This window comes from Centruroides vittatus, unplaced genomic scaffold, assembly GCF_030686945.1.
Source record: "Centruroides vittatus isolate TY-2023 unplaced genomic scaffold, ASM3068694v2 contig_1057, whole genome shotgun sequence".
NCBI lineage: Eukaryota > Metazoa > Arthropoda > Arachnida > Scorpiones > Buthidae > Centruroides > Centruroides vittatus.
Window position 1 is genome coordinate 1,793,873 of NW_027120684.1, and position 58,301 is coordinate 1,852,173.

The 58,301-nt window shown below is 29.9% G+C and overlaps 2 protein-coding genes and 1 long non-coding RNA gene across 3 annotated transcripts; 1 reads left to right on the plus strand and 2 right to left on the minus strand.

Annotated features, from left to right (window-relative positions):
• Positions 1–2,961: 2,961 nt before the first annotated feature.
• Positions 2,962–14,908, minus strand: LOC136972578 (protein N-lysine methyltransferase METTL21D-like). Its single transcript, XM_067267155.1, has 4 exons — positions 14,484–14,908; positions 14,230–14,410; positions 7,808–7,927; positions 2,962–3,269 (listed from the first exon to the last, which is right to left on the minus strand). The coding sequence occupies exons 1-4, from the start codon at positions 14,729–14,731 to the stop codon at positions 3,156–3,158; spliced, it is 663 nt and encodes a 220-aa protein (XP_067123256.1). The 5' UTR covers positions 14,732–14,908; the 3' UTR covers positions 2,962–3,155.
• Positions 14,909–17,937: 3,029 nt separating this feature from the next.
• Positions 17,938–43,293, plus strand: Prp6 (pre-mRNA processing factor 6). Its single transcript, XM_067267145.1, is given in 24 exon segments — positions 17,938–18,115; positions 22,390–22,449; positions 23,650–23,758; positions 24,968–25,086; positions 26,165–26,243; positions 28,907–28,939; positions 28,941–29,002; positions 29,601–29,682; positions 30,105–30,254; positions 31,944–32,038; positions 35,405–35,469; positions 36,415–36,542; positions 39,904–40,029; positions 40,129–40,296; positions 40,411–40,525; positions 40,641–40,819; positions 40,904–41,025; positions 41,104–41,197; positions 41,586–41,750; positions 41,836–42,012; positions 42,095–42,296; positions 42,370–42,508; positions 42,578–42,704; positions 43,002–43,293. Coding segments are annotated over 24 exon segments (2,847 nt in total). The 5' UTR covers positions 17,938–18,017; the 3' UTR covers positions 43,155–43,293.
• Positions 39,245–45,005, minus strand: LOC136972587 (uncharacterized). Its single transcript, XR_010880360.1, has 3 exons — positions 44,928–45,005; positions 44,690–44,768; positions 39,245–39,783 (listed from the first exon to the last, which is right to left on the minus strand). It is a non-coding gene; the product is annotated as an uncharacterized lncRNA (long non-coding RNA).
• Between the last annotated feature and the right edge of the window lie 13,296 nt (positions 45,006–58,301).

The following is a 58,301-nucleotide window of genomic DNA, read 5'->3' on the forward strand; positions in this document are numbered from 1 at the left end:
TGTCTAAATCGGAATAGCATCGTACCTAGTATTTTCCTGGTTTGGCAGGTCTCCGTTTTATTCAGGGTTTTACTGTATATATATATGGTGCCCGTCCCCCACGCTGATATGACTTGGTCGAGTCCGATGGGAAAGAAGATGAACCGTTAGAGTTAGAAAAAGAAGAAGCAACGACGTAGCAGGAACGACGTGTCCGCTTCAAGACGATTAATACTGTATCCGTTTAATAATTAGTATCAAGATGATTTGTTTAGTGTTCTTCATTTTGTAATGTTTTCTGTATCGTATTAAAATATACGTCATTATATTGTCATAAGAAGCTCTTCGTATTCTTTCTTAAACTGCATTACACACATATGCTTCTTAACGTTCAGCCCAGCTACCTATAGACACCACATATATATCATGCGTGGAAACTAAAAGATATATTACGATTACAAATATATTTTAATATTGAGGTCAAACAGCTGATGTACAGTACGGGTTATGAAATAGTAGTATTATAAGTGATGCTGGTTTGAATTTAACTTAAAAACCAGCATTTTGCAATATAACAATTTATTCAATCGAATTATTAATTAATAACTTACAATCACACCCAGCGGAGAGAAGTGATTATTAATTAATCATTAACCACTTGTGACTGCTGAGAACATTTATTTAAGGATACACAAAAGTTGTAATTAATTATTTAATTTCTTGTTTGTAATTTATATTATAAACGATATTTTATTATAAATAAATGATATTTATGTAATATCTTACCTAAACCTACACTACTATAATCAATATATTGACATTCATCTTACTGTAATTTTATTTTAACATGTACAGTACTGTACTGTACACACATTGATTAAATAGACGATTGTAACTACTCAATTCATATAATAATCTATCTCTAGATGATTTGATATATTGTATATACTGTATAAACAGATTGATATAATTTGAATTGTCTGGTGAAAATTTTGCTTAAAATGCATATTTTAAATTATACTACTATTTTAAGAAGAATATAAATTAAAGTTTCATACATAATTTTTCCTACGGTTTAAAGAAAAGAATTATAACAATCGCCTTCTAAACTCAGAGATAATTTAAGCTTTCATCAACGGCTGTCGTACGATTTTCTACGTCAGATATCATTTCATTATCTCTGAAATATTGCAGATAAATACAGTTCAGTAAGGGTATATATGCTAACATTCTCTTTCCTCTGCTAAAAGGTAATTAAATTAAATATTAAAACTGATGTTTATTCTGCTAATTAACAAATTAAATAGTAAAACTGATGTTTATTCGCATTACAATGCGACTTCAATACAAATATTTTATTGTGTTGAATTGAATATTTATATTTACATCATACTGTAACAAACAATTAAAAATTGTAAACTTGGCCTTCGTGAGAATTTATTTTAAAAACGTATAATTATAAACTTTTTAAAATAAATTTTGAAGATTTTACTTAAAAATTCAGCCGCTTCGACGTAGCACATTACGTACCGTACTTTGTCTATTGAATAGATACGCAATGTGGAATTGACGATTATGCCAAAGATTTGAGTTCATTTTTCAAAAACTGTGTACCAGTGCCACTAATGGTTGGTCACGGATTGGCATCACCAACGAGCTAGCTACATAGTTTGCCGGATTTTCTTCACGTGTCTAACATATAAATAGTAGGTGCCAGTTTCGCATAGAAAGCCCTCCCGGGAGGCATTACCTCTTGGTAGATAGCTCACGTGTCGCGTTGCCATATCCCACCAAACCAAACCAATCTAAAACCAGCAGAAGGCAATTGACTGTATGGGGTTGCCGCAAATTTTAAATTCTGTCTTTAAGGCAGCTAGGGTGTTTTTACTCTATCCGTCTTCTGGGCTCTAATAGAGAATTTTTATCAAGCCTCTCGTAGATCATGAATTTGGCCAGTCCGAATCCACGATGGTGCAGGATGAACTCCGTGATATTTGGGACGATAACCACTGCCCAAAAATTCCTGGGGTTTCTCGATCCATCTCTATAGATTGCTCAATACCAAAAAGTCACAAAATAATCGTGGCAGCCATGACGTTGGAAATGATCGGCTCATTTCATGTTTTTTTTTTTTTTTCTAACTCTTTTCACCCTAGGGGCACTAAGAGGGCCTTTTTAGCAAGCTCATTATGGATTCGGCCAGACCCACAATGGGGCGACTGGTTGATGAAGACAGACCAACCCCCTGGAAAATTGTTGGGGTTTCTCGACTCCTTCGGATTCGATTGCTCGTCTTCCAAGTGCGGTGGGCTGCCACTTTAATTGTTTTTATAAAATCTCGTAGATTTTTGACAAAAAAGATATTTAATGGATAACTTTCATTAGTTTGGAGTTATTTCTAGTCGATCAAGAAGTCATAATAGAACTAAATTATCAGTGAAGAAGTAATTTTTCAATTATTTTACTTGATTAAATCCTTGTCATTTTTGATAGTACAACGAGCGATTATTTATTGTGACATCGTCAAAATACATGGCTGCAATTTTTAATATTTTTAATTTATTTCATTTAAAATATATGCTCTCCACATAAAATTAGTAGTGTCTTGTCCCTGTACATCATGCTTTTCCCTTAATAATAGAGTCGTGCCGATCATCTATTAACTGCTTTCAGGGCAAAATTTTTGAATTGAAATTACGTGACCCGGTTTGCATTGGAAATTCATCTATAGTTAGTTGGAGCCTCTTGCCCGTAAGGTTTCCATATCTCGTCTTGAATTTCACTTAAATAACACCGTTCTCGAGATTAAAGACAGTGGGACAGTGCAATTTGAAAAAAATGTTCGAATTGCAGTACAATAAACTAATCAAAATTCATGACAGATAATAAATTAAACTTTTAAGTTTGGTAAACAAATTTTATTCAAATTAGATATTTTAAAATACAATAGTATAAAGTTATTAAATATAACAATATCTATATTCATTATTTTTGTCAAAATTTTTCATTTTTACAGATAAAAATAGTATTTTTTTTTATTTTTTATAAACATGATATATTTCAAAATTTATTTTTTGCAATTTAATCAAACTCTTTCATACATAGTTGTCAACAAAATGTTTAGATACAAAACTGATATTAGTTAAAAGTATACTTTGTACTGTACATAGCAATAGTTAATTTTCTCCTTCTTTCTTTTTAATTTTTAAAATGAAAATATCTGAGCTATGAAAATCTGGATGCATTTCTGATATAGGAATGTTTTCAATAACAAATGTTTCTTTAATTGTCTATAAATTAAAAAATATTTTAGATTGCAGGATAAAAAATACATACATATGTATATATATATATATATATAAGGGTTGTTCAAACTATATGAAATATATGGTGTCACTTGTCACCATAGTAGGATTACAATATATATAGTATAATGACAAAGGTGTATTAGCTGCTGTAAGAAATCCCCTCCTGCATTCAAACAGATGTCCCAACACAGCAAAAATTTATGTAGATGCTCTGCATAGAAAAGACTGCTAGATGAACCATTCAGTTATAGCTACTTGAGCTTTGCTGTCAACTGGAATCTGAAACCTTTGACAAACTTTTCTAAAGGTCTGGAAGCATGGAAGTTACAAAGTGACATATTGAAGATGAGAAGCAGATGCTGCATCACTTTACATCACTTTGTAAGTTCTGCAGCACTTGCCTTACAGTTTCAATATGTCATCTTGTAACTTCCATGTTTTCAGACCTTTAGAAAAACTTGTCAAAGGTTGCAGATTCCAGTCTGACAGCAAGTAGCTATAACTGAATGGTTCATCCAATAGTCTTCCTCTTTCTATGCTGAAGTTATATGCAAACTTACACCCTTAGCACCAGCAAGAGGAAGCATTTGCCTTGGGTCTGAGCTTAGGGACTTCTGCATTTTGTGAAAATTAAATGTCAAGGTATCAAATTTTTGAATTTTTAAAAATTATATTAATCTTATAGAAAATTTTCAATAAAAATTGAATCAGCAGAATTAATGGTTTTCAAAAAAGTGAGGATTTTGAAAATGGCTACATTTTTATAATTGTATGATGATACTTTGTGTATTATCATCAAATTTTATAACATGCATATTTTATATTTGTCATTTATGAATGTACAGTACATATATAACAAAAATTATTTTTGTGTTATTTATTATAAAATTTGATGTTAAATTAAGCATAGTGGAAAATGGCTTTTATATGTTAACTGTATTATAAATGGGCTTCTCTTTTTAGTCAAGCATATATCCATAGCATGATGATGTGACTAACAAAACATGAAAGAAGAAATGATAAAATGTATAGATTCAGAAATTATTTTAAGAAATGAAAAACATCAAGATATAAATTGAAGTAACTTACTTAATGAAATTAAAATATCTTCTGACATTTTTTTGTGAAAATTCATTATGTACAACTCTAATGCAATGTTTAACTATCATACATAAAATTAAGGATACATTTCTAAATTCGTATATGGCTTTAAGAATCTTGTTAATTCTTTCAATTGCTACTGTCTCTGAAGCACACTGTTTTTCTAAGTTACAGTTTATTCCTGATTACCTGGGCTAATTATCAGTAATGGAAGCTTGAATAATCAACAAGTCTGTTTTAATAAATGCAAATCAATTTTCTTTTATTTAGTTTTATTTATTTTCAGGTTAAATTTAAAATAACAGTTTATATGTTATGAATAAAATACATTTTGTGAATAATGATTAATTAAATAACAGTAAATTCAGTTCAGAACTAACACCATGCAGTTCACAATCAATTTCTTGTACAGTAAAACTTGTCCAAAATAAAACCCAAGTAAAATGGAAACCTGCCTAAATAGGAAAATCTTCAGAACAGAGCAATTTTCTATGCAAATACTATGCAAAACAAAAACCTACCAAACTAGAAAAATATTCAGTATGATAAGATTCCAGTTTACACAAATTTTACTGTGTTATTAACCAAGAATTGCAGGTTGCCAGATAGAGATTGTCTTAAAATATTCTGTGATATTGCCAGACTCTGTGATATCAATGAAGATCTGAATCACTTTTTCTTGTTCTATTTTTCAAAATGTGCTCTATTGTGTAGAAAATGCAATTTTTCAAATCACTTAATTTGAAAAACCAATTCTTAATATCAGTTTACTCCAGTGGTTCTCAAAGCGGGTGCCACAAGTACGCCACAAGGGTGCCACGAAATTTTTAAATAATTAAATTAAAATTACTTAAAATAATGGAATTAAAGTATTAAATTAAATAAATAATTAAAACAATTATAAAAAATGAATATTGGTTTTTTTTCTACTAATCTTGTTACGTCGCCACTTGTCTCAGTGACTTGGTAATTGGCGATACGTAAATACTAGAAAAAAAAAACGAACTAGTTACTAGTTGTCTGTTCTTCTGTTCCTGCAGCGAGTAGAAGTGCAATATAAATGCGTTTAATGCAGTAATTGTTTTTATTATTGTTATATGTTCAGACAATAACGAAAAAGCATCATATAAAAATATTTTTCTTCTTTACAACAAGAAAAAATAAATTATTAACGTGTAATTAAATTTTATAATAAAATATTGAAGTTAATTATATTGTTCAATATCACGAATAATTTTTTCATTAAAAAAAGAAAACGTGAAGATTCTAATGATCAAGAAGTGGCTACTGGTAGCAAAGCTAAGGAATCAATTAGCACTAGTAAATCATCAAAAATTGAGAGCTCATTTTATCACCAGATACCTTTATAATAATAACTTTTGTTTTGAATGTTTTTGTGTTGTTTGGAAATAAACTTACTTACTTTAAAAAACTTTTATTTTTTTCAAAGACTTTTCATCCTTCATATCTTTACTAACCGTAAAAAAGCAAAAAATAAAATAAAATAAAATAATAATAATAATAGGGGTGCCGTGAATTTTGTTTAGTAATTTCAGTGTGCCACCAGACAAAAAAGTTTGAGAAACACTGGTTTACTCAGTTTTAAAAATCATGTTTAGGCAATTCTTTAAAATTTATCATTACATTGTATCTATGTATGTCTTTTCAGCTTGTCACATTAACTTTGACATTTCACTGTTGAGAATTTCTTATATGATGTCTAATTTCTTTCCAGAACCTGTTACATTTTCAGGTGTCTGATCTGAATCTACAGGTCAGGTCTTATACAACAATTTTTATATCCACATTTGGTAATTCAATAAAATGATTTTGTTCAGCATGTTGGTTGTCAACAGGATAATTATCAGTAATCTGCATAATTAATCTGTGTAATGTGTACTTATCATTAATCTGATATGATCATCATAAATCTGTGTAAACAGACAGAAAACATTATTGTGTTCTCTCTGTCATTCTCTATCTCCATTCTCATTCCAAGTAACTTACAGGGCCGGCCCTGGTAACTTACATGCATAATAAAAAATGCAAAAATTTCATAATGCTATTCAAAAACTTTACAGGTACTTAAAAGTACTTGCAAAGTATGATACAGCATGCTTAATAATATGCAGGAAAAAATGAAAAGGATTTGTGAATGAAAATTAATCAGTGATAAGTTTTTCTTTACACTTTCTGTTTTAAAATAAGTACCATACAATTAAAAAGTCATCAAAGAAGTTTTATGTTCATATTATGCAAGCGTAATTTATATTTTGCTTAAAATCTTACTTCCGTTGGTTGTAAATTTATTAATGTAGACAATAAAGATCTTGCTAATTCCTCATCATAATTTCCAGGCATATATTGCTCACAGGGCCGGCCTTCTCGATAAAGGGGCCCGGGTGCAAGAAACTATTTGGGCCCAAATGTTTTTCTAAAATAAAAAAATTTACAAACACGAACATATATTAATGCATGTTTATTTAAAGCGTGATTTTGTTCTTGCTAATACATTAATTACTTCAGAAAAATTACTAAAAATACTGCATTCTTGATAATGTTGGGGCCTCCCTCAATCGCGGGGCCCCGGTGCGTAGCATCCGCCGCACCCCCCCGATGGCCGGCCCTGATTGCTCAACATCTTTGCAATATAATATATATATATATATATATATTATAAAATAATAAATCAGATTGACTTAGAGTAAATGTCTACTAAATAAAACTGTAGTCAATAAAATAGTAAAATCATTCATCATGATGTAAACTAGTATTGCATAGTTAATGTCGTGATGATCATAAAGTCTGTAAGTCTGTTACAAATTCTCATCATCAAGATATGATTTTTTTTTAATCAAAATGAACATAAAATATTAATTATATTTTAACACTTTGCAGTTCTACCATCATCTTAATATATTACTTCATTTCATCATAACAAACAAGTAAAACTTATTCTAACAGTTCAATAATATCCATTTCTTCAAATAATCTCTTTTGTGTTTCCATGTTTGTTCAGTTGACTGAAATTGTGAGTTAGAATACTATAATACCAAACGCAGATGATAAAAATCATCACTCTTAGCTACGAGTGGACATACAACAGTATAATATGACGTAAACAGGAAATAATGAAATATAAACAATAATATTTTGTTCTATTTCATTTAATTTTAAGTATATTTGAATGACATCTTGTGAAAATATTAAAAATTAAAGAAAGAAAAAAATACGTTTATAAATTGTTGTTAGAAAAATATTATATGTACCTGTGTAGTAACATTATGTTTTATAAGGTCTAATTTATGTTTCATTTGAACAATCCTTATATAAGATTTAATTTATTTAGATTAAATAACTTAGAAATTCATAATATGAAATATTTTAAGATTTTAACTCAAATATAAAATAATACTTACATCAAAAAATTCAGTTTGTAATAAGTTACTGTTATGAAAACTTCTTTCTTCATAAGATAGTAAAATTTCAGTATTAGAATTACTCAGCATTGATAAAGTATTCACTAATGGCTTTAGAGACTAGAAATATTGAAAATATTGCATTATTTAGATAAAATTCTGTAATAAAATAATACATTAAACTTTAAAAATATTTATATAATCAATCAATGTATTTGATTATTCAAACTATAAAAAATCATTTAAAATATTTGAAAAAAATTAAACTTTAATTCTTGAACTGAACTTCAAATAAGGAAATATGATTAATTGAAATAATGTTTCTCTAAAGAAATTAAAAATAAAAATATTTGAATTTATATATTTATTGTCAGAAGTTATCCTATATATAAACAAAAAATGATTTCTAGGCCTCATGCTTTCAGGGACCTTGCAAATTTGGTAGTATATTTCAATATTTGAATCATCAAATTGGTAACTATTAAAAATATAATTTTACTACTAGCAGTATCTGTTGCATCCATAGAACAATCATTTTTAGAGTTAAAATTGATCAAATTTCAATTAACAATTAATCAAGACTTTCTTTACTTTTGATCTTGTCCATTAAGAGAGACATTGCTACAGAACCATGCTTTTTGGTATATATCACAGATGATGTAATTTCCATAGTTGCTACTGTAATTACAAATCATAATTTTGGTGAGAGTATTTCTATTTTACTTTAAACTTACAAGACTTCTTAACACTATTAAATTATAATGCTTTATGTTCTTTCAATTTAAAATCACATTACCCAATAATCATTTCTAAACTTATTATGATAGTGTCCTACTTTTTACTTAATAATCTAAGTAATATTTGATATAAAAAATTATAACAAATTTTTATATTATATAAATGGATACAAAAGAATGGAAAAAATGGAAAAAGTTGTAAATGCAGCATAATGTATCAATAGAGAATAATGTACAGTACATCAAATTATTAACTAGTGTGTATTCTAAAACTGTTAACACAAAAAGACAGTTTTAAAATACACATCAGATGTTATCAAAATATGATGTCATTAATGATATTGCCACTCAGTTCTTTTGCAACTATTAATTAAACTATTAGCAAAAAGTAAGCTTTACACGAAAATGATAACAAAGATGTCATTGCTTTTCAGATATATCAGAAGTCTCAAAGTATTCTCAGAATTCTTAACATTATTGTATAAAGTAACAGATTGTTAAAAATAAATTTATTTAGTTAATACTTCACTCATGTCATACATTTAGTTTTAGAATAATGCAAAATTGTACTGAATATTAACAAAGATTTTTTGATTTTCTAAAATTCTGGTAAGTATTGGCATAATACTGTATAACTACAAATTCTGAGAATACTTTAGATTAATAAGATACCATGTGCAAGACATTTAAAAAGAAGATAAAGCAACTATATATTTCTTCTAAATCATTTCTAATCAATTGTAGTTCAAAACTGTCTGAAACAGAATAAACAATTTATATCCAAATGCATTCACTTACTCTTAGTGGAGAAACATTTGGGATAATACATTACTTATCAAGAATAATAAAAGAAATCTCAAATATAAAATGAGTATAATTTATTAATAACAATTATCAAAATTACCTTGTTACTTTACTATTTTAATATTAAAATACATTATGATAATTAATTTTATTGTTAAAAGCAGTTGTCTCGTAAGAATGATCTATTTCATTTTGTAAATTAATTTTTTGGAAAAAACCATAATTAATACAATAAATAATTTATAGAGAAATATTTAATTATAATAAAAAGTATAGTTTATGTTTAAAAAACAGACAAAACAAACAAGCACTAAAGTATGAAAGTACCTTCCTTTGGTAGTAATGAATATGTGACCAGAGGGTCGGCACCTCTTTGGTGCCTTGTCAGGAGTTCAGACATCCGAACCTGATTGCACCATATGCAGCTACTGCGTATGGTGCGATCAGATTCAGATGGAGGTGAGTGAGACCTACTTTCTAACCAAAACAATTTCATCGCCACGGCTTCCATGTTGCACGAGACACGTTAGTGACATCCTTACTCAGTCCTGACAAGACACCAGAGGTGTTGACTCTCCGGTCACAAATACCTTTGCCTTACCTTATTATTAGGCATTTTCAAGCAGAATTTTAGTTAATCAAGTTGAAACAGTTTACAATATCACAACAGTAAGATGCACAGAGTGTAATCACTAATGAACAGATTTTTAGATGCAAAAAAAGAAGTTTTTTCATAATTTAGGTAAAATTTATATTATATATAGCAATGATTGAGTAATGATTTCTCTTGCAAATAACTGTTTTAAAATGTTTCTATTAAAATATTTTAAGGGAATGAAAACAATTATACTGTACTTTTACACATTCAAATTTGCATTTCTTAGCATTTAAAAATACAAAAATTCTACATTTTTTAGAATATGACAGGTACTGTACATACATAACTAACAAATGCCATTAAAATGTTAATCATTGCAATAAGTAACATTAAATAATTAAAAATGAATTATAACTAACATCATTCTACAACTCTCAGTTTTCAGAGACAAAGTCATGCTTCTTTCAGAGCAAAAATGCTTTTACAAAGAAAAGCTTCTTTCAATAATCACTGAAACAATGATGCATACTTCATTTTTAACTCTAAATTCTATACTTTGTCTTCCTTAACTAAATTCACAATATTTGGATTCTTTGCCAAACTTTGTTACAATTTGTCTAATGTAGAACTGTCCAATCTGCTTACTACTTACTAAATGATTTTCTACTGTTATTCAAAAAAGAAGCTTATTTTTTCTTTTAATAGCTGTTTTACACTTTGGCACAGAAACTTAAATGTATGGACAAAATAAAGCTTGTCCTTTAGTTTCCATTGTTAATACCTTCATCTTTCTACATTTGTAAGAACTCTACTCATCTAAACTGTTTACAAACTGGCATTTTGAAAATTTTCAGTTAGAAAGCAGCATTCTTAATCTATGTACTCCATCTGGTCACTAGATGATTCGGCATGGGCAGATCAATTCTCTCTTTATAAATGTTGATGAAAAAAAAATATTCACTCCTTAGAAATCAACTCCAGCAAAAAGTTCAACAAAAAACATTTTCAACCTAATTTGATAGGTTTTCATCAATTGAAAATGCTTTTGTTTCATGAAACTTCTTGCTGGAGTTGATTTCTAAGGTGTAAATTTATTTTCTGGCATTCCCTCATTTATGTATGTTGATATTGACAGGAAACTAACAAAACATTTTTCATTAATGAATTCATTTTATGAGTATTCTGAGCAAATAGTTTCATAGACAGTGCAAGGTGTGGCCAAGAAGGTCACATGGCTTAAGTTAGGGTAAAGAAGTTTTATATTAGACTCTGCTACCAGCATATATGCTGCTTGATCAGTAACTAACAGCCCCAACTTTTACATTAAAGCCAAATTATTGCTGGATTGATTATCACGCTTTCAGATATTTATATATGCATACTTTTACATATTCAGTCAATCAATTTATTAATTCCTTTAATAGTTAGAAACCCTGGAATGGGAGAAATACATTATATACTTTCACATATTTAATTTTTGAAAGCCATATGGTCAAGCATGCATCATTAAATAACTGCATAACGGTTTCTGTATTGAGTTTTCCAAGTGGTACTGTACTGTACATTTTATTGAGGAAATGGGTTCTCCATTAAGTGAAGCAACCAAAACATTTAAAACATACCATTTTAAGGAATGTGGTCTTGTCCATTATAAAGACAACTGAATGGTCTCCAATAATTGTCGAAATCTTATTCATTGTATCTAGACTATTAATGATGCCATCTACCTTTTTGTGAATACAGATGGCTTCACAGTAGATAATTATAAAAGTTGTAATACCTGGAAGAGAGTAAAGTTTTTTAAGAAATAGGGGGGAAAAAGGAACCACAAGCTACAAAGAATGCAATTCATGGATTCATCTGCACATAGTGCTTTTAGATAAAATTATCATAGCCTTAATTGGATTTTATTTGATCTCAAATGTTTTCATTGCATGCCAGTTACCCTCTCCATATTTTAATTTAGATGCCATATCTAAAAATCTAGGATATTAGTATATTATGTCTTCACATTAGAATTTTTTATTCTTTATTTTTGTTTAAATTTTTCATTTTTAAATATTGAAAAAATAAGGCTGACAATGTTACCAGATATTTATTGGCCTTTATTTTCACTTAAAAAAAATGAAAAAATTCTTATATTGGTGTAAAATTGAGAGTATTGTTGAATGAAATATGCAAGATGACTTGCCATTCAATGATATTTTAGCTGAGATAGCTTGTCAGTTTCCTCTGATTTGAGATATTTTTGATCTTTTTTGTGTTTTTTCTATCAAAACTTTTTTGTATAAAAAATGAAATAATAATAATTAAAAATATTCTAAATGTGGAAACAGTCTATCATAGGGATTAGATTTTTTCTCATGTGGAGACATACTATACTAAAAACAAAAACCAATCCCTAGTAATCACAATATGCTTGCTACTTGTAGCTATTACATTTACAAATTTTAAAAACAAATTATTATATGGATTAATTCGATAACCCTAATTTCTGTAACACAGAATGGACAATTTGCAGAAAATAAAAAGTCATTTCATCTTTAGTCTAAATTTTATAAATATGATTAATAACATTTAGTTTGTTATTTTGAATATATTCTAATAAGTTACTAAATTTATTTTGTAAAGCATTCCTAAAGATTGTTAAGCTTTTCAGGAAGTACATACTGATATTTCTTAAACTTAACCACTCTAAAACAGATCCAAAAAATGAAATTGGAATGCACAGCTACATTTCTAGCTAATTATTTATAAAAAATGACAATACAAAATATTAAACAAATTTGTTCACATAGCAAATATTTCTTAGGAAGATGTAGATGAGTAACAAAACCTAACATAAAATTCAACAACAATGATAAAGTGTTTGATATCAGTTGACTTGAGAAAGTATATGGCAATGATTAGCAAAATCTATTTTTTACTTAATTTACTTTCAAATAATGTAAATAATCTATATAGTACTTGAACATAAATTAGGTAACTCTCACAGTTTTTCCTTTCATTTATACAAGCTAATCTTTATTACAAAAATTGTTAAAAATTTTAATATTTTTGCTTAATTAGTCAACATGGTTTAGAATATATTAAATCTCCCAATTCTTTTTCAAGATCAACCAAAATTGATTTCAATTCTAAAGAATTTCTATCCTTTATTTTTGATCATATTGACATATTTTACCATCCCAAACATTACATTTTAAAGTTGCATAATAAAGTCTCCTTGAACCCTTGTTCAAACTAAATTTATTCCTTCCACTAATATTTAGTGATTGCTTCATGGATAAATTTCAATTAGATAAGACTTTCTAATTACATCAAAATTAGTTGGAATTTCTTGGATAAAAAGTATAACTATTGTTTTAGTTCTGTCAATTCACTTATTTGTAATCAGTTAATATTTGAAGTTTGAACCAGTTTCTCATGGAGATAATTCAAAAATGTAATGAAGTGTTTGAAATTTTATTACAAATGTTTTTATGAAAGATATATGGCTTTTGAAATTTGAAACTAAAAATCTATTAATGGCACCATGCATAAATTTTTTTTTAAATAGAAATTCAAATTCCTGGTTTATTCTTAATTAATTAATATAATTTAGACTCAAAAATTCATTGATGTTCATAGGTAACATTGAAGAACTATAATAGTTTGTTTGTTTAGTTATGGCACACAACACTTGGGTGATCTACCTAGGGAAGATGCCTTTTAGGGTCTTTTTAAGGGTAATGGGTTCCTATTCAGGCATTATAGATGTGGAAAAAAACCTGGAAAACTCCACGAGGCCAGCCCGTCCTGGTGAGGTGCAAACCCATGACCGAACTTCCAGCGTTCAGGGAACAGAACCACTTGGCCACTAGTGGGCTGCTTTAATAGTACCAATATATCATTTTCTCGAAAATGCCTTTAGTAATAATAAAAGGCAAAAATATTTACCCATTTTAGTGCATTTTAATTAATATATAGTAAAGCATTTTTATATAGTTGTTATATACTTATTATTCTGCTTTTGAGTTCATATTTGATAAATAATAATTTTTAGGAAAGAATAGGCAAATGTAAGAGATATCAAGCTTTAAAATTATTAGCATTGGATGCTACTTAATTTTAGCTATTTCTGAACTTTAAATCCATCACCTTCTTGTAACTTCATAAAGAATTATTATCTACAAACTTCAATCACTTAGCTTCTCATTTGTCATATTTATCAAATTTATAATTAAGGCAATTAAAGTAGAATTTGCCTACATAATTAATCACGAATGATTAAATCTTCTCACTTTTTCATAATATATACAATCTCCAACTAAAAGCAGATCTGGCTGTGAAAAATTTGAATTAGTTTCTCCCCATTTAAGTACATCAGCTTTGACAGATCCCAAAAAATGATGTTTGTTTTCCTTGATGTTAAGCACCAGAAGAGGCAGTAATTCCGGAAGGTCAGTCAAAGTAACATTTCCACTGAAATAGGATACAGTTATTAATTGTTTAGAAATGCATTATATGTATATGTATACATACTGTAGGTATTCACCCGATACATGCGGCAACAAGTCCAACTAAACCAGTTCCGGATCCTATATCTATTACATTCTTACCCTGAAGTAATGGATATTCTTTGTTACTTGCCATGTTTAAATAGTCTAAATATTTTGCTAGTACTAATCCTGCATCCCAAACAACGCAACCGACATCTCCAACTTCACACTGATTAATTTTAAGCACCACATTAACACTTTCAACTTCTACTTCCCGGGAAAACGTCCTCTCTACCGCTGCCATATTGATTTCCTACATAAAAAAGAAAATCCTACGCGTTGTTGCCAGATGTGTAATTCATAATACAAAAACGTAATATGCACAACCTACGCAGCTTACGAGATTGAGACAGACCGGGAAATTTGACGTCAAACAAAGCGCAGTGCTGCCACCTCCACAATAGCATGACGGGAATGCCCTTAGAAGTAGGAATGAATTACCACGCTAAGTGGATGAAAGTTATCACGTGACTTCGACGTCATTGCCTCTCGCATTACTCATATATACAGTATATCCCAGTGTTTCCCAACGTGGGGCCCACGCCCCACAGGGTGGCAATTCAAATTTTAAGGGGGAATTCGAAAATGGACTTGTCCAGAGTTTAAGTTAACCGTATAGCTGCTGTATGCTATGCTATATTTATTGTAAATATTGATTTAAGTTAGTTTTAGTTTTCTTTGTTCTTTGTTTTCCTTTTCTTCTAGAACTTTCCTTTATAACCCTTTTCCCTTGGGGTGGGATTAACAATTCTGGGAATCACTGAGAACAAAGAGATGAACGAAGCCCTGATGCTGGTGAAAGAGGAGAAAGGACATTCTTTGCCCAGACCTTGAGGTGGACAGACGTGAGTTGTGGTGTTCCAGGTCGCGTTTGGCAATGACTGGAAAGTGCAAGACACTTTTATGAAAGGATCGGGTTTTATCATGGTTACGACAAAACAGTGTGGCAATTAAGTGTATATGTTAGGGGGCATAAGAATTTTAGAAAGGCTTAGGTGGGGCATAGCACAAAAAATGTTTTTTTTTAACTCTTTCCGCCCTGTGGGCACTAAGAGGGCCTCTTTTAGTAGGCCCATTATGGGTTCGGCCAGGCCCACAATGGGGCGACCGGGTGGTGAGGGACGGGGCCCGACATATCCGAACGGACCACCCCCCGAAAAATTCCTGGGGATCACAAAAAAGGTTGGGAAACACTGGTATATCCGATAAAAATAAAAACTAACAACGAGTTGCGTAACTTTCCCGGCTGTTATGAGAGTTTATTTTAAAAAATAATTTTTATATTATTAATCATAATAAATAAATAAAATTGTGTGACGCCATTTATTATAAGATTTTGTTATAAAAACTTTCTGTATTTTTAATTACTGTATTATAAAATGGCAAAACGCTTGATTTTGAGGGTAGAGATGAGTTTTATATTTAAAAAAACAAAAAATAAACTAAATTCTAACAAATAAAATCTTCATTAAGTCCGACTGCATTGGAGATATGACACGTGATCAACCTTTATCTTCATCCTCTCGACCTTTAAACCACCAAAATTTAAAAACATCAATACTCCTTATACGTAAGCTACCATGCCAAGTTTCGTTTCTTAATCTTTACCACATCCTGAGATATTAGAGAGGTTGCGGCCGACGTTTTCGCAATGAAAACGTCGGCCGCAACCTCTCTATTAAGCGAAATAGAAGTCAACACAAACCCGCTAAATTTCTTTTGAATTTTCTTGAGTTCAGGTGGTCTCAAAACGTGGAGAGTCAAATTTGATACAACTCCAATACTTTTCCTTGTCGTGTATACACAACGGACAGTTTATCTGTATTTACTGTGATGTTAAATATCTATGAAAATAGCAAATTACAACTATGAGGACCATTGTGTACTTAGTAAATGTGTTCATAATCATTTTCGATGCTACTTTTAGTTAGGATCAACGTATTATTAAGAATGTTAATCGTCATTATCATTTCGTCCCAGAGAAAAAATTCTACTAACCTCGCGGGACCATTTTTATGTCTATATAATGCAATAATGTGCTTCTTCTGTAGGGACAAAGGGGTAGTGGCATCAAAATCACATGACAGTTGCAGCCCATTACCGTGATGATTCGTTCCTACTTCTTAAGGCTTCTTAAGAGTTCAATAAATATATGTAAGATATTTTATCACAGTCCTTAAATTTAACAAAAAGAAAACATAAGTCTTATATATTTATAAAGTATAATCATCAAATACGCATACAGATTAAATAATAATAAATCCAATAACTACTTCGAATGGTTTGTGCAAGTAACTGCAGAACCCGGGGAATTTTTCAGGGGGTGGTCCGTTCGGATATGTCGGGCCCCGTCCCTCACCACCCGGTCGCCCCATTGTGGGCCTGGCCGAACCCATAATGGGCTTACTAAATGATGCCCTCTTAGTGCCCGCAGGGCGGAAAGAGTTAAAAAAAAATGCATTGATTTGTCCTAAAAATTGCACGTAAGTCAGCCGTTCTTTGCAGTGGGCGCTTTGAGCTTAACTGTTTCTATATACAGAACGGATACAAATATTTGCATAAAACATCGATTCCTACAAAATTTTATTTTTCTTACCGTCTACAAAGACAGCCATTAGTGTCACGAAAACCACTAAAGGAACATCTTTGGCTAACACAGATTATAATACCTATGGTGATTGAAGTGTGCAGCAGCAAGATGAAGCTCAAATGCCTGACCCGCCACATTTGATAATCAGGTTTATGGTGGTGTTTCTGTATGACAAATGTACATCAAACTTGTTCATGTTAAAGGTCAATAAATTACTTTTATTGATGGATTACTATGTTTGAAAGTATATAGGACTGTCCATAAATAACGTCTGCATTTTTATTGAAATTTTTACTCCCCCATTGTCCCAGTCTCCCTCCCCTCCCCCTTTCCCCATAAATTTCAATAATAAATATCACAAATCTTGTATGGAGTTGAGGGCTTATATATGTGAGTCAAGAACCCTCAAAGTTCAGTTATCGTCGGTTTCGGTTTTCGTAGACTTTTCGCGCAAAAAATTTGTCTCGGTTTTCGTAGGTTGCCTTGGATTTCGTCCGCGTGCTCACGTGACCTCGCTGCTAATTTTGCGAAAACAATTAAAATCGCGGTGATCGGTAATTAAAAATCACTGATCACCGCGATATCAGAAAATTACCGGATCGCTCATCAGTTAATAAAAATAAAAATAAATCGAATCCGGAAAGCTTAAATTAAACAAATAAATTACAAGAAAGATTTCATTCAAAAATAAAATTCATTTTTATTTTTAGAGAATAATTTAATTTTATTTGATTTTTTAATATTTTTATTATTCTTTAAAATATTATAAAGTAATTTATTAGAGCTTTAAATAAAAAAAAAATAGAAATTAAACAGAATAATTTATTCCCAGACTTTCAAATTCCTGGTTGTATTCTCAGAGAGGGTGTTGCTGTACGTCGTTAATGGCAGTATCGTTGAATCGACGTTTGTAGTTTAAAAAACAACACAAGACAAGACGATGGCCACTGTACCTCCAAACGCGCTCGTTAGTAAAAAGAAAAAACATTTTATAGGAGTTCCAGCCCCTTTAGGTTATGTTGCCGGAGTTGGTAGAGGGTAAGTTGAAATGAAATCTTAAAAATTGAACGTCGATCGGCATGAATGCAACGTCTTGTCGATTCTTTTCTTAAAGTATTTATTTTATTAAATCAGAACAAATTAAATTGATTTTAGAAATATTACCAGTGGAAAATAGAAAATAAGTTTATATTTTACACAAAACAGCAACTTCTCTGCTATGGACATTATCACTACACAATGTATTGTAAACCTGGTACAATTACACCTCTGAATGAGATCGTTGGAACATTATCAGACACTTAGGAGCAAAAAAAGTCAAAGGAACTGTGCCTCTACCATACCGAAGTGCAGAGTGTTGTGCACTTTGGTATGGTATACGTGGAGTGTTGGTTTGGTTCGTGCAGAGCATGGAGAATAGACAGTGTACTAGTTTGCAGTAAAAACTGACCTTTGGAGATGAATATCTCATGAGGTATGGTTCAGGTATGGTTCCATTGATTTTTTTTGCTCTTACAGTGGTGGCAAATCCCTCATTCCGAGTTTGCATCTTACTGTAAACCTTTCATACATTTGTTATTGTTGAGCGTTTTTAAATAACACATTTCTTAGTAAACTTTTATCATTCACTACTAAGTAATTAAGAGTGAAAGTAATTTAATTTTAGAATTGAGAATAAGTGAACTCGTAGATCCAAGAAATCATTAATTCGAGCTCTTTTGTTTTGAATGTGTGTTGATTATGAAATATATGTTTTTGCAGTAATGGCCTGTTTAATAATTTTCACTGGATCCATTGATCTGTTTGATAATGTGATAGATGATGTTTTTGTTGAAAAAGTGGTTTGACTTTTTCCGCATTTTAAAAAGGTAGTAGAAATGGTGTAAAGATAGGGTGTGCAACATTTAATAGCTCCTCTTCCTCAGTCTCACCAAGGTATTATTCCATAAATGTGTTAAGTAGCTTAAAAACTAAATTGAAATACTTTGCTGGGATATTAACTATTGTTTCCATTCTTGATTCAACATACGTGCATTATGTTTCTTTTATTAATTATAGAGTGTGTTAATTTTCGTGTGTGTTATCAAACACACACTAAAATTTTTGTATAAATTAATACTAACTTTAAAGTAGATTTTCTGAATCTTTCCGACGTACATTTATATATTATTTCATTTGTATGTTAATTCATGAATAGATCTATGAAGTAATAAGGACAAAGAATTTTATGTTTCATAAAGTTGAAACCAAACTTGCACTAACCACAATAAAAAAAATTATCTGTAATTGATTTGAAAACATTTTTGACTCAATTTCTCTTCCATTTCTACAAAATGTTTACATAAAAAGTCAGAAATTACAAGCATTTTATAATTAAAGGTAAAACAATATGAATTTGAATACATTTAAATTTTTTAAAATTTGAAAAATTTAAAGAGATTAAAGAAAAGTCAGAAATTTGTTAAACAAGAAATGAAAAAGATGATGTGTTTTTTATGCACACATTACAGTACTTTTGCTTCAACATTATGTTTGAAATCAGATACATGATTATGTACAATGTATGTTGATGCTAATTTTTGTACTTGTTTGCATTAAGAAAAAGATGTGTGTAAAATAGTTGACAACTGCTGTACCACATATATTTCTTACCTGTACTTTGAAAATATAAGTTATGTTGGTTGTCTTTAATGAGTTGTAAAGATTCTTTATTTTATCCAACTGTTTTATGATACTTTAACCTTTCAAGTATATCTTTATTTTCTCCATACGGTATATCAGATGATGATTATAGCTTATTTTTTATTAATAATATCATTATTCAAAATATGATTATGCACTGTGTTATGCACTACAGTGTTATTAGAAGAAGTCGTTTCTTGTGTTATGATTTTTATATTTGGAAAAAGTTGTGATTGATTTTAAGAATCTTACAGGAAACAAGAAAAAATGGACAGTTATTGTAAAGACATTTATTTATATATTTAGTAAAGTTTTTAACATGTAATGTATTTTTCAAACTTTTGAAGAAACATTAAATATAATTTGAAATATTTATTTATTTAATGAGAAGAAATTAAAATTTTGCTTGTTTAATGGTACATGATAAATTTTAATATTTTTACTTTCCTTTAATAACTCTTAGAATTTTCTGATCTTTTTTGAACTTTTTCTTTTTTCTTAGATGATTCAGATTTTTCATTCTCATTGGGCTGCAAATTGAAAAAATTATAAACCTATAAATTTCTGCCGATGTCTGTTTGCTGTCTATCCTCCTTTAATCTCAAGATTAGAATTAGATAGATGGAAGTTGAGACCAGATATGGAAAGCTTAGGGGGACAGAAAGCTTTGATTAACTATATATGAACTTTCAGTTTGCATTAGAATTTCTTATATAGTTTATCGGGGCCTCCTGCCCCTAAGCTTTCCATATCTGGTTTCAATTTTTATCTGTCTAACATCATTCTTGAGATTAAGGAAGGACAGACAGAGGGACAACAGTGGAAACTTATAGGTCTACAATTTTTTCAAATTGCAGTCCAACTAACAGTATCAAGGACAGCAATGAAATTCATCAAATAAATTGAATAAATAAGATTGAGTTGTTTTTTGCTTTTTGCCCTTAATTTCATTAAATGTTTCTACTAACTTAAACCAGTTATTATGTTATGAATATGAACATAAAACTTCTTAAATTTATTATATATTTAACTTTACAAAACAAAGATTTTTTTAAAATAATTAAAACTAATATGTATAAAATATACCCAAAATGCATTTCAGACTCCAAAATAGTTCCTCTTCAGTTGGTATTTCAATTAAACTACAATACAATAAAAATACAAAAAGTTATATTAAAAGGCTGAAATAATGATGATGACATCAGAATTAAAAAACTGGCATTATCTCACAAGTGCGGTACAATAACTTCTATCTTTTTCATGTTTTCCATAACCAAGCCAGCCATAGAGAGTACTACACACAATTAATTAAAATTAGTTACAGACCTTTTAAATATCTAACAATTAATCAAACTAGTGAATATGAACACAAATCAAAGTTATGTTCATATTCAATAGTGTGATAAGCCCTAACATAAGTAACTGGTTTAATCAGTAGAAACATTTAAAATTATTGTGTTTATTTTTAGTTTTTTCAATACACTCTTTTAAACAACTATTAACCTTACACTTCTCTATCAATAACTGATTCCACATTGAAATTTAAAATTAAATTATTCATTGTAACAAATATTTGTTTTCATTGTCATATATACTATAAATAACAGATTTACCCTGTGTGTATTTAACTAGATGGAAATTTTCAATATGAAAATATAAGTTACAGTTAAAATTAATAAATTAAATAGCAGAGAAATAACTGTTATAAATGTAAAAATTATTAATAAACAAAGGCAGAATAAACCAATATCTAGCACAAAAATGTAAAACAGTTAATGTTTTCACCCATATTAAACAGACATCTTCAGGCTGACTGACCACTGCAGCTGTTAAAACAATGGGGATCGCCTATGCACGTGTTAAGAGAGGTGACATGAGAGAGGAAAGGGGAGAGGGGTGTAAGATTATAGCTCTTGGATCAACTTCCACACGCGGAAGGATTCTACATCATGAAAGTTTATGTTGGATTTTTGTCAGTCAGCATGTTGTATTTTGCTTTTGTTTATTAAGTATAACCAAAATTATTATTGTTTTATTTATGATTACATATTATGCATTTAGATATATTACAATATTTGCCTATATATGTATCAGCAAGAGATGCTAAAAAATATATGTACACCTGTATATATCATATTTTTTATAGTAATTTCTTTGATTGTACTATACATGAAAAATGAAGAATTAGTAATAATCGTATAAAAATATTATTATAATAATTTTTCTGGAATAAATTTTGAGCACCATGAAGCTACGTGTTGAATAAGCTTTTAAAAACATGAAGTAATTCAAGTCAATAAACTATAATGTAAGAAATTTTAACATCATATTATTATTTATAAGATTATTTTTGATTTCTTGATCTTGATCAGCAATTAGTAAAATTATATATTGATATTAAATAATTCAGTCAAGAAAATAATATGCAATTCTATATTTAATATAGTGTAAAATTGAAAAGTTAAGATGGCAGCCAATATATTTAGTATTTAAACTGTGATATAAAAATAACTCTTTTTTTTAATTAAAAATTATCAGTTTCATTTAGATATGATATACTATTCTATATTTATAATTATAATAATAATTTTTTTTATATTTAATTTTTATGCCAAATTTTATAATTGCAGAGCTACTGGTTTTACAACACGATCTGATATTGGTCCAGCAAGAGATGCTAGTGATGTTCCGTAAGTATTATTACTTTATTTTAAATTCTGCTTTTAAAGAAACTGTCAAAATTATGTAAGATATTTATGGCATTCTCTTTTAAATGAAATTGAACATGTTTTGTTCAAATTGTCTAGTAGTGTATGAACAAGTTTAAGTTTATTAACCTAAACTTTTGTGCTGAAATGCATTGAAAAGATTAAGAACAAAAGAATCTGAGAATATTACAGAAATTCTTCTTAATTACTGATTGAGGATGTACAATACAGTACTGCAAACGAAACATTTTTGCTAGTGATTGTTACATATTAACATTTCAGCAGTAAAATACAATAGATTCATGATAACTTGAAGTGGAAGGGACAGAGAAAAATTTTGTGAGTGGATAACAACTCTATTTAAATTGGTGAATTGCTTTTTGTTCTTATATTACAATATAAAACTATGAGCAATAAGTTTTGGCTCTATTATTTTTGCTTATTATTTAAACTTTATTTAATTAAATCACTTGTAATATACAGAAAATTATTTTGTTTACTTTGAATGTATTATAGCTTTACATTAGATATTTGCTTTTTCAATTTTTTTTTTTTTTGAATTAAAAATTTACTCATATTAAAACATTATGATATTTTTAAGAAACAAGGTTTAATAAATAAGAATTTTTTAATGTTGTTTGTAATAATGCTTCATATTTAATTGATCTGTTTTTAAATGTTATTTTAATTGCAAGATTTAGAATTAAAAACAAAATATATTTCAATAAATCTAATAAATTTTAATAAACATTTATTACATTATTTATACATTTTATTACACATTTTATTTTTCTTATTATTATTATTATTATATTTTTACACATTACACATTATATTTATATATATATATATATATATATATATATATATATATATTTTATACATTTTATTACATACAATATTACATACATAAACATTATTAGAATAACTGTTCTAAATATTTAAAAAAAATAAATGTAATACAAAATAAAATGCTATTATCTACTGTGATATTTAGAATATGGAATCTATTGTATATGATCAATAGTGTATTATTATTATTTTTTTAATGCACCTTAGAGCAAATTCTTCCAAAACAAAAAATTAGTTTTTAAAGAAAAATTAAAAAATACCTTGTAATTTAATTTCTTAGTGGTAATTGTAAGTAATTATATTAGTAATTATTGTTACTTGTATTTATAGTGATGATCGACATGCTCCTCCTAGTAAGAGGAAGAAAATGCATCAACAACAGCAGAAAGAGGAAGAGGATGACGACGACGAAGATTTGAATGATTCTAATTATGATGAGGTTATACATACTTTCAATTTAATAAACTGTAATATTTAAAACTATTTTGAAGATAAATTATTAACTGTCTTTTAAGGCTTATTTGCATGATAAAATAAGTAATAGTTAAATAGTTAACATTAATATCTTTTTACTGCTAAATTTTTTATATCAGTAAACTAATAATAATTTTATATCAGTAATTATAATAATTTATGAATTAACGTATTTCTTTTCATTGCTTTGACACACATTTAATGTTTTATTCTATATGTAATTTATCAGATAAGAGTAGATATTATTAATTATCATCATATATTTTTTTCATATTGATAATATCCTAATGAAATATTTACTGTAATTATATAGTCTTTTTCTAATGTTATTTATTTTATTAGAAACTATTATAGTATTGTACTGTAAGTGTAAATTGTTTTATAATTTATGCATAATCCTTAAATACAATGAAAAATTTTGATTTTCTTTTATTCCAATCCATTTCTCTAACAACTTCAGTAAATCAAGAATTTCTATTTCAGATTTTTAATTAATTTGAAACTAGAAATTTAAATAATCTTAAAAAGTTTTATAGAAATTTAAAAGGTTAATTTTAAATTTAATTAAAATTTAAACTTAACCTTACTTTATTTTTATAAAAAGATTAAAAACATAGACATAAAATTAAATTTGCATAATATAATATAAAATTTTTTATAAAATCATGTTTTCCTAACTCTCATTTGCCAAATTGCCTACAATAGACAAAATTGAGAACTGATGTATCACTCAAGAAAAAATCCAAAATTTGGAAATTATTTGTCCAATATCTCTAATTCAAAATGTAAAGGGAGAAGAAAACATTATTATGGGATATGAAAGTAAAATACCATATACTATAATGTAAAAACATATTAAAATGTTAACACTTTCAATTACAAAAATTTGGTAAGGTTTAAAGTGTACAGCAAAAGTTTTTTGTACACAACTTAGCTGTAGAAATCACTTAAACATTCTTAAACATTGTTATCTAAAATTATTTATGATTGATTAATTATCATGAAAATTGAATTTAACTACTGTTATATTTAATGTTTCAATTTTTAAATTTTGTAAATCGTTTGAAATTTGGTTATCATATTATGCTGAAAATTTTTTAAAGTTTTACAAATTAGCTGAACATAAAAAGTTACAAACTTTACTATTTAATTAATAAAAAAATTTTAAATCTAGTTTGCAGGATATGGTGGAAGTTTATTTAGTAAGGATCCTTATGATAAAGATGATGAAGAAGCTGATGCTATATATGAAGCAATAGATAAAAGAATGGATGAAAAACGGAAAGAATATAGGTAAAATCAAAAGAAAAAATTTTGTTAAATTTTTCTCAATTTTTGCAAGTGTTTCTCAAACATTAAGAGTAAATTTTACACTGTTGAAAATATACTATGAAACTCCTTCCCAATGATTAAGTTAATATTGCACAATTCTTGAATTTAATCATGAGTATCATACTAAACTATCTCACCAGGAAAGATTTTTTTTGTTATTTTCAGGGTTCCTACACACCTGGAAAGTTAGGGATTTCATTAGTATTCAAAAAAAGTCATGGAATGTCAGGGAATTTGTTAAAAATTGTCAAAAAGTTAGGAAATTTTCTTCCTTGACTGCCTTTTTGATTTTTTGCTGACAATATGCTTGACTAAGTGTAGCCATCTGCAGGCAGCAAGAAGTAATGTGGTGAATACAACTTTGAAAAGGGGTGCAGAATATTTTCAGGACCCAAAATTTCTCTCAAGCTTATGCAAAATTTTTGGAAAAATTTACAAAGTACACAAAATGATAAATAGTTTAAATGGTATTATTTATCATTTTAATAATTTTGATTGCATAACAAAACAATTTCTGATTTTTTTCCAGTTTATTAATATTTTAGAAAGTTCAGGAAATTTGTTAAGAGATAAATTTAATAAATATATACTTTTATCCATGGATTATATGGAATTTGTTAACTAATAATAAAAAATAATTGATTTTTTTCTTTTTTTCAAAGCCATGTAGATTTATGGTTGTGGAATTAATGACAGAATAACAAAATTTTAGTAATACATTTTATTTTTAATAATTTGGCAATTATAAAAAATATATAACTGTTAATTAGAAAAAATAATTAATTAAAATGTTGTAGAAGCAAAACATATGTGCATAGTAACTCAAATGCTGTTTTATTTTGTCAATGTATCATATTATAAGGGACATGAGGGTTGGAATTTGTACAAAGTTGTTCAGGGAAGTTGTGGAAATTAAGTCAAAAATTTGAGTAGGAACCCTGTATTTTAGTTTCAATAATATCTTATATCTAGCTGTGTAAACATATTTCTATTGAATAAATGGAATTTATCTGATTAAAAACTTTTTATTTTATTTTAGAGAAGCAAAATTAAAGAAAGAATTGGAAAGATATCGTCAGGAAAGACCAAAAATTCAACAACAGTTTTCAGATTTAAAGGTAAATTATTTTTATTAATTTTAGTCAATTGTTTAATCTGGATTTAACTTAAATTTGCTGTAAATAACATTTTTTATTGTATTTTATTAAATTTATTTTGTAAACAAACTCATATTTATAAATTTAAAATTTATGCTTTTTGGAAGTATAAAATCATCAAGAAAGATATTTAAGTAGATAGATTTATTCATTTGGCTTTGTATGCATTACTAATTAAATGAAATGATCAGTTATGTAGTATAAACTCAATTCAAAGAATAACTTTTCATAAACTTAAAATTTTAAAAACTATTTATTTAGAAAGAACTAAATTCAATGTTGTAAGATTTAGATATTATTTTGCTATGAAGATAATTGGATCATGAGTAGTCGGCCACACACAGTGCAGCATTTCAACATTAGTCACAATATAACCATGAAGACAAAAACATAGACCCTTTGCTGTGCAATTGCACAATATCTCATAGTGAATTTCTTTGGACAGAAGGAATGAAACCCGTAGAATTCACCATTAGATGTTAGCCCAGTATGGGAGTCAAGCGCCATGAAATGAACTGTTTTTGACTGGATAGACACATTTAAAGCAGAAAGAACAAGTGTAACTGACAAAAGCTGATTTAGTTGTCCATCAACATCATGCATGCCAGTTCATATGTAGAGGGCAGATTCTTTGATCAAAGAAGACCTATGAGTAATGCTGTCACAAGTTGTTGCTGCACACTTTGATATTGGCTGTGGATCTGCATCAGCCATATTACATGATAACTTGGATTTCCATAAAGTTTGCACAAGGTGGGTTCTCAAACAGCTTTCTAATGGACACAAGCAACAGCACATTGAGATTGTGATCTAGTTTCTGAAATACTATGAAGAAGATGCATGTGTTTTGGAAGATTGTTACAGATGATGAGACATGGGTCCATCAACATAAATCAGAGAGCAAAAGACAAAGCTTGGAGTGAAAATGTCCCTCTTCACCAACAAAGAAGAAATTCAGACAAGAACCCTCCACAAAGAAAATTATGCTGATGCTCTTTTGGGATGCAAAGATACCTATTCTGGTACATTTTCAGAAGCCTGGACAAACAGTCAACAGTGCAAATTATTGTGATTTGCTGTGGAACAGATTGAAACCTGTAATTTTCAGCAAATGAAGAGAACTGCTATTCAAACAGTCTTATTGTACCATGATTGCTGTCCCCTTGCAGCAGCAGCAGCAACAATAGAGACAGTACACCAACTTGGGTGTGAACTGCTTCCACATCCCTTTAGCTTGGATATGGCACTGTCTAATTATCACACCTTCAGCCCACTTATGGAGACATTCCATAGTTGCAGATGATGATGAAGTAACAGAGGCAGTGAAGATCTGGTTTTGGGGCAGCCAAAAACCTTTTTTTTTTCTTTAACATTTTCAGGCTACAAATAGGTTTATTTCTGTAAGGATGAGTGATGTTAGTCAGAAAAATATATAATATGCAATAAAATCACTTATTTATTGCATATTATTTCTATAGTACCATTGACTTGTCTTAAAACAAATATTATAAAGCAAATTTTGCCATTGACCTGCAAAATACCATTGTCACAACATTAATTTCCATGCGATAAAGCAAACAAAAATTTTACTAGAATTCATTAAACTGAACTGTAAATCACCTTCACAACTCCAAAAGATAGCTCTATTTCCAGTAAATGTTTTATTTTGAATGGAATAATTTTCTTCAGTTAAATTTCACTAGATGAAGTACATTTTGAATTTCAACAATTAGTTTTGCTTTAAACAAATAGCTCACTCTGATCTCATTGCTTTTGGAATATTTCTTGTATTTAATGAATAGCAATCAGTTATGTTATATGTACAAATTACATCTAATTGAAATAACAAAAATATTTTTGTATAGAGCATTCTGCAATAAAAAATAGCAATTTGTTTATAAATAATAATATAAGTAAGACAATAGTTCAAAGAAATTCATTTTGCATTTTTTTACTACAATGATTTAAGAGGTATTATCTTTTCTTAAAATGATATTTTCCAGCAATGCATGTGTTTTCAATAAATATTTTGTTGTTGATGAATGGTAAAGCTGTTTAATACTTCATTCCATCCATCAACACTAGTTTACCTATATAATAATGCTTATAATAGGTTTTTATAAAAGAAGTTTGGCCATAGAAGATGTTGATAGATTTTAGCTTTCAAATCCATTATTGAATGTTTTTCATAAGAAATAGTCTAATAAAGAAATCGGTTGAAACCATCTTGATTCAGTATTTAGGGATTTTTGATACTGAATCAAGATAGTTAACTTTTCTGTAATAAATAATCAGCTTTTTCTTCTCTAAAATAATGATTTTTTTTTTTTACTTATCTTTTGCAACCTTTTAGCATTCATTGAATTTTTTTTTTTTTTTTAATTGTATGAAGATATTTCTCTGCCATGCTTTGAAGTTTGCAATTTTTTCCTCAATATTAATATTTTCATGATTTATCTTATTGGAGGCTTATGTTTCCATGATTCCAACTGCTGTTATATGAAACTGAAAAAACATAGTTTTCTTAAATTTTAAGGTTTAATAGAGATATTAGTACAGCTTTAAAATTTATTTTGCATAAATCTATTCTTAGCTGAAAATTTATAATTAATTTTATCTTTCAGAGAGATTTAGCAAGTGTTACAGAAGATGATTGGAAAATATATACCAGAGGTTGGAGATGCTCGAAATAAAAGACAAAGAAATCCTCGTGCAGAAAGGTATGCTTAATTTGAAATATTATTAGTGAAATTTTAGCATGATGTCAAATTTATGTATGATATAGTATGAATTAGTTAAGGTAAAAAGAACTCAAATATTGTATATGCTAAAATACTAGTTGATTAGGGTAATCAGCCAGTAAACATTCTATAGTCCCAATAAAATATTAAGTTTACAGGGCATGATAGTGTTGCTACATATGTAGAACAACACTGTAAGATAGCTTGCACTTGTTTATGCCTGCTTGTGGAAACAGTGCTTAGTAGTGTTCACTTATACTGAAATTTTTATTCCATTAACCTTTATGTTCAATAAGCTAAATTATTTCACCAAATGAGTTTTAGATGGAAATATTTGTGACAGCTCACTGGAATTACAATAGATGATGGTAAACAGTGATTGTTAGAAACCATATTTACTATTATTTAACTGATACATTTCATATATTTCTTAAAAATAAAAACACATTTTTTACTTTTGTTTCCAAGACATTAATATTTTTTACTGTTTTTATTGTATTTTTTGTAAATTGTTGTATTGTTGAATATTTATGTATAATGGTAATTTTTAATGATTATAAAATATTGCTTTATTCAGATTTACACCAATGCCAGATTCCTTATTAGCTAAAGCTGGTATTACTGGAGATACAGTTGCTGTAATTGATCCAAGACAACAGGTATACATTTACATAAAATCTTCATATTATAATAAAATAAATAGTAAATTTTTGCTGAAAACATATTTTGCAATCATTTTAATTTTCACTATTTTATTGTACAACAGAATAAAATAAATAATTATCAAAATTCAATTCTATTTTTTTGCTCTCTCAACTAAAATATCTTGAAATACTGATTCTCTCATCCTATTTCAAAAGTATCTTATTATTTTTAAAAATATATTTAAAAAGTTAATACAGTATTTTATCTGTTGATCATACTCAATATTTATTTAAAATATATAATATCTATTGAAACAATCGATAACAATATAATAGAGAAGTATAAAATTCATTAAATTTACTTTTGAAATGTTTGTTTTTCTGATAAAATTTTTTAAATTAGTGTATAATATTTTAAAAAGAATATTCTTTTATAGCCTTATGGTGGAGGCTTGACAACACCATTTCCTGGATCAGCCACACCAGGTGGATTAATGACTCCTGGATGGACTACTCCTAGTGCAGATTTGGATTTAAGAAAAATTGGTCAAGCACGTAATACACTTATGGATATTAAATTAAATCAGGTAATAAAAATTTATTATTTAAATATTTACATTACAGTATACAAGGTTTTTCCCCCTCAAAATTTGAGTTAATGTAATGTAAATGTATAATGATTATCTAGACTTGAGAAATATAGGCTTCAAAAAATATTATTTTGATGTCTGTTATATTTAGTATTTTCTGTCTGTAAAAATTTTCTTTGCTTTTTAAAATATGATTGATTTTAAACTAAATTATGATATTTAATTCTTCTAAGTTTACATAAAACATGACTTATTTGTCATTCAAGTAACTTTTTTTGAAAGAAATTACATATGTACAATAATAACTATATAATCCTAATATAACACTAATATACTTAATAAGTACTTTAGTGTTATATTAAGACTAAATTCCAAAAGTTACTTTTAAAAAATAATTATACTTAACAAGATGTTCTAAAATTTGATATACACCTAAATTTTACTATGAAGTATTACAGTTAAACATAAGTCTTTATTTCGATAAAAATCATTATGACAAAATGGGGTTTCAAAATACTGAGAGATAGAAGTTATCGGTAGAGAATATTTCATGAGGTTGTTCTATTAGAGTATGTGATAATCTCATGATTAAACAAATCATCAATGTGTATCATCCTGATTAAAAGATTATAGGTTATTTTCATAAGCAACAAATTATTTTTCTCAATGAGAGAAACCTTATGAAATATTCTGAGATAGAACTAGTGAATTGCAATAAGTCATTCTAGACATGCTTTATTAATTTGAAATCTGTACTTTAAAGAAAATTGCTAACAAATTGAATTCTGTGTGATAAGCATTAAGATTTAAAAAAATTAGAACACACCAGTACTCCAGAAAATCTTCATAACTCAAGTATTTTAACCAAGTAGAATGACACTTTTTTATTTTCTTTTCTATTATCAATTTAATCCTGTAATTAAGTTTGTGATATTGCTTTTTATTGAAAAGACAGAGATTTTTTGATTCAAAGACAAAAATGTTTATGTAATTACTTTTGACAAAAACTATGAATGATCTGATAGCATCTTTGATTTTTATATAAAAATTTTAATTTGCATATTAGAAGTCCTCAGACTATCCAGAACACCACTTGTGTAGAAGGAAATAGATATCAATAGAAATGAGATGTGTGTTTAATATGAAAAAATTAATTTCAAATTTGCAAATAGTTGAAAAGTAATAAATATAGCACACAGGTAGACTCTACTCACTACACATTTAACTTTTAACAAAAGAAAATTGAATATGTCCCAACTCAACTAATTCCACAGTGTGGCTTGTTTTTGAAATAGTTGTTTCAAAGAGTAAGAAAGTTCTAGAGAAAATTAGTGTTTGAGAATTTACAACCTGTTTTGGGATGTCTTGTGTCCTATTAAAGCAAGATAGCAGTTATCACAAGCTGTTTGTCTTGGGCTACTTTTAATTCAGATTTTATTTACATAATTCATTTTCTTTTAATTATTAAAATTTTGTTTAACTTTTTGTGTAAATTTAGAATAATTTAAAATAAAAACATTGAAAAAATGTAATAAAACAAAATTTTTCAAATGTATTTAAATTTTATAATTATAATTTGCATGTAAATAGTATCAAGCTACAATTTTTTATAATATATAAGATATGCTTTTATTGAAATAAAATTTCAGATTTTTATTAACGTTTTTATATTAAATATTATTTTAGGTATCTGATTCTGTGAGTGGACAAACTGTTGTTGATCCCAAAGGATATTTAACAGATTTACAATCAATGATACCTACACATGGAGCAGATATTAGGTATGAAATTTCTTATTTTTAATAGTAGATCATAAACTTTCAGTGAAGCATAAAAAGTTTAGCTGTTTTAATTGATGTTAGGTTATTGAGATACTATATTATATATGGAAATTAATGTAGTAGTTAGTAATGGCACAGATTGGCAACCTGCATGATTAAAATGTGTGAATAAGGGATGGATGCAACATAGCATTTCCAAATGATGAATTGAAAATTGTCTTGCAAAGAATTCCAAACAGTTACTAGATTTTTGCTGGCTAAAAAGCCAAAGAACTGCTGAAATCCATTGTTATTAATACTTCATCATGATACATGAGGACAGTGAGAGCATGAAACTGCTCAGCAACAGAAGTCAATGCCACAAGAATTGAAGAACTTACCTATAACAATAGGTACAGCAAGTCTTAATTTAACATGATTTGTGAGAATCTGAAGAGGAGAGAGCTAGTAAATTAATTAAATTGTTTAATTAATTAAAATAATATTCCAATCCAAATCTAACTTCCCCCCAGGAAAGGGATGATGAAGCAAAAAAAACCTAAAACCCACAGGTCTTATGTCATTTGATCATTTCTCAACCAATAAGATGATTGAAAGTCAGTTTAATTTAAACAATTATTACTAAGGTCGTAAGAAAAATCCTGACCTTAGTCACCTCCAGCTATTAATTCAGTTTGTTTGACAGTTGTTATCAATTTTATGAGGTAGAATGAGTAACAATACCAGATAGAGAAAGGTCGTAAATTTGTCGAAACATTTGATTTTTGACAATTAATGTAAACAAACTCTGGACACAGCTTGAACTAGGAAGGAGTTACATCATTCGATGTATTAGTCAGCTTCCTGAAAATGGATATAAAAAGGGGTAGGACACAGTCCTCTGGGTGGACATCAACCAGACCTCCTGGTCTGCCATACATGACAGTGGACATCAATGGCAGACATCAACAGTGGACATAGGCCCTGTCCCAACAGTCTTGAAGCCATCTGACTCTGCCAGAATCGCTGATGGCTCAACTCCGATACTCCACTAGATCAGCAAATGTCTTCAGGATAATGCATGAACCCAGTGATCCAAGCACAGTGAGTAATCATCATGAGGTTTTAACCTAGTCCCATATTTGTAAGCTCTCTCTCTCTCAGTCTGAATAGTTTATAAGTTAGACTAAGATTATCGAACGTCAGAGTACAAATGTTCCCTGCACCGAATCAGAATTGTCGTGTCAACACCGCATTTACAGTTTTAGTTGTATCTCCATTTATTTTGTACTTTAGAATAATTGTAGTAATCTATCTGTTTATTAAATATTTTATATTATGTTATGCCCATCATCCTTAAGTATAGCTGACACCTTATCACAACCTCACCAACTTTCCTCGCCACTCTAACTGCCCTCCTATGACCAACCTAACAAAGAAGCCAATAAGTAGGATCAAGCTTGTCGCTTTACCCTCTCGGTTTTCACACGATTGATGGATTATTGGAAACTGTGACATTAACCCTTTCCATGCAGTTATACGCCTTTAGGCGTATGTCACGTGACTTGCTGTTAATTCGTGATGCGGCATACGCCTTTTCGGCGTAATTAATCAAACAATTTGATTATTTTGTGTTATATTCGATTTTCCAGCGATCTTAGCTTTGATTCGCTATTCTGTAGGTCGATTGACTTTGTTTAAGCCAAAAAGTGTTTCTTGACCACCCCTGGGCCATAAATATTTCGGTAAAATAGACCCTCTCCCTGCCAAGTAATTAGAGACATAGTGTAAATAATGACAATAACTTTTCCCCCGCTCTAGCTAGACAGCTGCGGTTTCTTTTATTTAAAAGAAGACAGATGTATCTAACTAACAAATGTACAAAGTTTAGCGATTTTCTGTAAATTAATTATTTTTTTCTTTTGTTCGTAAGCTTCAAATTCTAATATTATTTTAAATTTCTATTAAACTAAAAATTAAACAATCGTAAACTGTAATATGTTCTTAATCAAACGCAAAAAACAGATTAAACATAATGCGATTTTAAAGCGAAATATCGCGATTTAAATATCATCCAAAAACTGCAAAAAATGCGCCGCATGACGAATTCCACTCAATTATTTGCTGTAGATCGCCCGCATGGAAAGGGTTAAGCAAAATGACTTATAACAAAATCAATTTCACCATAAGCTAATTGATATAATCAAGAGTACTGCAAGTTCTTATACATATTTCTGATCAGAAATGTCATCCAACTTTTAAACACCAAAAGTCCTCTAATATGAAAGATTGAAATAAATGTGAGCTGCTCATATCATATTTAAAAAAGTTAAAATAAAAGCAATTTTTTTACTTATTTTCATGAAGAATATTTACTCAATTTAGCTTGATGTTGTGTTGCTGGATGGTATGAGGAGGGATGCTAAATCTTCATCACTGGAGATGAATAAAGTGTGTTTGAAAAAAGAAAATTATAAGATGCAACTCCTACTACTCTACACAGTTAAAAATAAATAGTTGATAATTCTAACAAACTACAGTATACTGTATAAATTTAAAATGACAAATGCAAACAGAGCAGTTTGTTTATTTACTTCAGCATTAATTAAACAATGTCTTACATATGTTAATCTAGATATAAGTTCACATTATTTGAAAAAAGATGAAAGTATAATGAATGAAAGTTATATTAATTAGATTTCAAGAAATTCTTGTTAATAATAATCTTATTGGATTATGTTTGTAATCCTGGGAATTTATTTCCCACCTTGTAGAATCAATTTTACTGTTTATAAAGAAGATTCATCAATGATAGTTGTAAATGATTACAGATTTACTTATATCTTTCCTCAACAACATAATTTACATTAAGTGAGGACTTTTTGTACATCACTTTGTGGCAAATTACCTTTCAGCTTGGCTTGGCATATGAAACTGTAAAGCACATTATTCACGATGAAACTAATGACTTATGGTACCAGTGCAAGGTTGCTTCTGCATGCATTAACATCTCATAATATTCCCATATAGACCATATCTCGTCCCTTCTGATTTACATTTTCCCAAATTTGAAAGAACACATATATGATAATTATTTTAATATTGATGAAGTGAAAATTGTTAGCACTGGGTGGCTACAACAAGGTCTGGAATGTTTTGAAGAATAAGCTCATTACAAGCTGAAATAAATGCCTGGTAGACCAGATGATTTTGCTGAGAAATAGTGTTTTGCCTGAAGATAAATCCTGTATTTTTCTTCCACATTAAAAGTATTTTTGTTATTAGTTTTGTAAATTTAATTTTGATCATCTTATTCCTTTAATTTAAATTAAATTTTTATTGATCTACATTAAGTTCTGTTATGTAACAGTATGTAAACTTTTTCAGCGATATCAAGAAAGCTCGTTTATTATTGAAATCTGTAAGAGAAACAAATCCAAACCATCCTCCAGGTTCGTAAATTTTTGATTAAATGTTAAAATGTTCAAGATTATTTTTTAAATTTAAACTTGTTTTTATAACAACGACTACAATATTTTTTCTTCTTCTCTCTCTCAAAATATTTTAAAGACTATATTCCCTAAAATAAATTAATTAAAATTTATGTAATGCCATTAAGTGTGTATTATAAATAAAAAATTAATTAATTTCTCATGTTCATATTCATGCATGAAATATAAGTTATTACAATTCAAATATTATTGATTTTAATTATCTTTAAAAATATACTAAGTTTTACAGTTTAAGTAATGTGAAATTTAATCAGTTTGTTTGTGGAAGTAAACTGCTTAATTATTCATAAAATAATTTTAAAAAAATTAAAACATTAATTCTAGTGAGTAGATTGCTTAATTTGATATATAAAAGGATATGGTTTTCATCAAATATGTTTTACTAAAATATTTAAGTTTATATATATACAGTAGAGCATCGATTATCCGACCCCCGATTAACTGACTTATCGGTTAACCGACCACGTTCTAGTCGGCAAATTCAAATGTTCGCTAGTGATGTGGCGCTACAATATTTGGTTATGTCTTGGCTACTTTAATATTATTTTTGTTAAATTTTTGCATGTTTTAGCTGGCAGCACTGGCTCGACCATGAAAGGGAGGCTAGTATTTAAACCAGGCCTTATACACTATACTAATAATGTATTTTTTCATACTTTTCGGTTATCCGACTTTTCAATTATCTGACCAACCCCAGTCCCCAATTAAGTCGCATAATCGATGCTCTACTGTATATATATATATATAAAATGTGTGTGTGTGTAACTGAAGAAATATTACTATTTTGTAATGTAAAGTTAAATTTTTGATTATGATGATAACAATTTTGATTATTCTACAATAAAGTTAATTTTATTTTTAAATATAATATTGTTTATAAACTAGCTTGGATAGCTTCAGCAAGATTAGAAGAAGTCACTGGTAAAATACAAACTGCTAGAAATTTGATTATGAAAGGATGTGAAATGTGTCCAAAATCTGAAGATGTATGGTTAGAAGCAGCAAGATTGCAGGTAGGATAATTAGCAACCTAAACATCTAAAAAGCTTATTAAATGATGATTAAACTATTATTACCAAGCTATATTTTTAGTTTAAACTTTATATATATTCTTCTAATATAATATTTTTAACTGTAATCTCACTGTGTGTGAATTTCCATATTTTCAATATTTTATGATTTTTAATTTGTAACTTGGATAGATTTTTTCATTAACATCATTTGACATTGAAATTTCATTTGTATTTAATTTCAGTTTTTTGAAACAATTTGATATGGTTGTCAAAGTAACATTGTTCCATGCATCACTTAACAAATTTATGGCATCCAATATCAATATAAACTTATTAAACTTCTGTTCTCTTTGATGGATTAAATGCAAAATACAGTCAAACCTGTTTTTATGCGGTCTTTTTTTGTGCGATTTTTTTTAATGCGATTTTTTATTTGTGCGGTATAGTCGGCAACTAGTCTCGTGCGATTTGTCATGTCTCGCGTTGACTTATTATAGCTAAATAAACTTATTATAGCATAAATGAACTTATTATAGTAATATTATTGCATGAATATGCGAAAAATGAAATAATTTACTTTTTAAGTCAACAAAACACCACCTGGACAAAAATATGTAAAACAGACGATAGACCAGACGATGCAGTCAAGTGCTGACATCTGTTGTCAATAAATTCTATTTCATACGGTTTTGAGTTATTTTCTATGTGAGACTTTTTTTATGAGGTCCCTATTGACCGCATAAAAAAAATATTTTTTTAATTGTGTTGCGAAAACTATTTTTTATAGCCACTCGTGAAGTTTCATGCGATTTTTTTTTTTTTTTTTTTTTTTTTTTAATGCGGTTTTTTTATGCGGTCCCTATCCACCGCATAAAAACAGGTTTGACTGTATAAATCTTTATAAAATCCTTTCAAACGTTTGATTACACTCATGTTCCATCAGTTGTAAAATTGATGCAACATTGGGAGGCAGAAACACTAGCTTGATGGACAAATTTTGAATCTGGGGATATGCCGGACAGTTATCAACTAACAATAAAACTTTTTCTTTTTGGATAGTTCCTTATTCCAGTCATTTAAGTACTGCCAAAAAATATTTGAAGTCATCCAGGCTTTTCTGTTTGCAGTATAATCCACAGGAAGATTCCTTATGTTCTTAAAACACCCCAATTTTCTCATGGTGATGATCTTTGTCAAGTAATTCTTTGATTTTTTTCCATCAACACATTTTTCTTCTTTGAATTTAAATGTGGAGTCAGGCATCAGATTATGAAAAAGTTTCATTTCATTGACATTGCAGCTGTCTTCATCATTAAAATCTATCCTTATTTCTGCCCAAACATGGACAATCCATTCATTTGCATTTACTGGATCAGCAGATTGAGATTTTCCTGTAAGTTATGAATTGATCCAGCCAACCATTGTTACATTCAAATTCATCTAGCAAGAAATTTAGCAAATTTTTCTGCTTGAGCTTTCCATCTGTTGAAAATTCAGCACTTTTTTGTGTACTAAACCATTAAAACAGTCTTCATCGATGTTTGCCTGCTCACACTTTCTAAACTTTTTTGTTTTGGTTATATTTTTCTTTATCTCCTATGGGTTGACATCTTTATTTTTCCATAATGTTGATATTGTCAAAGACAAAGAAAACTTTCTACACACTTTGACATTTTTAGCACCACATTCTAATTTGTAATTTTAACTTTTTTGTAAACTCAGAGCCATTTTCTTTTTTCTTCATAGACATCTTTCTCATGAAAGGTTCATTTCATTTCTAACTGGAGTATATGGTAATTTTACAATTGTAGTGATGATTAGGTAAATTTGCAGAGCAGGGCTGGAAGCTAATGAACAAAGAAAGGGATGGTCTCCAAAAAGAAAATTAAGTGGTAATCAGGCCTGTAATACAAGCAGGTCATAAAACTAATTATCTGTTTCAGTTTTATCTCTTCCAAGAATTTGCTACCATATTTCTTACTACTTGAACAATTAAGAATTCTCATGTTGGAATAGCTACTGAAAATTTTCTCAGTATATCTGTGAAGTATGCTCATTATAACCATGAGAAAACATGACAGTTTTAATTTGTGTATTTCTGTATGGCATTTTGCTTGTTATAACTGTGAACTCCTTATATCTATGTTTGTTATAACCAAATTCTACTGTGTTTATAACAACGTTATGTTATAATGTATATTGATATTATATTAATCAATGTTTTTTTTTTTTATTTAATTTGACTTAAGTGTTTTGACACCTTTAAATAAAAAGTGTTTTGACACCTTTTCTTGGATGCCATGTATATTATGCAAATGTGAATTAACATGGTTTTTATTAATTAATTTGATTTAAATTCAACTGCAGCATGTACTGAAAAATGGAAGTAGTATCTTTCCTGCATGAGCATTGAAATCTAATTTAAATACAAATGTCATTTATGATTTCTGTCTTGACATCTAATGACACAAGACAATCTTGGTGCTACTAACTTCTGAATCAGTAGTCCTGTCATTGATTGATTGGGCTGTCGATTTCTTTAACATAGAAAGTGAGTGAGTTGACCATCTCTGTCTCTCTGATCTGTGGCCAGCTCTTGCCTAGTAGCTTGTTTGGCAACTGGGGCAAATACGAGTTTGAAATTCTGTTCATGAACTGAGTCATTTGAAAACTGAGGTTTGACTATAAACCGTATATCTCGGCAGATAAGACAATGTAAAAATTTTTGTTGAAGTTTTATAGTTTTTTCATATATCTGTCCTATAAGACGACCCCCAAACTATCAACAGCCTATGAATTTAATTTAGATCAGCAATCATTATCTGAATAATAATACTGTATAGTATATATGGAATTATGTCCTGTTTGTAATTTTTCGAATGAACAAATTTTATTTTCTTGCATCTGGCGATTTTTGCAAACATTCGCACTAATTCGGGTAATGACCATGAATATTCACAAAAACATTGTATGGGCTATTCTATTTTGTGCACATACTCTACTCTCTTCTAGTAAATAATTACGATTTGTCTGTCTTTTTATAATGGTTTTAATTTATATAAATTTCAATCTAATTTTTTTGTATCTGTCCTATAAGACAACCCCGAATTTTCGGGGCCATTTTTAATGGTTCAACTATCGTCTTATCTGCCAAGATATACGGTATATAAAATAAATTGTTCTGAAACTTGGTAATATTGTCTTTTTTTTTCTATTAACTTTGTTGCTTATGCATCCACATCTGAAAATAAGCGTATGTTTTTGTGTTAAATTAACATAATTAAAATAATGAGAAGAGAAAAACTTATATAATAATAAAATTAAATTATAAATATATATATTATTATTATAAATATTTCAGCCTACAGATCTTGCTAAAGCTGTAATAGCTCAAGCTGTTCGACATATTCCTTCCTCTGTTCGTATATGGATTAAAGCTGCAGATCTTGAAATTGAAATTAAAGGAAAGAGAAGAGTATATCGAAAGGTATTAGATATATTAGATACTTTAGTTCAAGCAATTTAAATTTTTTTATTATTATTATTATTTTTATTTTTTATTAAGAATTTTAAAATTAATTTTTAGGCACTTGAGCATATTCCAAATTCTGTTAGACTTTGGAAAGCTGCTGTAGAATTAGAAGAACCAGATGATGCCCGAATATTATTAAGTCGTGCAGTAGAATGCTGTCCTACAAGTGTGGAATTATGGTTAGCTCTTGCACGTTTGGAAACTTATGAAAATGCTCGAAAAGTATGTAATTTGTTAAATTGTTTCATGTTGAATATTTTTATCACAAAAATTATTTATAGTACAAACTTAAAAAAAAAGCTAAGCAATTTTGACAATTCACTTAATCACTTTTAGGTTTTAAACAAGGCACGTGAAAATATACCTACAGATCGACAAATATGGATTACTGCAGCTAAGTTAGAGGAGGCTTGTGGCAGTCACCATATGGTAGAAAAAATAATAGACAGAGGTATAAATTATTTTAAATTTATTTATTTACTTATTGTATAATTTTATAGTATATATATTGTTATAATAATTGCATATATTTACTATTATAACAACTTTTATTTTATTCTCTTCAGCCATTGCATCTCTTAGAGCAAATGGAGTAGAGATAAATAGAGAACAGTGGCTTAAGGATGGTATTGAATGTGAGAAAGCTGGATCTGTTTTGACATGTCAGGCTATTATTCGGACCGTAATTGGTATTGGTGTTGAAGATGAAGATCGCAAGCATGCCTGGATGGAAGATGCTGATGCAGTTGAGTATTAATCAGAATATTTTTCTATTTATTAATTAAATTTTTTTACTAATTAAATAATTAAATAAATTTGTTTTTACTAGTGTGCTGCTCAAGGAGCATTTGAATGTTCAAGAGCTATTTATGCTCATGCCCTATCAGTTTTTCCAAGTAAAAAAAGCATTTGGCTTAGAGCAGCTTATTTTGAAAAAAATCATGGAACAAGGTTGGATTTTTTTTTATAATTGTTATTTTAAGTAGAATTAAAATTTAAAACTTAATACTAATATTTTTATTTTGACAGAGAATCATTGGAATCACTCTTACAGAGAGCTGTAGCACATTGTCCTAAGGCAGAAGTACTATGGCTGATGGGAGCAAAGTCAAAGTGGTTAGCAGTAAGTATTTCAAATTATAACCATGAAATGACAAAGATAAAATATTCTAATATAGTCAATTCATGTTTGGGGATAAACTTTTATATTTTACATATTTCTTCTCATAAAAAATTTTAAGTTAATATTGAGTTGATACAAAAGTTGCTTGAATTTTCTAGATCTTTATGATACAATACTTTTCTAATAGAACATAAATTTTTAAAATGCTCATTTAGTATTTGGCTACAGAAATAACCTATACAAAATACCTAAAATATCTACATCAAAATTTTATTATTCAGCAGAAAATTAATACTTTAACATTCTGATTCTAATGTAGATAATTCAAGTCAGTAAATTAATCTGTATTATCAAGAACTAAAATAATAATAATGTTATATATTTTTAGAATGATGTACCTGCTGCAAGAAGTATTTTGTCATTGGCTTTTCAAGCTAATCCTAACAGTGAAGAAATTTGGTTGGCTGCAGTCAAATTAGAAAGTGAAAATAATGAGTATGAAAGAGCTAGACGACTTCTAGCCAAAGCTAGAGCTAGTGCTCCAACAGCCAGGGTAATATATTGTTAAAATAATTCTTTAAAATATAAGATGAAGAAAAGAACTTTTAAATAATTTTGATTCAAACTTTTTAATAAAGGTTATGATGAAATCTGTGAAATTAGAATGGGCTTTGGGAGAATTAATAGAAGCAAAAAATCTGCTTGAAGAAGGATTAAAACTGTATCCTGACTTTGCAAAACTATGGATGATGAAAGGCCAAATATTGGAACAAGAAAACAAGATTGATGAAGCTCGTGAAGCATACAATCTAGGGGTAAATAAATGGATAAATAATTTTTTAAATTTTCTTTATATTAGAAATCTATTAAAAATTTAATTTTGTTTTGTCATTGCAGTTGAAAAAATGTCCAACTTCTATTCCTGTTTGGTTACTTCTGTCGCAACTTGAAGAGAAAGGAGGTGCACTCATTAAAGCACGATCAGTTTTAGAAAAAGCTCGGCTACGTAATCCAAAATGTGCCGAATTGTGGTTAGAAGCTGTGAGAGTAGAACTTCGTGGTGGACTAAAAGATATTGCTTTGACTTTAGTAGCAAAAGGTAATTAATAAAATTAAGAAAAATAAGAATGTTAAAAATTGAGTCAAAAAACAAACTAAAAAATATATTTCAGCTATGCAGGATTGCCCCAATAGTGGGATTCTTTGGGCAGAAGCCATTTTTATGGAAGCACGACCTCAGCGTAAGACAAAGAGTGTAGATGCACTGAAACGTTGCGAACATGATCCTCATGTTCTTCTTGCTGTTTCTAAGTAAGTCATTTTAATTATTACTTTATAAAAACTTTATGGCAAATATTAAGATATTTTTGAAAATTTTAGATTGTTTTGGACTGAAAGAAAAATGAATAAAGCAAGAGAATGGTTTAATCGAACTGTTAAAATTGATCCCGATTTAGGAGATGCTTGGGCTTATTATTATAAATTTGAATTACTTCATGGTACAGAGGTTTGTAAATTTTTTAATTCATAAATTATTTTTTCATAATGTTAAAATAAGGACAAGCAATTAAGTACTTTAAATAAAGCAAAGTTTTCATAAAAATTTTTTAAAGACTTGTTACATCAAGTAGAAGGGGCACAAAAACTAGAGGACAGGCAGTCGTTTTTCTGAAAAATGATTGTGCACGCCTCCTCCTTGAGGTAACAAGTCCTTACTTTATTTAAGGTTCTAGTAAACATTTTTTAGAATATTTTTTTTCATAAATTTATGAAATTAATAATAGTGTGTCATTACTATTATTAGGAGCAACAAGAGGATGTCAAAAAAAGGTGTGTTAATGCAGAACCTCACCATGGAGAACATTGGTGTCAAATTTCTAAAGATATTGCGAATTGGAGGAAAAAAACAGAAGAGATATTAGTAATGACTGCAAATCAATTATCTATTCCAACTTGAAAACACCAAACTATTTTTTTATTTATAAAAAAAAATCATCCATGAAAAAAATTAGTAAAAAAATCATCATATTCATATCTTTAAATTTATCCATTGTATAGTTTTATTGTCAATAAATGTAAATTGTTTTTATAAGCAATATTTTTCAAATGTAATTATGCTCATGTAAGTTAAAATGCAGAATTATTTTCTTCATAGAAGAGAACCCAAAATAACAGTAGTTTAGATTTATGTACACACAGTTAACACTATATTATTTGTCCAGCACAGCACATTCCTGGATAGTGGAATATTTAGCCGCTCACCTTATATTGCCAGAGAGATTGAAATGATATGAGTTCCACAGAAAAGCTAGGTTATATGTTTTACAGTGTGTTGGGAAATAATTCTGTAAAACACTAACTTTAGTGCAATTTGTAAAATAAATTTGGTTTTGAAATCACTTAAAACTAATTATGAAACTGAAGGAATGGTGCCATGTGTACATTATCAAATATCTTCAGAAAATCTGCTACATTCCCATACACTTATTGGGCTGCAATTTGGAAAAATTGTAGACCTATAAATTCCTGCTGTTGTCCGTCTATCTGCCCTTCCTTCATAATCTTGAGAATGATGTTAGCTAGATGAAAGCCAAGACCAGATATGGAAAGCTTAGGGGCTTGAAGTCCCAATTAACTATATGCAAACTTCTGATGCAAACTGGAAGTCATGTTATTTCAATTCAAAATTTTTCCCCTGAAAGAAGTTAGCAATAGAGTGCCAGTCATCTATCTGACAGAAAAAGTATGATGTACAGGGGCAAGATGCTACTAATTTGAGGTGGAAAGAGTATATTTTAAATTAAATAAATTTAAAATGTGATTAAAAATTGCAGCACAGCATTGTGGCAATTAAAACGAACAATTATTTATTGTGACAAATGCTTTTCTAAATCAATTTCATGAAATAGTTTTAAAATATGTGGGAATGTAGTAAATTTTTTGAAAATATTTGATATTGTTTAAATCAAAGATGAATTGTCTAATATTCAACTTATTAGTGAAAAATTAAACACGTATTTAAAAGAATATTAAAAATTTACATTTAATTTAAATAAATACAAAGGAAACTATCAACACTAGCTAATCAGCTAAAGTTGATGATAAAACTTCCTTTTACAATTTGTTGCTATTTTGTCATTATAAACTTTAATATAATTACTGAGCAAAATATTTTGCTCACTAACAATAATAACATTTTTTGCTAAAGATATATGGTTAATTCCACAATTATCAACTATAGTATTAGGAAGAACAAACAAAGTTTTTCTATTGAAATTATGGTATTATCCAATTAAGATGTAGATAATCCATCTGCAATTAAAAATGAATTTAAAAGCAAGTGTAGGTTATCTATTAATTTTAATTCTTAAGTACAGATTCATTCTAACCAAGAGAGTCTTTAGAAAACATAAAAAGTACTTTATGCATATATCAATGCAATTTTTCTGAAAACCCACTAAAGATAAATACAGTATATTATATAATCCTTACCTTTAGTTCTCTCCCGTTCACTTTCTGTGTATGCTTACACACTTAAATTTTGAATTTTTTTCAAAATTTAAACCATCATCTGCAAAAAATTCTAATATAGTGTCAATTGAATTTTAATATAATGAATAATTAATGAAAAAAATCAGAACGTTGGGAACCATTTACATCAAAATGTATTCAGGTAAAAGAAATCATCATATAATTAATATATTTTAAAAATTAAACAGAAAACACTTACCATTTCGTTTAATTTCAATGTAGAAATCATAGTTTCAGTCTATACAATAAAATATTGATATAATGAAATTGAGGAGACCATTGAAATAATGTCATTATATTGAAATACAGTCAAAAACGTAAGGATAAAATAAATTTATTGATGATAAAAAAAATTTGCTTACATTTTGAAGTAAGAAAGTTTTTAAAAATGGAATTCGTCTATTAGTATTTATATGGAACCAAATTTCACGTGTTCAGAATGTAAGTTATATTAAATTAGAATAAAAATTGAACTGCAATAAAAAAAATATCATAAGCGAATAACTAAACAATATAATAGTACTGATTAGTTGGAATCCTGCCTTTTTAATTGTTATTTCTGCCTGAAGCCATTATTATCTGGTAAAGAAGTTATTTTTATGTGTGTTGTTTCTTTAATCAATGTTTTTTTGATAAAATCCATTATAGTGACAGCATTCCAGTAGATGTCAGGCACATCTTTTTGTTTAATTCCTTTTTGCAGTTTACCTAATATTCTTCTCTTCCGAAGAAAACTGCTTTCATTCTTTGTTTTTCTCCATTTTTTCTCGTAAACTGTAGAGTAATAACATCAAAATGAAACTATAACTAAGGATTAAAATTAGTGTTGCTTTGAACTAGACATTAAAATTAATATTGCCAGACCATTTGACGTAATATTCAGCATTTACTAATGAATGATTTATGCATTTATAGATTTCATTATAATGAAACTATTCTTTTGTAACAGACAGAATTTTTATTACATTAAACTGAAATTTTCATTATGATGGTATTTGTTAAACTGAAACATTTTTGCATTGAGCTGAATAGGTAATTGGTGGGGGATTCGAGCTATATTCATTATGCCAAAAATTTAGTTAAACTAGCATTCATTATACCAACATTTCACTGTATAGCCTATTCATTGTTTTTTAAAGTTCCTAATGTTCCTAAAATATTCTTAAAAGATTCCTAGAAAAAAAATTTAAAAAATTACTTTCACTAAATATTTTAATGTATAATTGTACTTCTCTAAAAATGTTGTTGTTATTATTGTTAGTGAAGCTCTATTATAAGAAATTGTACAATTTAGATTAAATTAATAACTTTCCCATTAGATTGACAGAAAAGTTAATAAGAACACTGGAGACTAGAAATCTGACCATAAATTTATTCATTCATTTATTTTACTTTTATACTTATTTTTATTTTTAATCAGGAGTTTTGTTTGGGAGTATAATTACTTGTTTGCCAGAACATTACCATATATAAAGTTAAAGAATAAAGAAAAATCCAATTTGAAAATTTCAGATAATTCAGATTTATTTAATTAATTGTATAAAAGATTGAGAATTTATCAAAGAAATTTATTTAAGTAAATATAATTATTATTAAATATTTAAATAGCATTGTTTTTCTCACATTTTATAAGTCAAAGTAATTAATCAATCATGTGATATCAATTAGTAAGAATTAAATTTAATGTTTTAAATAATAAATGATAACTAATCATAGGAATAACTATTATTAACAATGATATATATATATATATATATATATACACTATTAAAAATAAATATAATTTTAAATCATTTTATTTAAAACAGTGAATTTTAATCTGTACATTCTCTAGGTCATTTGATTTAATATATTTTGTCCAAAATGATTTTACCTAAATTCTGAAATCAAGTTATGTTCATACATTCTTACTTAACATTTAGTATTCAAAATTGTGGATAAATTAAAGCTAAAATTCAATTATTGTTTATAAATTTAACTTATATAAATTTATTGATGAAACTACATTCTTCTGTTTCATTAATGAAAAAGAAAAATGGAAAATAAGACAAATTATTATATCTTAACATGTATAAGCATCCCGAAGCCGACATTTTAGTAATATGCTAAACTGTTGCCAGATTTATTATCAGGCTATTCTTCCACTAAAATATAGCAGAAAAATAGTCTGATAATAAATCTGGTGATCATTTGGTATATTAACAAGTACACAGAGGTATAAAAGGATATAAAATTTTGATCCTTCTGTGCATTTATATTTATATACAGAATTAATTTCCATATACAGTATAATATAGTAGTATATAAAGTCGGACGGCCGGATGGCCGAGCGGTAAAGGTGGCAGCCTACCGCTCTGGGGGACCCGGGATCGAATCCGAACGGGTCGAATAATCCCCAGGAATTTTTCGGGGGGTGGTCCGTTCGGATATGTCGGGCCCCGTCCCTCACCACCCGGTCGCCCCATTGTGGGCCTGGCCGAACCCATAATGGGCCTACTAAAAAGAGGCCCTCTTAGTGCCCACAGGGCGGAAAGAGTTAAAAAAAAAAAAAAAAAAAAGTATATAAAGTACTATATTATATTATAGTTATGTTAGGTTATAGCTAACATCACTATAATATAATAAATTAGTTTTATTTTGTTTGTGTATTATTATTATTTAGTTTAATTTATTGGTGTTTGTGTTTTTATAGTGATGTTAGATTACACTTAATATCACTATAAAAACACTTAAAAAAACCTATAATCCAGCAGGTAGAAATTAATTTAGTAGAAGAATTAACATTTGCAATTGTGATCAGGTTTATAGAATCAAACACACAACAAAATTTAAATATAATGGTTAGTTATAATGGAAAAGTTTGCTTGCTTGTTTGCTTGCCGCCCTCTGGCGGTGAAGTTAGGCGTTAGCTACGTTGGCTATTTCGCCCCGTGTAGTTGTTTTTCCAGGTATGTGAGTAAAGTTGGTTGAAGAAACAGATGGCGATCTCAAGTTGATGTACTTGAAAGGTCTAGAAGAAAATCAGTACTAATGTGGAGGGATTGAAGGAAAATACACAAGGGGGTGTGGAGTCATTGATGGTTCAGGACACTGAGTGAGCAACGTCGAAAAAAAAGTGGATGAAAAAATGTTTGTTGTCCGTTGGCAGTCAAAATGAGGTGAGAAAAAGTTATATTGATTTAGTAGTTGTAGATATTTTTGTATTCATTAAAAAAGATCGACAAGGATTGAAGACAAACGTCTTTCGGGTTTGGCAGTCGCTGATATTAGCGAGGTTGAGGCCGAAGTTTTAAACGCGAAAACGTGTACGTCGGACGTTCAGCGTCGCTTTCCTGTAAACCTAGAAGTTTGACAATGGCGTTTGGAATGTCAGTGGAATCATGCTCGACATTCCAAACGCCATTGTCAAACTTCTAGACTTACAGGAAAGCGGCGCTGAACGTCCGACGTACACGTTTTCGCGTTTAAAACTTCGGCCTCAACCTCGCTATTGAGTAGATGATTTTTTGTAAGACTGTGGGTACGTTCGTTAAGTCAAACGAGTTAAACGAGAATGACGTCATCGTTATTCTTGTTTCGTTACACTTTTCGAACGATTCGTTATAACTAAATGGCTGTTTCTAAAATCGAAGATATAAATGTTGCTAGTGCAGCCTTATCCAAAATATTTATCTTAGGTTGCTTCGGATGGACAGTTATTTCAATCATTTTACTTTTTAATTCACAATTTAAGCACTCGAGTAGTCTAGAAACATCGATATCGTCGGGCGCCATTTTCTTAAAGAAGTAAACTAACTCTTTCCTTCGTGAGCTTCGTTAGGGTTTCGTTCGATACGTCATCACCGCGGAGCATGCGCACTGAGTGAGACTACTACTTTTCGAACGATTCGTTACTAACGCGTTTAACTCGTTCGACTTAACGAACGTACCCTGTGAGTGTTATTGGAGAGGATACTTCACCTGATGTTGTCGAATTTTGAACACTCGTTGAGGCGATGCATGGTTGTGTGTGTTTTGTTTGGACAGTATTTGCACTGGTCGGTGGTGCAGATGTTGTGAGTATGAAGAAAGTGGTTCGTAAGCAAAGAGTTGGTTCTTGCGCGGTTGATGAGGACGTTTATGTGGCGGTCAGTGATGTCAAGAATAGAAATATCTGATGTGTTAGAAAACCAAGGGTAGGGATAGTTTTTGGGGTAGGTGTTCTATCTATTGTTCAGTTGTTTCTCGTTATCGGACTTGATGAGAGAGTTGAGGTCTTCAGGGGTTATGTAGTGGATGATGTTAGAGTTGGTTTTGGCGAGTTTGTCAGCTTGTTCGTTGATGGAAATGCCTTTGTGAGCCGGGGTCCAAATAAATTTGGTTTGAAGGTTGAGAATATGCCTTTGGTTGAGGATGATGTTAACGATTTGGATAAAGGTAGGGGACTTATCGTGTTGAGTGTGGAAAGCCTTAAGAACCGATTTCGAGTTTGAACAAATGATGGCATCTGACTTTTTGAGGATGATATGATGGATTGCTTGAAGGATTGCATATCCTTCCGCAGTGAAAATCGTGGCCTCAGGGTGGAGAGAGAAGTTGGCCGTGGTGTTGTTTTTACAAAAGCCGCTGTCACGGTGTTGGTGGTTTTCGACCCGTCCGTGTCAACTATGGTGTTGATATTTTGGTGGGCTTCCCATTCCTTAAAGGACTGTTGGATGAATGTGTCAGGGAGATTGGAATTTTGGAAGGCAAGGTCGTAGAGATGGATGCTGTGGTTGGAGACATTAGTGATGTTGAACGACTTTGATGGAAGATTGGAAGGTTGAACGCTGTGCAGGAGAAGGCAGGAGCGGGTGAAGTGAATGAACGGAATCTTAACAAGGGAGGCGCCTGAATTGTTATGTATGTTCTGAATAATGGACTGGAAGAGGGGGTCAGAAGTATTTCTTGGATTTCTGGAAGGCTTTCTTGATGTAAGTGCAGTATTGTTTAATGATGTATTTGTGGAAGCGGCGATCGAGGGAGGTTTTATTTGCGGCGCGGAGTGTTACGACGTTGTTGGTAGAGATGGGGAGCCCAAGGCTGAGTTTGATGTATTGGGTTTGAATAGCCTCTAAGGTGTGGAGCTGTGTCTTGGTAAGGGGAGCGATACTGGGGATGGTGTATGTAATGATACTACCAATGGTACTGTTAGCAATGCGGAGGAGGTCAGTAGGGTGACCGCCTGTGTTTTCGTTGCAGAAGATTTTGAAAATGTTGAGAAGTTTTTTGCATTTATTGTGAATGCATTGAACATGTGTATTCCAAGAAAGATTAGCCGTGATAAAAATGCCAAGAATTTTCAGTTTGTTAACTTCGGGGATGTTCTGCCCCTGGAGAATAATGTCTTGATTGTTATGGATGTTGATTGGGATGAGGAGAATAGCTCATTTTTGTGGTTGGCAGCTGACATTATTGATGCTGGCCCAATTCTCAAGGGAGTGGATGAAATGGGCAATGCTGTGGCGTAAATTGAAAGGGTTGTTCTCGTGAATGATGACCGAAATGTCGTCGGCATAGACTTAGATTAATGTGTGTTTGTTTTCGAGTTTAAATTACTCATGAAGAGGGCGAAAGGGAACTGTGAGACCACGCTGCCTTGAAGAATATCTCTGCATTGAGTGAGTTCTGAAGAGGTATGACCTCTCCATTTAACCATAACCTGTCTGTTATATAAGAAATTTTTTAACACTATGAGAGAATTGCCTTTGAGGCCTTTGGCAATGGCTTTGCGAAGAATGTGATGGTGTTTGACAGAGTCGAAAGCTTTGTGTATGTCAAGAGTGAGGATGTTGAGGAATTTACCTCTGTTGCGCAGAATGTGCATTTGGATCATAATGTGGGTAAGAAGGCCCCCTTGCCCGGAAGACCTCCAAAGTGTTTATAGTTGAACCATTGTTGAACCATAATGGAAAAGTTACCTCTCCAGGGGACCTATTCTGAGTAGTATCGTTAAGCTAACGAATACGATAAAAACCAGTTTCTATCGGAACCACGTGATTCGCGTTTAATCAACTGTGAAAATGCTATTCCGAGCCGTACGTTTCGTTTTTGGTGCCGATAGCCACGTGCGATAACTAAGCTTTTGTTATCGGTCACTCTCGAGCTGCCGTTAGGAACGTAACGAAAGTGAAAACAACATGGCGTCTTTTCGTGTGAGAATGATTTTACTTCACGAGCAATTGGAGAGAGGGGACAGAAGTAACACCGATTAAATTTAATACTCTTTCTTCAACTTCAGTTAATTTTTGATTAACTGAAGGCCCACCTCCTGTTTGAAACGTTGATTTTTTTCATTTGTGAGGCTTTACTTTTAATGTTTACTTTCCAGTCACTCCATGTCCATGCAAATAATATTTACATTTAATAAGATGTATTGCATTTGACATTTAATCATAATACTAATTCTAATTTGGTTATAAGGTTTATAGAAGTAGAACTTGTGGCAAAATTAAGTTTGTCATTTTATTCTTAATGAATGAATTAAAAAAATACATTAATTACATGAAGTTATATAGAAATATACAAAAAACTTAGACATACTTTGTATAATTGTAAAATGTTAGCATTATGTAATAATAGAAATCTTTATTTTGTAGATTTTATCTAAGTTTAATGTCGGCTTTAATTCATTAGTTTTAGTAAAAAAAAAAAAAAAATACATTCTATATACGTAACTTAACAGTAAACTATACACTATACATAAATGACTATCTATCACATAAATTATAATTTTAAAAAACAAATATTTGCTTAACGGATGGGCTGACAAATTAGACCCAGACATTTTAAAACAAAACAAAACTATATCACTAGCGCTAGTACACGACAATGCTAAAAGCACGTGCTTTGCTTAGAAAATGGCGGGTTGCAGTCACGTGACAAAATACAATGTTAACTAAACTGTGATTGGTTAAAGCGTAATAGCTATCGATAGCATGGAACCCAGACGCATCTCGACCGACTACCCGTAGCGAAACCCACTTAACGTGGAGCACAGAATAGCGATTTGTCTAAGGTTTGTTAACTGCCTTTCGCTAAAGCCCTGGTCACACTATGCGATTTCCAGCCGCGCAGGCGACCGCAATTGCAACAAGCGCGAGTCGCGCGCGTCTTCTCGTGGTCACACATTGATTCGTTGACGTTGCAACTCGGAACACCTGACCTTATAATAAACCAATAAAATTACAATAGCTTGTTTTTGTCTACTTTCGTGAGTTTACCGACATTTTTACGTTCTACTTCAGAGTATTTACGGAATTTTAGCTACTTTTCTTATTAAAATAGCAAGCAGTTCCTTTTCTGGAATGAATAAAAGAAAAAAGGCGCTAATTTTGTTAGAGCTGGCGAGAATATACGAAGAGAAAAATAAAAAAAAAAAACGTTCATGCTGGGTTAAAACTTGACGAAATGAAAATCAACGGGCTAAACAATCGTGCTTTCTTTCACCAGCTGATGAATGAATTAAGGCTTTCGGATGCCGTAGGTTATAGGGGATATATCCGTATGAATACCAATACTTATATATAATTTAGGAGAAACGTTTCGTAGTTTGGCATATCAATTTAGAGTTGCCCATAATTCGATATCAGTCATTATTTCAGAAGTTTTGGATGCTATTTATCAATCTTATAAAAGTGAATATTTGAGGGTAAGTGTTGTTTAGAGGAAAGCTTGAATGATTTAATTCATTTATAATCGATATATTTTTTCTTTTATATAAGCATTTATTTTATTCAATTGTATATTATTAAAAGTAATCAAACTTTTTAAAATAAATCTAACAATAACTTTTATAAATTCAGATTTGATTTTTATCAAATATAGCATTTAAATGTACTGAAACTGAGTTAATACAAATATTATAATCAAGATATGTTGACAAATATACAACGCAAAGTATGACGTGGCACAAAGACGTTTTCTGATTGGATGCGCGTTTGCAACCGTCGCCAGTAGAACAAACTTTTTGTTTTTAGTTGTGGTTGCAGTCGCGCCGGTTTTCGAGGGGGGATTACCAGTTAACGGGAACAGCCGTCGCGGTTGCAGTCGCCCGCGCGGCTGGGAATCGCATAGTGTGACCAGGGCTTAAGGGGACTTATCGAATGTCCCGTGTATCGCTCGCGTTCAGTTATCGGAAGAGCTCAGAATAGGTCCCCAGTATCGATAACGCCATCCTGCAAATGCATAGTGAGATCAAATTTTCTTACTTTAATTATTCGAATAAAAAAAACACCTTAATAACACACAAATAAAATTGAATCGAAATATAGAACGAGCAATTATTTATTGTGACATGGTCACAATGCCGTGCTGCAATTTTTAATCATATTTTTAATTTATTTAATTTAGAAAATATGCTTTCCATCTCAACTTAGTAGTGGTTTGCCCCTGTACATCATACTTTTCCTATTAGCAATAGAGTGCTGGTCATCTATCTAACTCATAGGTTCCCAACCTTTTTTAGTCTATCGCACCCTTTTCGTAAAAAAAAAAAAAAACACACCGACTCTTGTTCTTGAAATCAATGATATAACCCATAGTTTTCCAACTATTTGGGTCATAGCCCACTTTTTCAAACAGCAGTTCGATGGCGCACCTCTTAGGTGAAGTTTACTATATTATATATTGAAACACAAAGACAGATTTTTAAAATTACTTTATTAAAAGATATTATCAATATCGGTGTATTGCTCAAAGTTTGATTAACAAATATATATTATTAAAAAAATCAATATACAGTAATGTTATTAGTGAGAGAGGTGAGCTTGGTGTAATGATACTAATTTTTCGATATTTTGTGCCATATTTGTCATCTTCAATCTTAAATCGCCGCGTTCCACTATTGACAATCTGTATATTTTCTTTGTTAGTAAATTGCTGACTACGCTAAATCTCTTTTCTGCTAAATATGATGACGGGAATTCAATGAAAAACTTCTTTGATGCAGCCCATAAAGCCGGATATGATACTGGAATTTGCCTTTTAAGCCAAAATTCTTCATATCCATTTTTTAATTTCAATTTTAACTCTTCATTTGTTGACAATTCTATCAACTCCTCCTGCAGTGATAATTCTGTTGCTGTTTGTAGGTTTGAGAAAGGTTCTAGTACCCAATCTGGAATGATCGTGTTAAGGACATCTTGAAATCTATCTATAAAATCTTTTTTAAAAGTGCTTCCAAATGCTGGAAAAATACCGGAATGTCGTCGTCATTTGTCTCCACAGAGGAAAGATTAGAAAACTGATAGAACTGTCTTCGACCCAAATTTTGTTTGTACAAGTATGCCTTTGCTTTGATCAAATCCAAATCGTCTCCTTGCAGCTGCAGATTCGTTTCATTAAATTTATTATATAAATCAGTTAAATAAATTATATCATTCTTAAATTTCAATAAATTCTCTCTTAATGAATCATCATCGTTTTCAAAAAATATTATAACTGAGTCAAAGAGGTCATAAAATCTTTTTAGACAAGTACCCTTTGATAGCCAACGAACTTCTGTGTGCAATAGCAAACGATTGAAATCGTCATTTTCATCACAAAGTTTTGGGATCGAAACAATTATCATCCAGAGCATTGCTTCTGATCTTGTTAACTGCTGCTGTAATTGCATTCTGTAGTGAGCAATGAAGGCGATCACTAAGGTTTTTTTTGCAACCAAATGTTATATGCGAATTACACAATGCACAGCGACTACATTTGGTACCGCCTTTTTCAAATATGAAATCAACCCGCGGTATCGTCCAACTATTGCCGGAGCATCATCGGTAGCAACGGGAACGATATTATCCAGAGGAATACCTTTTTCTCTAAAATGGTGTTCCAATACGTCAAATATCTGGCCGAGCGGTCAAGGTTAGCAGCCTGCCGCCCTGGGGGACTCGGGATCGAATTCCAGACGGATCCCCAGGAATTTTTCGGGGGTGGTCCGTCCGGATATGTCGGTCCCCGTTCCTCACCACCCGGCCGCCCCATTGTGGGCCTGGCCGAATGGTGTGGGACGGGGCTTTCTATAAGAGACCCTCTTAGTGCCCACAGGGCGAAAAGAGTTACAAAAAATAAAAAATAAAAAAATACGTCAAATATAGATTTTCCTTTAGTATCCGTTTCTAATTTTTTGCGAATAATACTTCCTGAGAAAATGTTTTCATATTGTATGAAGCGAACGTACGCGAGAAGTAAAGACTCGTTGTTTGGTAAAGTAGATTAATCTTGCTGTAAAGAAAACTCGATAGTCTTCAAAAAATCAGTTAGAGAACTCTCTACATTCTCGGACATTTCGTCGATGTACTGTATCATTGATTAATGGGATTTTCTTAATAATATCAGACGGTGGCTTGTGCAGTACGCAGAACCTCTCTCACAGCTAGCAGTATCAATTCTTCTCCAATAGTGTGCGGTTTTCCCGATTTAGCAATAAGCAAAAAAATGTTGTAAGAGATACGTAATCCATCATCGTCTCGTTTCGATGCCGCTGAAAAAATACCAACTAAAGTTGGACGTCTAGAATGTTGTTGTTTGAGCGTTTGAAAGTAAGATAAGTTCTTCTAATCGTGAAGGTTTCGTGGCTTTATTTGAAAAACTCTCTGGCAAATCAGGCACATTGCTAATGTCTTGTTTAAAAGTGCCTGAATAAAACCATATTTCAAATATTCGACATTATATGTATAAATTTTTTCTTTGAATCCGACGTGGGTTTATATGTAAAAGTAAAAACAATAAAAAGAAACTGCATAGGTTCGATATTTGCATGTATGTTAATGTTGTCATGACCTGTGAAAACTTGTAAATATAAGCTTTGTTGAGCGAGCCGGAACATATATAGACACACACTGTGGTGCTGTGTGGTACACTGCGCATGATGCGAATTGTTTATGTATTAGGAAGAAAGCTATAATGTACCGGTATCAATACCTACTTTTAATACGGACTGATCTTGCTTAAAAGACATTTAGAACTATTTGTTGAAACATGCGTTCGATGAATTTTAGTATTAATCAAACTTTCCAGCGCATTCTTGTAAGTATTGCCCGGGGGCGGCGGTTGGTCTTCAAGCCCCCTAAATTTGCCTTGGACCAAATAAGCCTCCTTAGATCTCTTCAACGCCCACCGGATATGGTCTCGTCTTTCATCTATCTAACTCCGTTCTCGAGATTAAGGAAAAGCAGAAGGACGGACGGACGACAGTGGGGATTTATAGGTTTACAATTCTTTTCAAATTGCAGCACAATTATTAGTTTTTATTATTGGGCTATTATTTATTATGTAGCCATGACACCAAAGTGTATATTAAGACTACTAAATATTATAGGCGGATCTATCCACCATACTGAATCAGAACTGGTTAAGCCGAAGATCTTTACAATTTAAAAAATAAATAATTTAATAAATAACTTATTTTTATGTGCTTTAACTTAATAAAAATAGTTTCTTTTATTATTTAAAATTATGGATTGATTATTTAAATGCATTTTGTCACCACATTGATCGATTTAAAACTTCATATATTAAGATTTTGTTTTTATCAATTAGTGACAAATTTTATCACTAATGTAGTTATGACCGTTACCGATGTTAATGAATTATAAAAAGAATAAATTATGCAAACTTATATAAGCTTGGGTTATATATATATAAGAGTAGGAGACTTTCAATATACAGTACTTGTTATAGAGTACCATGTAGAGTATATACGTGTTACTTTCAATGTAGAGAAAGGTAGAGCGAAGCTGCTGCTAATGTTTGCCGGTTTAAAATTTTTTCAAGAGACCCAAAGCACAGAACTGGAAAACCAAATACAACATTGCAATTTGCTGTGCTTTTATACTTCTTTATTTAAAAATAAAATACTCGAATTAAAACACATAAGATTTCAGAATACTGTAATTGTAATTTTTTAATAATAAAAATTATATTTTTTGAAATTCAACGTCTAATAATATCAAATTCTTACCTAATTGTATTGTAGAGAAATACACGAAAAATCTATTTTTCTTTCCGTTCTGACTTAAGGAGGGACTTATTAAAAATAAACTTATTAGTTTTACATGAAATATAAGTATTGATGTAACATTTCTATTTTACTAAAGTATTATTCCAGCAGCTTGTTAGTGCTGTTTTTGACAAACTTATCGCAACGACTTCCGTATATTATAACACTCTCTACCACAATTATACCTCCCTCGTATAACCAAAGAAGCTAAATGAAGGATTTCTATTTTAACATTTATAATTGCTTTTCTCTTAAGAAATCTGCCTCTGAGTTTTAATAAATATTTAAATGACAAGTGAAAACTCTTTAAGAATTACTCTCCCAGATTAGATTCTGGATCTCCCAGAGCGATAGACTGACGATTTCATCGCCTCGGCCATCCGGTCGAATTGGGATTTTGATCAAGAAAGTAAGTTTTAAATATAGATAAGGATATTAAGACAATAAGAAACTTAACGTTTTCATCTACATTTATATATACCAGTATATTTATACGTACAAAATAAATTCTGTGTGTTAATTTGGAGTGTAGATAAATTTACCCGCTTTGCGTATAAACAATATTGACGATTCTCTTTAATTTTTATTTTATACAGTAATTAATTGTTCTTGTATATTATTATTATGATATACAAAACAATAACTAATTGTTTTGTATATGAGGTACTCATATACGAAAACAGACTAGACAAAAGGATGAAAATGAAACGGTGATCACACGCGCCAGAATGGCAACATGATGCCAGTATTTTTATTCTGGTAACACTTGTTACAAGTTTTATAATTTAGCTCCTAACAGCTTAAAGTGTCAGCCTACTGCTCGGCTAGAATCGAATCCAGACGGGTCGAAAAACCCCAGGAAATTTTTAAAGAATGGTTTTCCGAATATATCGGGCCCCGACCTTCACTACTTTGCTGCTTCATTGTAGGCCCAAACGAACCCATATGAGCTTGCTAAAAGGTGGTCTCTTAGGACCCAAAGAGTGAAAAGAGTTTTTTAAAGTAATTTCTATTTTGATTTCCCCCCGTAACGGAAAAATGTGTCCACGTACGATGACATCGGTTGAGTATGATGACAGGCTTCAACTCCTTACTACACAATCGATGTTTCCATTCGATTGTGTAGTAAGGAGTTGAAGCCTGTCGTTAGTTCGTTATAATAGTAAGGAGTTAAAGCCTGTCGTTAAGGAGTTCGTTATAATATTTGTTACCGACTCAAACTCATTTTTTAAATATTAATAATCCTTTGCCGAAGTTATTTAGTTACTCTATAATACAAATTTTGTCCTGACTTTCCAGTCTTAGTTTATTTAGTTTGTCAAGTCGATAATACATTAATATTGGATTAAGTATGCTTATAATTTATCTGTTACTATTCTGATCAATAAAAATAAGTAAAATTGGTATTATAATTTATTGGAATTTAAAAAATATCGAAGAAAAAAATTAATTAAAAATAAATCACTCACTCTGATTATTTTATTAGGCTGTAAGATAGTCTTTTAAATTCTTTCATGATTCCAATTTTATGATTAAACAGTAGAAGATTAATATAATTAT

Excerpts from the sequence above, each read along its gene's own strand:
- LOC136972578 (XM_067267155.1), bottom strand. The coding sequence starts at position 14,731 with ATGGCAGCGGTAGAGAGGACGTTTTCCCGGGAAGTAGAAGTTGAAAGT. Across the intron at positions 14,411-14,483 it reads CTTGTTGCCGCATGTATCGG|TGGAAATGTTACTTTGACTG; the intron begins GTGAATACCTAC and ends ATCCTATTTCAG. Across the intron at positions 3,270-7,807 it reads TACAAACTGAATTTTTTGAT|ACAATTAAAGAAACATTTGT; the intron begins GTAAGTATTATT and ends TTTAATTTATAG.